We start from the raw sequence: 68,588 nt of genomic DNA, 5'->3' as shown, positions 1-68,588 counted from the left end.
ATATCCTGAAGAACACAAATCACTCTATAAAAAAGATACCTGCACACGCATGTTTACCGCAGCATTGTTCACAATAGCAAGAACCTGGAAACAGTCATGCTGCCTGTCAAAAGAGGACTGGATTAAAAAATGTGGTACATATACACGATGGAATACTACGCAGCCATAAAAAAGAACAAAATCATGAATTTCGCAGCAACCTGGATGGAACTAGAGTCTATAATACTGAGTGACCTCTCACAGAAACAAAGATCTGAGTATCACATGTTCTCACTCATATAATAGACCTTAAACATCCAATGCAATACTATACGAAAATGACTGACCGTACTGGGAAACTATGGTGGGGGGAGGAGATGGGATTAACAGTAGCAAATATCTGTCTGGGAACGGGAAAACACCCCATATCAACAGGGTGCCTGAATGAAACGCAATTGTATACCTAACCCTTAACTGTACCCCACAACTTCACAATAAAAAAAAGAGAAAAGATATAGACTGAATAAATAAAGAGACCTAACTGTATGCTCCTACAAGGAACTCACTTTCCCTGTAAAGACACATATAGACCAAAAGTGAAGGGATGAAAAAAGATACTCTATGCTAATGGAACGTAAAAGCAAGCAAGAGTAGCTATACTTATATCAGATAAAACAGACCAGGTAAAAAGCTATAAAAAGAGACAAATAATTATTATATAATAATAAATAAATCAATTAAGCAAAAGACTATAACACTTGTCAATATATATGCACCCAACATTGGAGCACCCAGATATATAAAGCAAATATTATTAGATCTAAAGGGAGAGATACATAATACAATAATACAGTAATAGTTATACACAATGCAATAATAGTTGGGAACGTCAAAACTCCACTCTCAGCATTGAACTGATCATTTAGACAGAAGATCAACAAAGAAACTTGGATTTAAACTGCACCATAGACCAAATGTACCTAACAGACATTTAAAGAACTTTTCATCCAATAGCTGCTGTATACATGTTATTTTCATCAGCACGTGGAACATTCTCTAGGACTTATCATATGGTAGCACACAAAACAAGATTCAAAAACTAAAAAAATCAAAATTATATCAAGTGTCTTATCAGACCACAATGGAATAAAACTAAAAATCAAGAATATGAGGATAGGTGAAACTATACAAATACATGGAAATTAAACAACATGCCCCTAGATGACCAAAAAGTGAAGAAAGAAATTAAGAATAAAATAAAAAATTTCCTGAAACCAATGAAAACACAATATGCCCAAACCTAAGGGTCATGGCAAAAACAGTCATAAAAGGCACATTTTAGCAATACATGTCTACATCTAAGAACTAGGAAGATTTCAAATAAACAATTTAATGATGCATTTCAAGGAACCAGAAAACCAAATCTAAAATCTATAAGAGGAAAGAAATAATACAGATTAGAGCAGAAATGTCAATGAGACTGAAAAGAAATCAAAGAACCAGAAAACTGGTTTTTGGAAACAAAATTGACAAACTATTAGCTAAGCTAACTAAGAAAAAAAAAAAAAAAGAGAAGACCCAAATAAATAAAATCAGAAATGAAAATGAGACATAATAGAATACAAGCAATTGTCAGTGATTGTGATGTGTCAGTACATTTGAAAATCTACAAGAAAAGGGTAAATTATTTGACACATAAACCTATCAGGATTGAACAAAGAAAAAATAGAAAACCCAAACAGACCAATAACAAGTAACAAGATTAAATCAGTAATACAAAGTCTCCAAACTAAAAAAAAAAAAAAAAAAAAAAAAAAAAGTCCAGGATTAGATGGCTTCACCACTGAATTCTAACAAACATTTAAAGAATAATTAATACCAATGCTTCTTAAACTATTCCCACAATTTTCAACAAACTTTTCCTACCTCATTCTATGAGGCCAGCATAACCCTGATACCAAAACCAGACAAGGATACAAAACAACAACAAAAACTACAACCCAATATTCTTGATAAACATAGGTGCAAAAACCCTCAACAAAATACTAACAAAATGAATCCAACAATACATCAAAAACATAATACACCATGACCAAATGGGATTTATCCCCAAAATGCAAGCATGGTTCAACATACCCAAATCAATAAACATACTGCATCATATCAACAGAATAAAGGACAAAAAGCATAGATTATCTCCATAGATGCATAAAAAACATTTGATAAAATTCAACATCCTTTCATGATAAAAACTCAATAAGTTAGGTATAAAGGAAAGTACCTCAACACAGTAAAGGCCACATATGGCAAACCTAGAGCAAACACAACACTGAATGGGAAGAAGCAGAAAACTTTTCCTCTAAGAATTGGAACAAGACAAGGATACCTACTCTTGTCACTATTATTCAACATAGTACTGAAAGTCCTGGATAAAAGTTAGGCAAGAGAAAGAAACGAAGAACATACAAATTGGAAAGGAAGAAGTCAAATGGTCCCAATTTGCAAGTTGACATGATCTTACATAGAAAAAACTCAAGACTCTACCAAAACTTAGAACTAACAAATTCAGTAAAGTTTCTAGATACAAAATCAGTATGCGAAAATCAATAGTGTTTTTATACATTAACAATAAACTAGTTAAAAAAGACAGAAATCCCATTTACAATAGCTACAAAAAAGCAAAAACAAAAAATAAACAAACAAAACAAATACCAGGAATGAATTTTACCAAGAAGATGAAAGCACTTTACAAAAACAAACAAACACCACAAATCACTGATGAAATAAATTGAAGAGGGTACCAACAAATGGAAAGGCATCCCATGCTCATAGATTGGAAGAATTAATATTGTTAAAATGACTGTATTACCCAAAGCAAGCTAAAGATTCTGCATAATTCCTATCAAAATACCAATGAAATTCTTCACAGAAATAGAAAAAAAAAAATCTTAAAATGCATATGGAACCACAAACAACCCCAAATAGCCAAAGTAATCTTAAGTAAAAAATAGTAAAGTTGGAGTTATCACACTGTCAGACCTCAAAACACACTACAAAACTGTAGTATATATAACAAAACCTGTATGGTACTGGTATAAAAAAACAGATACATAGACCAATGGAGCAGAACAGAGGACCCAGAAACTAATTCATGATTTTGCAGCCAACTGATTTTTGACAAAGGTGACAAGAACACACAATGTGTTCTTGGGAAATGACTACCTCTTCAACAGATGGTCCTGGGAAAATGATATCTACATACAGAAGAATTACAGTAGACTCCCAATTCTCACCCTACACAAAAGTCAACTCAAAATGGTAAGACTTAAGTGTAAGACCTAAAACTACAAAACTACTCGAAGAAAACATAGGGAAAACACTTCAGGACATTGGTCTGGAAAAAGACTTTATGAGCATGACCTCAAAATCATAGTCAATGAACGCAAATACAAACAAATGGGAGAATATCTATCTAAAAAGCTTCTGCACAGCAAAGAAACAACCAACGGAGTGAAAAAACAACCTACAGAAGGGGAGAAAATATTTGCAAACTATTCACCTGACAAGGGATTAATATTCAGAATATATAAGAAGTTCAAACATCTCAACAACAAAAAACCCAAACAGTCCAAGTTACAAATGAGTAAATAATCTTAACAAACATTTCTCAAAAGGAGACATATAAATGACCAACATGTATATGAAAAAATGCTCAACGTCACTAATCATCAGGGAAATGCAAATCAAAAGTGTAATGAGGTATCATCTAACCCCAGCTAGAATGCCTATCATCAAAAAGACAAAAACCAGCAAACGCTGGCAAGGATGCAGAGAAAAAGGAACTCTTGTATACTATTGCTGGGAATGTAAATTAGTATAGCCACTGTGGAAAACAGTATGGGACATGCACAGAAAGGCTTAGAACTGCATTGTTTGTAAAGCACAACAAATGAAAAAAATGCCAATTTCAATCAATGAGAAAGTAGACATATTAATTGTGCTAACAAAAGTCATACAATCGTCCCATAATGGACTATTTTATGGTAGTATAATGAGTAACTGGCATTCTCTGCAAAACTACAAATAAAACCACCATGTCATCCAGCAATCCTACTACCAGGCATTTATTCAAAGAAAAGAAAATCAGTATACTGAAGAGAAAAATGCACCCCTATGTTTACTGCGGCACTATTTATAATAGACAAGAAATGGAATAAACCTAAGTGTATGACAACAGATGAATGAATAAAGAAACTGTGATACACACACACACACACACACACACACACACACACACAATGAAATACTACTTAGCCATAAAAAGAATGAAATCTTGTCAATCACAGCAACATGGATATAGGACATTGTGTTAAGTTAAATAAGTCAGGAACAGAATGCTAATACCACATGCTTGCACTCACATGTGGAAACTAAAAAAAGTTGATTTCATAGAAGTAAAAAGTAAAAAGTAGCAGAGAGTACTGGAGACTGAGAAGGATAATACTAGAGACTAGAAAGGATGGGGGAAGAGTAGGATAGGAAGTGATTTCTTAAAGGATATGTAGTTACAGCTGGTAGGAGGAATAAGTTCTACTATTCTCTACTACTGTAGGATGACTATAGTTAATAATATTACATACTTTCAAACAACTAGAAAGAGGATGCTGAATGTTGCCAGTACAAAGAAATGATAAATGTTTGAGATGATGGAGATGGTAATGATATCTTGACCTGATCACTACACATTGTACATCACTATGTACACAATAAGTATGTACAATTATTATGTCAATTAAAAAATAAAAAGAAGAAAGAAGAAACCACCAACTCAATTGAAAATATATTCAAACACTTAGGCAGACATTTCACAGAAAAGAGAACACAAATAGTAAATATGCATGTGAAATGAGGCTCCACCTTCCTGGTCATCAAGAGATTACAAATTAAAGGCCACAGTGAGATAAAAATGTTATACTCACTAACTGGCAGCAAGTAAGAAGTATGAAAATACTTCATCGGTATGATTAGGTATGAAATGAAGATATGAATTAACAAGAGATTTTTGACACTGCAGGTAGGAGTATAAACTGATACAAACGCCTTCACAAATAATTTAGAATTTTATTATAAAAATGAATGTCCTTACATCTTATGACCAAGTCATTCTATTTCTAGGTGTGTGCTCTACGGAAACCTGCACACAGGCCCTGAGACGTGCACAAGAACATTTAGAACTGCATTGTTTGTAAAGCATAAAAACCTCAATTTCCGTCAATGGGAGAGTGGACATACACATTGTACTGAAAAGAATCACACGTTGGTCCCATAATGGAATAAGAAATGGCAGTACAATGAGTAACTGGCATGCTCTGCAATAAGGCTGATGAAACACTGGCAGCGTTTGGCTTCAGGAGCAGGACCAGAGCTGGTAGATAACAACGTGGCCTCCCATTTGAGTTCTTTAGGGCACAATTTGGGACGTGCTTGTCTGCTTTGCACAATGGACTCCAGTAGCCATGAGGATGAGCACCCTTCACTGAGCTTCTCTCCTTTCCTTCTCTCACTTTCCCTGCTCCCCACTCCTAGCTCCAAAATAAACCTCCTGTGCTCCATAGTAGTGAGTAAAAAAGGCACTTCAGAAAAGACGACATACAACATGCTACTTCAAAAACATGCTTATTTAGCAGCAGAAAGAGATGAACCCTTGGTATATGCAGTTACATACATGACAAATCTCAAAACAATTATGCTGAGAAAAAGAAAAGAGTATAAATGGTTCCATTGCATTTTCTAGACAATGTAAGTTCATCTGTACTGATAGAAAGCTGATGAGTGGTTCTTTTCTTTTCCTTTTTTTTTTTTTTTTTTTTTAAGTTGAAGTCTCACTGTTACCCAGGTTGGAGTACAATGGCACACTCATGGCCACTGCAGCCTTGACCTGCTGGGCTTAGGTGATCCTTCTACTTCAGTCTTTCAAGTAGCTGGAACTACAGACGCATGCCATCACGCATGGCTAGTTTTTGTGATTTATTGTAGAGATGAAGTCTTACCAACCTGCCCAGGCTGGTCTTGAGCCCCTGGGCTCAGGCAGTCCTTTCACCTTGGCCTCCCAAAGTGCTAGGATTACAGGCTGAGCCACCGTGCCCAGCCTGAGTGGTTTCTGGAGAGGACAGTGGGGAGAAATGGGGGCAGGATTACCAAAGCGCATGAGGAAACATTGGGGGTGATGGAAAAATTCATTATCTTGACTGTGGTGGTGATGTCACAAGTACATGAAGTTGTCAAAACTTATCAATATGTGTATTTTCAGTAGACGTAGTTTAGTTTATTGTTGTACAAAAATTATATCTCAGTAAGGCTGTCTCAAAAGCTAAGTAAACTAAAATATATTTCATTTAGAAACACGTACACACATGCATGTGCATACTAGTGTGTGTGTTGGTGACAAGAATCAAAAGCAAGGACATAATGTAGCCAACACCCAGAACAGTTGTTCCCTTTGGTGTTGAGGGGAGTGGAGGAGGGTTAAGAAATGAAAGCTTTATGGTAGCCCATATGTCACATACATGTTTTGTATGCACCAAAGTTTACCTAAAGTACATGCATTACAAAAGAATGAGAAAATGCCAAAATTATGAAGAAGAAAATTAAAAATCACCCCTACTTGCACTCTTAACTTTATTTCCATTTTAACAATTTTGGATGAAACTGTCTCTAAAATGTCTTCTACTTTTCCTTGTTTTCTGAATGAGTACTTTTAATGTACTCCAACTTGTTTTTATGCTTTCTGATTATTTTATGTAAACAAGTTATAGTATCATGTTCTGTGATACTGATGACCTCGGAGCATATAGCTGCCTCTGGATATTTGCCTCTGGACTAAAGGTTCCCAAGCTGCCAAGCATGTGAGGTTAGTTTCTAGTTTGCTTGTTTTGTGTTGGACGGTTATGGGGTTGTTCTCATTGCCAGATGGGTTTTAAATTCCTCAGTTAACCTCTTACTCATATCTGATCATATCATTTCTCCCCTCCCTCCATCTCTTTCTCATCCATCCCCTCTTCTCCATCGACCACCCACTCCATACTCAGCTGCTCCATGCCTCCAGCTGCCTTCTCTCCTCTTCCCAGGTCTCTTGTCAGAAGGTCAAGGCTGTGTACCTCCTTTTCACCTTCTGCTTCCCACCTCTTGCATGCACCCTGTCCCTCAGCCACACTGGGTATTCCTCCCAGTCCTGCCCCTTGATTTTCTCTAGTGCTGTTATCTCTGCAGAAAACACATTTTCTCCTCAGCCTGCCTGGCAAATCCTGTTGATTTCTAGAATTGCAGCTAAATGTCAGCTCCCCAGGGACGTTTGTTCCAACTCAGCAGACAGGACTGAGCTATGACTCTGAGAGCCAAGGCTCCTTCTTCCTGTTCCCAGGATGCATTGATTACACGGTGCTGTCATTGCTCAGTTCTCTGCCTGTCCCCACCATGAACACGAACCCCCTGTCCATCATGTTTCTCTTGTTCCAACGTCAAGTGCAATGCTGGCACTATTATTCAACAGACCTTGATGAATGAGTGGAAAAGATGAGTCCTAACTCTTGGCACCGTGCTGTGGTGGTAGGGTAGTCTAGCACTATAGTGACGCTGTTATAGTGTCACTGTACACACAATGCAAATCTAGGGATAGCATCGGAGTTTGTTGTGTTGGAATTGTGGTCCCCTCAGATTGTGAACTCTAGGAGGTTAGGAACTACGCCTCAGTCCTCCTGGTGCCTGACATAAAAATAGTCACCAAATATGCTTTTTTGGAGTAAGTAGCTTGTGATATTCCTGGGGGTGAGAGATGGCTTAGAAAATGGGCAAGAAACGTAGGAATGTGAATTTTTTTCAGGATTCTTCTTATCAAGATCTAGACTTGTTAGTCATCAGCCGTAAAATCCCAGTGAGGAATGGAGTCTTGCTAAATGGCCATGTCTGGAGCCGGAAAGTGAGTTCTGGATTTGAGCTATGGTTGTAGGTATTATAGCAGGTGCCTGGTGGTGAGGACCACTGCTTTTTAGGAGCCTCTGGGCACACAAGCACTTCAAATGATTTAAGGCCCCCGGGCTCTGGATGGTGACTGCTAGTTTCCTTAACACAACTGGGTTGTGTTATGGGATAATGTCCTCATCTCCCACGGGTCAATCTGCAGAAGAGCCCTTTTTTTTTTTTTTGAGTTGGAGTCTCACTCTGTCGCCCAGACTGGAGTGCAGTGGCCGCTCCTGGCCACCGCAGCCTCGACTTGCTGGGCTCTGGCGATCCTTCCGCCTCAGCCTTCCAAGTAACCGGAATTACAGGCGCGTGCTACCACGCCCGGCTGATTTTTTTGATTTATTGTAGAGATGAGGTCTCGCTGCCCAGGCGGGTCTCGAACCTGTGGGCTCAGGCAATCCACTCACCTCAGCCTCCCAAAGGCGCGGGATTACAGGCTAAGCCACCGAGCCTGGTTGGTGCCTATATTCTTAAAGAGGGCCCCGAGGGGAGATTGTTTGGTGTCACAGGAGAAGAGGCATAGTGGAAAAGGGGGAAGATGAGCATGAATGTGAGGAGAGCCATTCCAGGGATTAGGGAACCAGAAAGCTGATGCTTCATATTTGCCAGGACCTGCCTTTGTGTTCTAGGGTTGAGAAAAAGCATTCATGGGCCAAAGTTTGTTACATTCTGGACTACCTAGGAAAAGTATAGGATGAGGTGACATTTCTGAACATTCCAGCACCTGGAGAGAAAGCAGCTGAGGACAGTCTCTTACTCTACATCTTCCTTGCAGAAACTATTACAAAAGACATAAGAAGGTCAGATTGAGCCCAAGATCCATTTGCCTGATGACATAAAGTGCTGTCAAACTGATTTGGAAAAGATGTTGTTGTCAAGTCACTTTTGATTCCAGAACTCAATGGAGATCCCTCGGGCTGACCCGAATCCTTGTTTTAGAATCCTTGCTAATCATGGAGCTGGAGCTAAGATTTGCCCAATAAGACAAGGGGAAGAGATTTTTATTCTTGGGGTGTAGTCAGGGTGGTTTTTATATACATTGTCTTCTTCAGTGATGCTTGCACGAGAGAAATAAAGACAGTTCTGTTTCATTTAAAATATCAACAAAGCCAGATTCTACTTAGTCAACCCACAAGAGTACCTCCTCTTTTGTGAAACCAGCTCACAATGAACCACATCTCCTGCTGGGTGACCACATGCTGGCATGATCACCCACCCACATCTGCCAGTTGAATTATAGGCTGACTGAGAGTCAGTTGGATAAGTCCCCAAATCTGTTTTTTTCCCTCATTAACCTTGGTACTATACTTACCCAATATGATTACTTTATTATGTAACCTGATGAACTATAAATGTGAAAATAAGTGACATTTTAATTATAATTTGATTGATGTAAATAAAATGCTTTCCTAGTATAATAAATGTGAATCACTAAAATATTGTATCATTAAATGTGAGTGAATCAAAGGTAAAAGAAAAAGTGTTGTAGAAATCTGGGATTTTAGATTCAGAATGTTTCAAAATGTTTTGAGACCCTCATTGAAGTTAAATAAATATACCTTTTTTGTTTTAGATTAAATTAAAATACAGTGGGTTTTTTTGTTTTGTTTTTTATAAATAGGCATCTATGAGGGATTCTCCTGAGCAATATAGATTAAGTAGTCTGTCCGTTTATAAGTCACCTCCCAGGTCTCAAGAGCATAGGGGCTACCGGGATGACCACACTCTAAACATATCCAGGCCCTAGGTCCCAGGGAGATGGGCCCAGAGTAGGAATCCCCAGGCCACATTCACAGAGTGCCAAGAACAGCCCACACCCAAAGGTGTTCCAAAAATCTTAGTTTTTATTCTTCTTTCCAAATTGCCACCTTTTTTCCTGACTACTTGTCTACCTACAATTAATGTTAAATTCTAGGCACACAGAAAATAAATGCAGCTTTTAGAACGTTAATGGCACTATCTTCTCTTTTCTTCCTTTTTTATTTCAATGTTACTTTAGGTTATAGAGATGGAATTCTATCCAGGGGTTGGCAAACTTTCTCCACAAAGGGCCATATAGTAAACACGTTAACCATATTAAGGTTCATGGACAAGAGAATCTACAACTACTTAACTCCGCTGCTGTAGCTTGAAATCAGCCATAGGCAATATACATATGAATGGGTGTGACTGCGTTCTAATAAAACTTTATTTAAAAAACAGGGATGGGTTGGATTTTGCCTGTGGGCAGTAGTTTGTTGACTTCTGTGTCTATAGCAAGAGTTCATAATTGGATGAGGGATCGATAAGTCTGTGAAAGTGTATGTAGATTTTGGCTATGTGTTTTTCTGGGAGGAAGAATCATAGTTCTCTTCAGATTTCAAAGGCTCCATGATCGATAACTTTAAGACACATCACTATCAAGAAATGGTCTCTTCTGGGATCTCATAGCATTTAATTTTTAAAAAATACTATAGTTGAATAATTTAATTTTTAAAACTTTATTTTAAAATAATTATTTTAAAAAAGGTTCACAGGAAGTAGCAGATGGTACTGAGAGGTGCCAGGTAACCTTCATCTTGCTTCCCTCAGAGGTTACTTCTATAATTATAGTGTGATAACAACATCTGGAAACTGACATTGGTGCAACACGTGAGGATAGTTCTATGTCATTTTATCATGTGTAGATTTATATAACCACTGCCATAGTGAGCCACTAATCTGTGTTCCGACTCTATAGATTTTCATTTTAAGAATGACCTCTTGAGATTGGCTTTTATCACTTAGCATAATGCCTTGACATTCGCTCAAGTTGTGTGTGTTTTGAGAGTTGGTTTCTTTTTCTTGTTGGTTAGTATTCTTTGGCACAGACATACTACAGTTTGCTTAACCATTCACCTATCGAAGGACATTTTGGTTGTTTCCAGTTTTTAACTATTACAGTTAAAGTTGCCATGAACAATTGTGTGTAGGGTTTTGTGTGGATGCATGCTTTCATCCCTGGGATAAATGCATAGGTATGTAATTGGTGGATCATATGGTAAGTGCACATTTAGCTTTATAAGAAACTACCAAATTATTTCCCAGAGTTAATAATTTATTTTTAAAAAATACCATGAACATAGGACATAAACATGCACGTGAAAACATAAAAATGCAAGAATTTCAGAAAAATGTACAGTTCTCTTTGTCCACTGCCCACTGTCAGGCCTGCTCCCTGTAACCCTTCAGTTGGGTGGGCGTCCTCTCACTCCTCCACCACATTTCTAAAACTTGCCTTTTCCCTTGGTTTGGAGCTCTTCCTACAGAGCATCTATAAATCTGTTTCGTTCCTTTGTATCTTACGAGTGGACATACCATAGTTTGTTTAAGCATTCCTCCTCTTTGTGGCTATTTCTAATGTTTGCAGTCATCGATAAATGATGCAATGAATATCTCTGAAATGCCTCTGTGTACATCTTTGTGTTTTTCAAAGATGGACACATAGAAGTGAAATTGTTGGGTCACAGACATGCGTATTTGTAACATTGATGGAAACTGCCAGATTGCCTTCTTAAAAGAATGTATCAATCAATACTCCTGCCACCAACGTATGAAAATTTATTTACACCTTTGTCTACACCCAAAATTTTTATTCATTTTGTTAATTAATCTGATGAGTGAAAACTATTTCATTGTTATTTTAATGTGCATTTCCCTGATTAACAATGATGATGCACATCTTTTTTTTAATAACTTAATTGGTCATTTTAATATTATCTTCTGCAAACAACTATTTGTATTCTTGGATCGTTTTATACCCTTATGTGACTGTCATTCCTAGTTGATTTTTTTAGTAGCTCTTTATTTCTTTAGGATATTAGTCCTTTGGATATTTTATATGCTACAATATTTTCCAAAATCTGTCACTCATCTATTAAATTTGGTTTTGGTGAGTGTTCGCATGTGTGTGTGTGTGTGTGTGTGTGTGTGTGTGTGTTACTCAGCTAGTTTCATTTAATTTGGTCTTGTTTTATGTAGTCAAATTGATCAATCTTTTTATGTCTTCTAGATTTTGTTCTTAATTAAGAAGTCCTTCTTTGTCCTAAATTATGAAAATATTCCATTATACCTTTTCCAAAGTTGTTGGTCTGAAAATTATTGGAACTAATGCCCAGGGCTTCCGTGAGTACATTAAATCTAGAATCTTGGGTCTCAGGACTCCAATTGACACATATGATCTGATTTAACATTACATTTACCCTTCTGGGTTGGTGTCATTACAATTTATTTCTGAATGTTCCCTCTCTCTGACTTCTGCTGGTGCAAATTCTTGAGATTCTTTCAATGTGCAAAGTGTCTCTTACCTAGACAGACTTTTGACATCTTCTTTTGGGGTGTATGTGGGAATCTACTCAAGACATATCCGGGGGCAACAATGATCAGGGAAGGTCCTGAGGAGTACTGACTTCCCATCTCAAGATGTCTACCTCATATGAGGTGATTGAAGGTTTTAAGCAAGGAAAGACTGTTTTCTCAAAAGGGAAAAGAGGAGGTGCTGCTTTTGGCAAAAGAAGCTCGGGGGACTTGGGCATTCATGATTTTCAGATTCATTGGAGTCCACTCAGTATATCCAATTCTCAGAGACCCCTTCCTTCCCTACATGTTGCATGACTTTCATTTAAGAGACCCAACAATGCTATGCATTCTCCCTACAATGCGGTTCTATGACCCCTAGTATCCATGTTTGAGTCTGCCTCTCACTGGTTTTCAGCCTTGCCTCCACAAAACTCACAAATTTATTTTAAGGCCAATATAGGGAGCTCTCTCCTTCCTGGACATGGCTTCAACTTGATATTTCAGAGCCCTCAAATTTTTATTTTCTTTTTCTAATTCCTCTAGTGGAATCAGAAGCAGCCGGCCTTACCCACAGAGATTTTGTGGTTGTAATTCCTACAGTAGTGATAAAATTCAACCATCACTTGGCCTCCCGAAGTCTTACTTTAAATAAGCACTTTATTTCATGTAATCACAGCTAATAATTTAAGTAACTGTTTTGCCACCGCATGCCATGGATAGATACTATCAGTAACACATTTCTCACCAACAATAAGACCATCAGTGTGTTCAGTCCCATTCACATCATTTAACAAACTCCAGATTCTCATATTTGACCATCTAGTTCCTGGGTCTATTCATGGTACCACACAGAGCAGCAGTCCTCAACCTTTTTGGCATCAGGGACCAGTTTTGTGGAAGACAATTTTTCCATGGATGAGGGCGGGGAGATATACAGTCAGACCTCACTGCTCATGTCAATCTATATTTGCAGTTGCTCCCCAGCACTAGCATCACCATCCCAGCTCCCACCTTAGATCACCAGGCATTAGAGTGTCAAAAGGAGCACATAACCTAGATCCCTCACATGTGCAGTTCACAAGAATAGGGTTTGTGCTCCTATAAGAATCTAATACCTCCATTGATCTGACAGGAGGTGGAGCTCAGGCGGTAATGCAAGTGATGGGGAATGGTTGTAAATACAGATGAAGCTTCACTCGCTCACCTACCCCTTACCTCCTGTTGTGCAGTCTGGTTTGTAACAGGCCACAGACCAGTACTGGTCTGTAGCCTGGGGTTGGGGAGCCCTGAAGTTAATCAGCAAAACAGACACCATGCTAGGCATTTCAAATAGAGGCAATTTAATATAGATATTCACGAAAATCACTGGTAGAGCAGAAGGGAGAAAGGCAAGCTAGAGAGAAGAAAGGGTTTTTAAGCAAAAACCAAGAGGTGGCAGTTTCTGCTGGCTGGAGCTCACAAACCTGTTGGTACCACAAAGCTGAGGGAGGCATTTCCTCTGCCACTGTTGAAACTGTATCAATGCCACTGAGCAGGACCAGGAGCCTCCGTCCTCTGATTCCAGTCAACAGGCACTCTTACTCTAGCTGCGTGAGAATCCTTTGTGGTACAAGGAAAGTGACTTCTCTCTTGCTCCTTCCTTCCTGTCTCTGGTGAGTGCTGCCCATGGGTAGAGCCTTATAGAAAGCTGGGTGGTGAAGGGCCTGGGACATGTAGTCTGCGGGTTTCAACACTTGTTGTCACATAAGAGATTGTGGAAGAACAGGTGTGCACTCTTTCTCAGGAAGCTGTTGGGAGAGTGTTTCTTCAAAATGAGGGCGAAGATCAAGAAACGGGCGATATGTGATTTGGAGACGGGACAGGGGATCCCACACAGCAGAGAGGCAATGGTAGGGAGGGAGAACCGAGGGCAGCAGCTGTGCAGCAGGCCTGGAGATGGGCCAGGCCCAAGTAGAGCAGGAGGGCTGGCGGCTCCTGGTGGCAGGTCTCTCAGGACAAAAGAAAAAGAAATTTTGGTTTTCATTATAAGCCTTGTAGTACTTAGCTTTTTAAAATATATTTACAGCCAGATGTGGTGGCTCATGCCTATAATCCCAGCACTTTGGGAGGTGGAGGTGAGAAGATTGCCTGAGCCCAGGGGTTCGAGACCAGCCTGGGTAACTTGGTGAGACCTCCTCTCTACAGTTAAAAATTTGTATTTGAATACATTGAGAGGAGACTTACTGTTGTCAGAGAGCTTAGGGGAGGGGTGGGAATTAATGATGAATCCATGAAAACAAAGCAATAAAAACCAAGATTCAGGAAAAACAAAATGCTGTAAAAGAGAGGAAGCTTAATTGCAGTATACTGTGTGGCTCTGGGTTCATAGTGTTCACGTAGCCATAATGATATGAACGTTCACTGTTTGATTACATACAAATGTAATAAAACAAAGTTTAAAGAGAAGAAATATGTTGGGATGTGGAGAGAGATGAAGAGAATTAACTTTTCATCTTTTATATTAAAAAGTCAATAGATAATATTTAAAAATGAAAAATCAGGAAATGTCAGTATAAAGAAGTTATTTAGATGTATGGAGATAAATCTTGGGAAAACACAGCTAAAATAGGGGAAGATTTTCTCTGAGGAGTTTTTAGAGGTGGAATAGGAAAAGGAAATTTTGGTCTTCATTATAAGTCTTTTAGTATTTAGCTTTTAAAAATGTATTTATGGCTGGGTATGGTGGCTCACGCCTGTAATCCCAGCACTTTGGGAAGTGGAGGTGAGAGAACTGCCTGAGCCCAGGGATTTGAGACCAGCTTGGGCAACTTGGCAACAACTCATCTCTACAATAAAAAAAAAAAATTAGCTGGGCATGGTGGTGTGTGCCTGTGTTTCCAGCTATCTGGAAGGCTGAGGTTGAAGGATTGCCTGAGGCCAGAAGGTCGAGGCTGCAGTAGCCATGATTGTACCACTGCACTCTGAGCTGGGTGACAGAGACTCTGTCTCCAAACAAAGAAAAAAAAATTGTATTTACAGCTGGGTGCGGTGGCTCAAGCCTGTAATCCCAGCACTTTGGGAGACCAAGGTGAGAGGATTGTCTGAGCCCAGGGGTTCAAGACCAGCCTGTGCAACATGACTGGACCTCGTCTCTGCAATAGTCAAAAAATTAGCTGGATGTGGTAGTGAATGCCTGCAGTTCCGGCTTCTCAGAAGGCTGAGGCAGGAGGATCGTAGGAGCCCAGCAGGTCAACGTTGGGGTGGCCATGAGTGTGCTGTTGCAATCCAGCCTGGGGGATGGAGTGAGATTCCAACTCAAAAAAAAAAATGTATGGTATTGCTTTGATGAAATATTAATATAATTTTTAAAATCCACAAATTTCAAGAAATTTTTAACTAAACTGAAAAGTTCTGTCTAGGTTAATAATGCCAACAGTGCTCTTCACTGAACTCTCCCCAAGATCTTTTGTAGAAAGCACATACTTGTGCTCATCTAGTCTAACAATAGGAGACTTAATGATCGCTCAGGTTGAATATCTGATTCTTTTATGTGAGATTCCTTTCAAGTCTAACCCAGACAATAATCAGTGTGTTTTAAAACTTCTTCACCCGTGTTACTGAAAGGCCTTTTAAAATTCTCGCCATATATTCTGGAAAACTTTTATTGCTTTGGGTGTTTGACTTCCTTAAGTAAACAGATTCTCCTCTTTAACTTTATTATTTTTCAGACCTTTTTTATTCTGTTTCTTTAACCCACAGTTCCCCTATGTATTCTGGTTTGATGTCATTGTGGGGAGAAGAAGCAAATAAAAAAAAAAAGATGACTAAAAAACCCTCTAGAAAACCAATGGCCATTGTCCTAGGAATGCTGAGAACAGAGAGAGCTGGAAGATCTTGGCAGGATCTTGTCCTGTGGGTATATTTTTACACAGTGGCACAACAGTTCCATCGGCTGTGAATCTGGGTTGACAGGGGTAAGTAAGGCTGAATCGTATGGGTTTTGTGGAGAGTGAAGAAATCTCTGCTCCCGGCTTTGACATCATCAGAGCAAGACCACAGTGGAAGCAATGGGCTCTCCACTTAGTTTGATGCAATGTCTGCTTTCTTAACTTGGAGGTAAATCATTTTTTCTTTATTTTTTCTGGGTCTGCAATAAGAAATAAAAAATGGAAAGAAAGAAAGTATGAGGAGGCTGAAAACCAAAATCAAGTAGATACTAAATAAAAGAAACAATGACTAGGCGTAAGCTCTGTTCAGGATTAGTCACGTGGTATACTCTGAGTGGTGGTTCTCATAAAGAAAATGGGCAAAGCTTGCTGAATCACTAATGTGGATGAGGTGGTTTCTACAACTCTCTTCTGGAAGTTGAGCTGCCCTAAACGAACTCTATTTTTTAGGGTGTTCCACCCTTCTCTATAATAGAGAATGTAGGTTAAAGATTACAATGAATTGTTATAATCAGGTCTGCAAATAGAATTTGAGAAATTATTTTTTATCAAAGTTCATTTACTTTTTAACAGTGTGACAAGTGAACAATGCAACTAAGATATTTGTTCAAATTGCAAGTTGTCTAATCATCTTGTTTTTGTGAATGCCAGGATGCTGCTGATATTCATTGTAGAAATTCAGTTTTCTTCCTTTTGTTGCTTCCAGCCATGACTTTTGGACCTGGTCTGGTTTATAGTAATGTTGAATCAGGTATGGGCTGCTCCTGGGCCCAGCCCCTCAGAATTTCCTCCACCTGCAGATGGTTAGTTCCGACTCAATTTCTGGACAGATCTAATCTGGGACGGAGGAGAACAGAAGTTCACCCAAGTCACCCTGTGGTTTAGGAGTTCTCTCAGCCTCCAGAGCTCCCATGGTCTCCTGACAATGATGATAGCAACAGCAGCAGCAGAGACAATAACAGCATTGATAACAACAAGAGCAGGAACAACGACAGCATCAACAATAGCAAAACAGCGACAGCAATAACAATAGAAACAGCAGCAACAATACCATCAGCAACCACAATGACAGCAATAACAGCAGCAGCAACAACAGCAGCAGTATCATAGTAACAGCAACAACAGCAATAGCAACAGCAACCACATAATCAACAATAATAGCAACAACAACAGCAATAGCAGTAGCAATAGCAGGAGCAGCAACGACAACAGCAACAATAACAACAGAAACAACAGTGGTATCAACAGCAGCGATAACAGGAATAGCAACCACAATAACAATGACAGTGGAGCTGCAAAGATAACAGCAGCAGCAACAGCAGCCATAAGAGCTGGAGTGATGGAACGTCAGTCACTGGTGGGTGCATCACTGCTTGCCCCATCTGCGAGCCCAGCCCTCCGAGGGTGAGACAAGTGCACAGACCAGGGCATCTGGCCACCAAGATTGAAACCTTGGCTTTGTCATTTACTTGTTGTGTGGCTTTGAGCAAGTCCTTTACTTTCTCCGGCCTGGGTTTTTTCAGTTGTCAGTGGAGTTCATAGCAATACCTGTTTTGTAGGGCTGTGGCAAAGATCCAATGAGGAAATACAGGCATACATTTCTCCACCAGAGCTCTTGGGTGACCCGATGCATTGTCAATGAGCAGTATTGTTTTGAAAGGAATCTTTTTTTCTGAGCAGTAGGCCTGTTTAGTGGGCTTAGCATATTCAGTAAACCATGCTATAAGCAAATATGCTGTCATCTAGGCTTTGTTGTTACATTCTAGAGCTCAGGCAGAATATAATTAGCATAATTCTTAAGAGTACTAGGATTTTCAGAATGGTCAATGAGCACTGACTTCAAAATAGTTATCAGCTACCTTAACCCCTAGCAAGAGAGTCAGCCTGCCCTTGGAAGCTTTGAAACCAGGCATTGACTTTTTCTCTCTAGCTATGAAAGTCTTAGATGGCATCACCTTCTGACATAAGACTGATTCGTTGACATTGAAGGTCTGTTACTTAGCACAGTACCTACATCCATTATCTTAGCTAGAGCTTCTGGTTAACTTGCTGCAGCTTCTCCCTCAGTACTTGTTGCTCCACCTTGCATTTTATGTGATAGAGGTGGCTTCTTTCCAAAAATCTCACAAACCAGTGGCTACTAACTCCAAACTTGTCTTCTGTTTTCTCACCTCTCTCAGCCCTCACAGAATTGAAGAAAGTCAAGGCCTTGCTTGGGATGTGACTTTGCCTTAAGGGAGTTATGGCTGGTTTGATCTTCTATCTAAACCACCAAAAATTTCTCCATATCAGCAATAAGACTGTCTCACTTTCTTCTCCTTCATGTGTTCACTGAATAACACTTTTTACTTCATCCAAGAACTTTCCCTTTGCATTCACAACTTGGCTAATTGGTGCAAGAGGTCTAGCTTTTGGCCTGTGTCAACTTTCCACATGCATAATCATTTCTAGCTTTTGATTTAAAGTTGAGATGTGTAACTCTTTCATTTGAATGCTTAGAGGCCACTGTAGGGTTACTCATTGGCCTAATTTCAATATTGTTGTGTCTTAAGGAATAGGGGGGCCTGAGGAGGAGAGGGAGAGAGATGAGGGAGTTGGTATTTGGGGGAGCAGTCAAACACACAAAGCAGTTATCAGTTATCGTGGGCAAAGTTCATGGCACCCCAAAACAATGACAATAGTAGCATCAAAGATCATCAGTCAGAGATCACCATAACAAATGTAATAATATTGAGAAAGTTTGAAATATTATGAGAATTACTAAATGTGACACAAAGACATGAAGTGAACCCATGCTGTTAGAAAAATAGGGCCAAAAGATTTGCTCAAGGCAGGGTTGCCATAAACCTTCAATTTGTAGAAAATGTAATATCTGCAGAGTCAATAAAACGTGGTGAGCCTGTATGAGTGGTGGACGTGGAGAGCACTAGTTGAGAACGCTGGGAAATGTTAGTTCCTGTATCCTCATATACAGAGGAGGAAGTGGGCCAAAGAGGTGATAGAAGGTAGAAGGTAGGAGTCCTGCAGGCTGCATTCCTCACAAGGCAGGCCTGGGCCCTTAGGAACCAAATGATTTGGGTGGCAGTGGGGGCCTCTTGCCCTGTCCTGTTCTTGCTGGTTCTCCTCGGTGTGTATGACACTGCTCCTGGAGTCCACTTTCGGTGCCAGCTATGGTCTGCCCTCCTGCTCCCAGGCCCCCCTGCCTCCCTCTGGCTGTGCCTCCCGCCCATTCCTCTGTGGGCAGGCCCTTCTCACAGCTCAGCTTAGCCCTTGCCTTCTCACATTCTCCTTCCACAATTCCCCAAGTCTTACGCAGATCTATCTTCCAGCTATGAGTGGTGAACTGGGCTATGTGACCCAGAAACAAGAAAAACGCAATCAAATCTTCATAGGAGTATTTGAAGGTCACACGAATAGAAAGGATATAAAACAACAACAGGAATAGTCTTTTGAAATATCTCTTTAACCTGCTTTGAACCAACCGGATGAAGATGAAAAACTCTGACAAGTTGGGTGCTTGTGAGTGTCCCTGAGTTATACTTTTCCATCTTAAAACAACTCAGAATGTATTTTTAAATTGGATCTCCAATAAATAGTCTAGGTTACTCATTTCCTTGTTTTACAGAACAGCTATGAAAGCTTCTGTGAATAATAACAGTGGCTCTTGGACATTTATTGTCAGGCATTTTACATGTTTTATCTGATTTAATTGTTATAAAAGTCCAGTGAGTAGGTACTGTTGTCCCCATCTGCAAATGAAGAAACTGAGGCTTAGAAGCATTCAGGTCACATGACTGGGAAACGTGAGCACAGTCTGTCAGACTCTATGGCCTGTGTTCCTCAGAGAATAAATGACTGCTTGCTTGACACTGGGGCTGCCCAGGAAAAGGAACTTCAGAGGGAGGCTGTGGAAGGGACTCAGCTTCTAGTCCACAAGTATTTGGTAAGCTCCTAACGTGTGTGTGCCAGGTACAGTGCTACGCTCCAGGGATGTGTCAGTAAACAGGATTTAGTCTCTGTGTTCGAGGGGAGGTGCCCATGTACGTGGGAAGCTGCACTGAGATTGGGGTACGGGGTGGGGGGAAGCTGCACTGAGATAGGGGTACAGGGTGGGGGATGGTTGGTTGAGATCAAGAGTCTCAAACACAAATGTCTGTGTGAACTAGGCAGATGATCTAATGCAGCAGACACACAACAACAGGGAAGAGTGGAGACTGTGGCCCACTGCAGAAGGTGTGCCTTTCAGAAAGTTGAGCCATCGCCCAGCTCCTACAAATTGTCAACAAGAAGAAATACCTGCTCAGTGTTACCAAATATTCTGATTTTTAAAAAACACATTCTGTATGTCTCATTGATGTGGAATTTCCCACTCTTAAAAAATACTGTGGGACAATCCCTTTGGGTCCCCTCCCATTGTGGGAGCTTTTCTGTCCTTTCAATAAATCTTGCTTTAAAAAAAATAAATAAATACTGGGGTTAAAGCATTTGAGACCCTGATGTCCTGTGGGCTGCCAGCATACAACCTCTGGCCGGATTCAAAAGCCTCTTCCAATGCTAGGGCTCAAATTCTAGGGAAAACCTCAGACCACTGTGATTCAGCAACATTTTGCCCAAGTACTAAATATGTTAAATATAAAGGTTTTGTAGAATGAATAAAATTCAGTTCTTCTTGTAGCACCCTATTCCAAGTGGAGTAAGAGCAAAATAAATAAAAGCATCTAAGCATACTGCATACACAAGCTTATGGGGAGAGTGTCAGATCGGTTTCTCTTTTTTTAGCTTTTTAAAAATTTACGTTTTGCGTAGGTTTTATGGTCAAAAATTCAGAAATTACAAAAAGGCAAGCACTGAAAAGTCTCTCTTACAGCTAGTATTTCACAGCTATGCGGTTCCACAGACAACCAATGCTATAGCTCTTGGACATTCTTCCAGAGATGCAAGTATTTATTTCACTATTTTTACACAAATGGTAGAACACATAGTTTTCTATGCTTTGCTTCCCCACTCCCCCATTAACAATATATCTTGGAGAACTTTCCTTACCGGTGTTTATAAAGCTGCCTCATTCTTTTTAATGACTGTATTTTACTGAATGGCATATCATAATTTATTTAATGGGTCTCTCTATTGATTTACATTGAGGTTGTTCTCCAACCTTTTGTTATCTAAGAAAGATTGCTTTAATGATTACTTCTGTTCATGTCACTTTGCATATGTAAATTCGTAGAAGTGCAGAATTCCTAGGGTAAAGGATACACACATTTGTAAATTTTATACTATTGTCATATCGTCCATCACAAAAACTTCAAATCTGTACTTTTACTGACAATGTACAATCTGTGATTCCCCAGATTACTTCTCAACACAGTATGTTACCAGGTAATTTGATTTTCAACTGTCTAAATGGATATTAGTGTGGTGTTAATTTGCACTTGTCTTACTATGAAGGAAGTTGAGTATATTTTTGTATATTTAAGATCTATTTTTATTATCTTTACACTGAATTATCTCTTCAAGCCCTTTGCTTTTGTTTTTCTGCTGGTTGCTTATGAATTTGTTAGAGCCTTTTGTACATTGAGAAAATTACCCCTATGTAGAGCAGCAAATGTTTTCATTAAGTTTGTTATTTTATTTTTAGCCTATGGCAGTTTTTCAGTGCAGAACCTTTTATTTTTATGAAAGCAAACATATTAATCTTTCTATTACGGGTTCTGGATTTTTAGGGTCATATTTAGAAAGACTTTCCCCACTGTGACAGTTTAAAGAAATTCTTCTATAGTGTCTGCATTATTTTACTGATTCTTTTTTTTATGCTTTAAAAGTCTTTGATTTAGTTTGAATTTATCTCAATGTATGGTGTGAGGTGGCAAATCCTTCTTTCCACTGACTACAGAGTTGTCTCCAAACCTTTATCAAATGGTTCATTTGGGGATTTCAGCCACCTACCTTTGTATGTTTTCAGCTTCCTCGATGGTCTCAGGCAAAGCCTTCCCTTTGGTCTCTGGTAGCAACAGCACCAGACCACCTGCAACCAAGCCAACTGCAGCTGAAAGCCAAACAGATGCAAATCAGGTCAAGAACTGAACAGCGCAGGTTCTATAATTAGAACTCCTCTTATTTCTATTTTAAAAATTTTTTTGGTATTTTTCTATACTTACGTACAGATTCCTTTGCCATCTCTGACTGCCCTATTTTCCATTATAAATATTATACCAACTCCACACTCCATTGAATTACAATTCCTAATAGGGAAATGAAATACTTAACATTTTGAGTCAAGGTTATTCTAGGCTAGAGGATGTTGCCATCATGTTAGGATACTTCGGAGTTAGAAAATAACTCTGAAAACAAAATTAGCTGTATGAGAAGAAAGAACATAACCCTACCAGCATAAAGCATTTAGTAATGAAAATAAGTCAGAAACTTGGATCATTATTAGCAAATAAAGGTAATGAATCATGTATTACTTAATAACAGCACTAAGAGGCATAGCCAGGCATTTAGTTCAAACTCAGATATGCACTAAATTATCTAGTTTTTTTCCTTTTTGTCTAGTTATATTCTTTAATAATAAGTACTTTAGTGTTTCTGTTCTTTGGATTCCAATAAAAGCTTTGGTCTTTTTATTTTTTATTTTCTGAGTTGGAGTCTTACTCCTTACCCAGGCTGGAGTGCAGTGGCACACTCATGGCCACACCAGCGTTGACCTGCTGGACTCCAGTGATCCTTCCGCCTCAGCCTTCCAAGTAGCCGGGACTACAGGTGTGTGCTACCAGCTAATTTTTTAAATTTATTGTAGAGACGAGGTCTTGCCAAGTTGCCCTGCTGGTCTTGAACCCGTGGTCTCAGGTAATCCTCTTGCTTCGGTCTCCCAAAGTGCTGGGATTACAGGCTGAGCCACTGAATCTGGCAGCTTTGGTCTTTTAAAGCAATATTTCTTTTTTTCTATCATGGAATATAGGAAACGGGATATGGGTTCTTCACTGGTTTGGGGGTTTCCAAACACTGCATGTTGATTTTTATTTTTGTACCCTTAAAAAATTACTGAGGCTGGGTACTGTGGTTCATGCCTGTAATCCAAGCACTTTGGAAGGCCGAGGTGAGAGGATTGCCTGAGCCTATGGGTTCGTGACCAGCCTGGGCAACATGGTGAGACGTCGTCTCTACAATAAATCCAAAAATTAGCCTGGTGTGGTAGCGTGTGCCTGTAGTTCCAGCCACTTGAAAGGCTGAGGCGGAAGGATGGCTGGAGCCCAGCAGGTTGACACCAGGGTGGCTGTGAGTATGCCATTGCACCCCAGCCTGGGCGACGGAGTGAGACTCCTACTCCAAAAAAAAATTAAAAAATTCCTGAAATGGAAGCTGCAGAGCACAGTTGCTCAGAACGCAAGCTCTGAGAGCCTGGGCTTCAACTCTGATCCCCACACCTGCTGGCCTTAGGGCCTTGAGAACTTCGGCAATCTCACTAATGCTCCAGACTTTTCTATGTACAGCGGGTTAATATACCTGCGTCACAACTTTTTATGAGGCTGAAATGAATTAATATTTGTCAAACGCTTAGAATAGTGCCTGGTACATGGTATGAACTATGGAAGTGCTCGCTAAATAATTTACCCCTCAAAAATCCAACCCTCCCAAGAGTCACTTGGCTATTGTACTGTAGCCAATGCAAACACAAACAACATTCAGCTGGCAATCTGAATCTATGAAGTAAGTAGATCATGACAAATATAATAGATTAATCTAATTATCATCTATTTGGCTTTTTATATTTGCAAAAGCAGGTCTAAGTAAACATGCGATCCCTTGTCACTTTTTCCAGTACTCCTTCAATCAAGATTTTCCAATGTGTTGGTTTTTAGGCTTTGTTGATCACTGTTTTATGGCTGTTTCAAGACAACAGTTAGCACACCATTATTGCATGGAAAAGAAAGGAAAGAAGTTAAAATGCAGAACTATTAGCATTGCTTTCTGCCAGCTACTCTGATCAAAGGATGGTGCACAAAGAAGATGAAACTACTCACAAAAATAAAATCGTCATTGTCTTTGTGCTTACTCTCAATGTTGAAATGTAGTTACAATCCCTTACCTTTTCCAGGGGGAAGCAGGAACAAGCGTCAACAATGCTTCCTCTGGGTCTGAACTTGGCATTACTTTGTTCAGTAGTACTTAGAAAACAAGAAGTATCTATTTGGTATCCGTATATGTCCTGCTGACCCACTGGCCACCCACTGTCCACCTAAAAGAGTGACCAAGATGGAGGCATCTCTAACTTCCTCCATGGCAGGAAGAAGTCCAGAGGGTGTGATGGGCACTTCCTCGAGATGAAAAGGGGACTCTGGGAACAGGCTCCTCAGCCAGTATTGGGTGAGAAAGGAATTTGGGGCATGTCTGTCTTGTCAGCAGCACCAACTGCTCTGTGGTCATCTCAGGGAAAAGTGTGTTGGGCTGACACATGGAGGAAGTCATTGGTTGGGTCTGTTTTGAGGAAAGTTCTGTTGATGGTTTGGAACTTTTGTTGGCAGATTCACAGTGGTGGGTGGAGAATTTCCCCATCATAAGTCCCTTGAGAAGAAAAGGAAGAGGAGGAACAGTAGGGCACCTGTGTGTGTACTGTGTAGCATCCATGTTGGGGCTTCTGGTGAGCATCTGGGAGTGGGATCTTTCCCTTTCTTCCCCCCAGATTAAGTGAGTGCCCTTGGGAAAGAGTGTCATATATACAAATTTACAGTGGCTCAAAATGGGGCTTAAAGGAGACTGAAATGGGTGCACTGAGGTGCTCTGGTTAACTAGAGAAGGTGAATGTCATGGGGTGACTAGAAACCGCAATCACATCTCAGTATCTGTGGGGACACACAGGAGGAATGGGTCTGTTCCGTGTCTTGCAATTGTGGGAAAAGGCCATGGACGCTGGGTGGATGGAGGTGCCCAGGATCCCTGTGCTCTTCTGTGGTGGCAGACATCATGCCCTGCATCTGCCTCTGTGTATTCATTGCTGATAGTTAGACTTGTCCTGTCACCTCCTGTCCTCCAGGAAAGGAGGGAAGGGAGGGCAGGGGTTGCTCAGTGCTGCTACAGTCCTGTGGAGGGATGGGTAGGGGAATGGTCCCACTCCATGCAGTAGCAGAAGGGTAAATGCTGTGTCATGCTCCTGAAGTGTCATCACTCCAGGAGCATCCCTGCAGGTGTGCCATTATGCACATATGTTTTCTTGTGGGGGGGGAGGGTTTTTATATAGCTTTCATTATATTTTTATTTAAATGATTTTTCAAAATCAATATCATAATGAAAGGAATAATAGACATAAGAGTTATAGTACATGGACTAAAATAAAATAATGTAATACATTTGAATTACCCTTTAAGTTTGTTTGTCTATTTGATATGCACAAAAATCTAAAAAAGGATGTGTTATCTTTAATGTGGGTCTTTGTTTCCTCTGGGTTTGGAAGTTGCCTTTTACAAAATTGTAACTGCCTTTGTTTGAAGTAAAAAGTAAGAGGGTATTGTGTTTCATGGCCTCTGGGCAAGGAGGAGGCAGGAAGGGCTCTTTGATGAGGCCAGGAGTGGTGGAATAAGTGGGGAGAGGTTAGAGCTCCCTGCTCTAGCCTGTCTCCACCCCCTTCCATGCACGTATTCATCCTTCCCTCTCATTCTTCTCTTCAACTTTGTGCCTCTTGGACAGGAGTCCCCTACTTAAGTATTAGCAGTGACTGGTAGTATTATGAATACTCTATTAGTTTTACTGATTGGTATTGCTGATACTATTATTATTATTGTTATTATTTTGAGTTGGATTCTCATCTGTCACTCAGGCTACAGTGTAGTGGCACAATCATGGTTCACCGCAGCCTTGACCTCCAGGGCTCAGGGGATCCTTCCACTTGAGCCTCCCTAGTAGCTGGGACTATAGGCATGCGCCACCATGGCCAGCTAATTTTTAAATTTATTGTATAGATGAGGTCTCACCATGTTGCCCAACCTGGTCCTGAATTCCTGGGCTCAAGCAATCCTCTCACCTCCGCCTCCCAAAGTGCTAGGATTATAGGCGTGAGCCACTGTGCCAGGTGTAATAGTATTATTAATTACTATAGTAGTTAGTAGTTACTGATAAGTATGACACCTGTTTTCGAGGGGAGACATGAAAGTCCCTAGAGAAATAGGTTTTTGTTTAAAGACATCTATGAGGATTCTCACCAAAAACCACCAGTGGGAGCTCAAGCCAGATGCCAGTGAACCGGTAGACCAGGAACGGCGTGATAATGCCACCAATGTCACACATTGAAGAACAGACGAGGACACCGAGATTCCTAAAATGCAGGAAACCAACTTAATTTTTTAACTCATCACAGTGCAATAATAATTATCTCCCTCCCCACCCCCAAATAAATACTTCCCCAAATCATTAAAATGTTTGAGAGCTGAAAAAAATTATTCATGTTATTTTTAATGCACAAAAATGATACATGTATACAAGTCCATTCATATTCTGTCATTCTTGTTTTACATACACTTTAAGATTTTTAATGGTGGATAGAGCATTTTTTCTTTATACTTTCATTGCCTGGCTTTCCTTCTCTACAGACCTGTTTGTGCCTTTCCAAGTGACTCTGCCCTGCAACCCTTTGGTCCCTGTCTGGCATTTCAGCACTTTCTGTTCTCACCTTGGCTCCTGGATCTTGCCCCGGCTTGTAGGTGTGAGAACTGAATTACTGGGCCTGGTTGGACTTTTCAATGTTCTCACCTTCACTTTTGCCATGTTTTCAAAATTAACATATTCTCTGCCTGCACCTGGGGCGGTTCTAGCCATGACCAGATGTTCCAAGGCCCTTCTTCATGCCAAGGACAATGCACTCACCTAATGAATGTGGGGTACAGCTCAGCATTGACCAGGCAGACCATTTCAAAGGCCATCGTGATCCCCATTCTTCCCAAGCAGGCAACAGTAATTTTTAGCCACTGTAGATCTGGGGGGAGGAGGGAAAGCACACCGATTATAGCATGCAGACGATCCCAATTACACACCAATTAATCATATGCAGATGATCTCTCCTCTTCAAACAGTGCTCCAGACAGGGCTATGGAAGGGGAAATTCTGTACAGGAATGGGGTGAGAAAGCATAATTGAATCTTCTATAGACTCACCCCAGTGTTAGCAAATTCTCACATTTGTTTGTTTTAGCCTCAGATAGAATTCTAACACTCTCTTTGTGTTTAAAGATTTTATTCTTTGAATCAGTTTTAGGTTCATGGCAAAATTGAGAGGAAAGTACAGAAAGCTCCTATACACTCTCACCCTGACACATGCACAGCCTCCCCATTATCACCCCCCCGCCACAGAGTGACACTGTTACAGCTGATGGGCAAGACTGACACAGTATGATCATAGTTTGCATTGGGGTTCACTCTTGGTGTGTTATACATCCATCAGTGACCTATAGGCACTATTATAGTATCATATGGAATAATTTCACTGCCCTAAAGATACTGTGTTCCCTGTATTTTTTTAATTTTTAATTTTTCTAAGTTGGAATCTCACTCTGCTGCCCAGGCTAGAGTGCAAAGGCAGATCATAACTAACTACAACCTCGACCTCCTCGACCTCCTTCTGTGTTACCCTCCAAAGTAGCTAGGACTCCAGGCAGGCACCACAATGCCCAGCTAATTTTTGGATTTTTTTTTTTTTTTTTGTAGAGATGAGATCTCACTATTTGCCTGGGCTGGTCTCAAACTCTTAGACTCAAGTGATCCTCCCACCTCAGCCTTCCAAAATGTTGGGATTACAGGCGTAAGCCACCGTGCGTAGCCTCTGTGCTTTCTTTGGATTTCAGTTGTTAATGAAAATGAAATTTCCAAAGATGCATCAACTTTAGTACGTAGAAGTCATACCCCTTCAATAGTGAAATATGGACACATTCTAAATAATTGCTAACAACAGAAGGATTCAAACAAAGTTCCACATTTCTTTTTCTTTTTTTTTTTTTTTGAGTTGGAATCTCACTCTGTTGCCCAGACTGGAGTGCAGTGGCTGCTCCTGGCCACCGCAGCCTCAACCTGCTGGGCTCTGGCGATCCTTCTGCCTCAGCCTTCCTAGTAGCTGGAACTACAGGCGTGCGCTACCACACCCAGCTAATTTTTTTGATTTGTTCCACATTTCTAAAAGGACTCTGCTATACAGGTTTTTGCTGCCTTTTATTGGGAAGGCATTTTAAAAGGAAAGAAAGGAACTGAATAATTGTTTATTGATAGCATTTGCTTACGTTTTCTCATGTATTCTATAGGAAGACTCAAGGAGGTCAAGGGAGTCAGCTAAACAATACTTAAGAAGTACCAAGTAGTTTGACCTTAGTCTGCCCTCCTAAAGCCCAAACTCTCTGTGCTAGGCTAGCTTGATGGCCTGTAGATGTTTCACTGCCTCTTTTGTTCTATTAATGCCATATCAGGGAACAATTGGGTGCAATTGTTCCTAAAGTTATGTTGGCTCTATGGGTTTGCATAGAAAGGTCCTGGATATTGTCCTTCAATTGTCTTTCCAAATTGATTTGGATGACAAATTACATGGTGTTTCTATCCAAGGGCCATGACACTTTCTCTTCTCAGAGCCTTGGAGACAAGACCCCAGCTTGGCCTGAAACTAACCATCAGGGATGAATACCGAGGCTAGACAGGCTGCCCCTGCCACCATATTGGCTGCTGCCCAGGGATAACGGCGACCAATGCGGTCAATGGTGAGGATGATGATGATGGCAGCTGGGAATTCAACCAGGGCAGAGTAGAAGAAATCCAGGTAGATATTGTCTCCTGCAAGGCCCATGTGCATGATGAGTCCCTGGTAGACCACTGAGCTTGTGAACCTGAGCAGAGAGGAGAGTTCAGGTCAAGTGAAGCAACAATCTCAAGCCATTACAAGGGAGAGGCTTCTGGAAAAATAAGCATTGACTGGAGGTCACTTTTCCCTGTGATCTTTTCCTTGCTTGTCCCCATCATTGCTTTGACAATATCTGATCCAGTTTTGTGAGTGAGACCTGAGTACCAGGAAAAGGGAAAAAAATAGGATAGCATTCCTTGGCCAAATTGAAAGCCAAGAATGTCTTAATCTAGTGATTTATTGAGTGGAACTATATCAAGTTATTAGTGATTGTGAATTGTTTCTTTCTTTGTGGTTCCCTAATGCCATTGGGATCAAATGATGACTGAATTTAAATTTTAGGAAACCAGAAAACCAAATGGGTACAGCTCTCTTCTTGATAATTTCTCTAGTGGCCAAATGCAAACAACATTTGGACAATGTTTCTAGTTTTGTTGACTGAAAATGGTCATTTAATGTAATGGAAAATATGAGGAAAATCAACAAGAGTCACAATTATGCAGAAAAGGAAAGACAGATAATGAGGCCTAATTTCAAAGCTGTCATTTCCCTGCAACATGGTGAAAGTTGCTAAATTAGTTCCTGATGAGCTTTGCTTTTGTCAGTTTTTATAAATAGATTTTCATGTGGCTGGTTTGAGACCCGGTATTCCCTGAAAAGTGGCCTTCTCACTAGAGAAGGCATGGTTCAAAGTAGTAAGCAGTTCGGAACTCTGAGAGCATCCTGTAGGCCGCAGACAGGGTAAGGATCAAGTTACTGTGGCTTGGAGCCCATGGGCTATTCTTGTGGCTTATTTTTTTCCATAAATTTATTTATTTATTTTTCTTAGGTAGAAAAGAAAAAGGAAAGGAAAGGCTCTTTCCTTGGCAACCTGTATGATTGTAGAGGCCTATGCTCCTTATCCATTAATCTATACCAATCATTCTCAGTATTGACTATAAATTAGAATTATCTTGAGAATTTTAAAAAATGTTGGTTCCTGGTCCCTAGAACAATTAAATGGTCCCTAGAACAATTAAACCCGTATTTCTGGAGATGGGAGTTCAGTATTTTACAATCTCCCAGGTTCTAATGTGAAGCCGAGGTTAAGAATACCCCAATTTATGCCTAGGCACTACACGGTGATATCAACATTTGCCTGAGAATAGGGCTCTCAGGGAGGCCCACACTACACGAACCATGCATTGCCACCCACAGTCAATGGGATTAGGTCAGGTTTTGAAGGTGTTCTTGTTCCTTCCCTTAATGTGGATGAGTGTGATTAAAAGAACTTGGAGGGATTTCAAGGTGAAAAATGTTCCTTACCAGATGTACATCAAGATCAAAGTGCGTTTTCTTATCTGTGGTGTTCTGATCAAGTCAAGAAATGAAGGATTCAGCTTCTCTCCCGCTTCCTCCTCATGTCTCAGGCTCTAAGAAAAGAGATAAACTGGCTCTGTATATTTGACGATGGTGGCCTGGATCACACAGGGAATGACAATAACTCTTTATGTATATTGAATGCCCATTATGTGCCTAGCACTACACGAAGCACTTCACACGCTTTGTCTCACTGAATCTTTAAAAAAACCCTACAAGTTAGATTCTACCTCCTTCATCCCATTTCACAGAAGAGTAGGCTGGGATATAGAGAAATCGGTTCACCCTTTGGGAGGCTGAGGAGGGAGAATCACTTAAGTCCAGGAGTTTGAGAGCAGCCTGGACAACATCATGAGACCTCATCTCTACAAAAATGTTTTTTAAAAAATTAGCCGGGCATAGTGGCAAGTGCCTGTAATCCCAGCTATGCAGGAGGCCGAGGCAGGAGGATTGCCTGAGCCCAGAAGGTTGAAGCTGTGGTGAGCCACGATAGTGCCACTGTACTCCAGCCTGGGAAACAGAGTGAGTCTCTGACTCAAAAATAAAAAAAAATAATAAAATGATATTATTTGAGCCGGGCTCGGTGGCTCAGCCTGTAATCCTGCGCCTTTGGGAGGCTGAGGTAAGTGGATTGCCTGAGCCCGGGTTCAAGACCCACCCGGGCAGCGAGACCTCATCTCTACAATAAATCAAAAAATCAGCCGGGCGTGGTAGTGCGCACCTGTAATTCCAGCTACTAGGAAGGCCGAGGCGAAAGGATCGCCGGAGCCCACCAGGTTGAGGCTGCGGTGGCCGGGAGCGGCCACTGCACTCCAGTCTGGGTGACGGAGTGAGACTCCAACTCAAAAAAAAAAAAAAAAAAAAGAATGATATTATTTATAAAGCGTCGTGGGATATAACCAAGGCCCAGCCACGAAGGCCAAGGGCTGAGGGTGAGGCAACATGTCTGCCCCCTGAATGCATCTGTGGCTCATCAGGCAGGAAGTTCTGCCCTGGAAACTTGAAATTTACACCAGCATCAGCATCCCCTGAGTTTGTTAGAAATGAAGAACTTGGGAGACACACTAGTCTGAATGTGCATTTTCACAAGGTCCCCAGGTGATTCCTGTGCACAGGTAGCATCTTTTGAGAAACTCTGCTCTAGAATACAGTTAGGAGGTGGTGGAGCTGAGATTTTCCCTTCCTGATGGTGTGTGAATAGGAATAGGGCATGAAGGAGAGAGACCTCCAGCAAGACTTTGGCAATGATGAGACTTACTCTCACTACCTGGACTTCATCTCCTTTGGTGAGATGATACTCGTGTTATATCCCCTGGCCACTTACTGGAGGAGTCGAAAGTCTAAGACTCGGGTGCCACACCAGACATTTGTGGACAAGGATATGCAGTCCAACCTCCCAGAAGCCAGGAAGAGAGTGAGGGAAAAGGCCTCTGAGTCCAAAATCCTCATTCTCAACGTTCTGTAAATCTCATGTTCTGACAGGTCACCTCTCTTAGATCCTCATTCAGAAATGATTTACTATTCTTTTGACACAATTTTCTATTTATTTATTTATTATTTATGTTTTATATAGAGATAGGGTCCTGCTATGTTGCCCAGGCAGGTCTTGAACACCTGGACTCATGCAATCCTCTTGCCTTGGCCTCCCAAAGTGCTGGAATTATAGGCATGAGCCACCATGCCCAGCCTTGACATAATTTTCTAATAAGTTTGATTTTCTCTTTTCCAGTCCCTAGTTAGGCAAAAAGGTTTGAGGTTAATATAGTGAGATCTACTAAAGGCAAACACTAACTCCAGGTAATGAACACCTCTGTAACTTGATTCTATTTAAGAAGGCAGGGATTGCTTAAGATGTTTGGGAACAATTTCTACCCAACATGTTTAAAGTTCTAGGAAATTATGTGTGTTTAAAGAACTGCATTACTGCTCTAAAAATCTGACCTAAGGATGCCAGACACCAACAGGATGATGGGCACCACCAGGGCATGGGAGGCCTGTGAAGGTGTGAGTTGCACAAGGTAGAAACTCCTCGTCCTACCTTGTAAACGGTTTCTGGTTCCTGTTTAGCTTGATGTTTTCTGTTTGAAATATTCTCCCAGGAAACCACAAATCTGGGTAAGTGAAATGTAGTTGCATTTCACTACAGGTGGGTCCCAATGCAGGAGGTGGGCTGCTTCCATGGTTTCCCACAGAGATCATTGGTGCACATGTGTTTTCCCAAAGTCTCAGTTTCCCCATTCCCTGATTTGATACTTAAGGCCCTGGCTCACCTGGAGAGAGGCAGGCAGAGATTTCCCATTTTTCTTTGCAATGTGCTTAAGGATCCTCATGGCTTTAGCGTTCTTGTTCTGGGAGATCAGCCACCTTGGAGACTCAGGTATACACCTAGGGTTCAAGATCAGTGGAGAGGAAATCTTACTAAACCTACCCTTCTGGCTCCCCAACCATGATTTCCATAATCAGATTTCTCTGAGGATATTAACACAGCTGGATCTACAAAGAAAATAACGATCATGCCAGGGGCATGTGGTTCTTTCCCCCCTCAAAGCTGACTTGTAGACAGCCTTGTCCAGGAAGCCTTTGGAGATTTCTCAGCAGGAATTTCTAAGCAGAATCACAGGAAGTAAAGCAGGGTGTGGCTGCACATCCAACTTTGGGCTGCACGGGGGAGAGGCAGGTCAGTTGGGATGGACCCTGGGCTTTGGAAAGACCTGAGAACTGACTGACTGGGGTCAAGGAGTGGATGTGGGAGTTTGCAAACCATCACGGGGAAAGCAAATATGTATCATGCTGAAAGCTGACTTCCCAGAGGAATGAGATAAGCATTTGAGGTCAGATGGTGAGAGAACTTAAAAGCAAGACTGCATAGTGTGAGTGAGCTATAGCAGGGCTCAGGGAGCCCTTGCAAGGTTTGGAGCAGGATCTGTGCCTGGAGAATACTCAGAGCATCTGGGTTCAGGGTGAATGGGGGGAGGACAGACTGGATAAAGGAGACGGCGGGGCTGCCCTTATGGAAGCTCTGGTACCAAGTTAGGGAGGCCCAGTTGGGGGTCACCACTCTGGGAGAGAAGATGCTCTGAGAGGTGGGGCTTGAAAGGAACTTGGAATGAATGCTTTTGTGGGAGCAATGGAGAGAAGAGTCAGGGCGGTTCCCCCTTTGAGACCTGGTGTCAGGAACCAGAGCGTGGTGTGCTCAACCACAGTCAATCCACTGCCTTTCTGCTGTGACACTGCAGGACCATTTTTCTAGTGGTACCCACATTCAACTCTGGCTGCCCACATGCCAGAAAGCACAGACTTGGCTCAGTCAAGTGTTTTGTGAGCTGGGGTACTGAGGGCTTAGCAACCGGGTCAGAGAAGATAGGAACATGAATGGTGGAGCCTGGAGGTGAAAAGTCTAGATGAACTCTGAGAGGGATATTCACAGAGTTAAAGAACTGCTAGGTTGAAGGGAAATTAAGTTAACTTTTGGGGGGGGGGGATTAGGAATATTCTGGCTCAATCCGAAGACTCTGGAATACAAGTATTGGTTTGTGTGATGGTAGAGTGACACTGTTCTTAGATGACACTTGGAAATCAGCCACTGGGGGCATTACTATGGGAATCTGGCCCGAGACAGGAAACTGGGCCAGAGGGCCCTAATGTTATCTGAACTCAAAGACCTCACAGCCTACTGGGACTGTCAAGTAAACAGTTGATCTCAGAACACAGTGATACACGAGGGTTCCAGAGATGCATGCCTGGTGCTACGGAGCATGGAGGAATCCCCAGCAGGCCTAGGCAGGCTGACCAGGGAAGACCTCGGAGAACTGGGGATGGGTTGGAGCCCCTCTCTCCTGTAACCCTTCCTTTTCTCCAGGGAGGCCATCTCACTCTTGTTTGGTCCTGGCTCCTCTTCCTTTGCTTGGCTTTCAAAGATGAGTTATTTCTTGTGTCCCAACACTACCCGCATCCTCTCCCAACTCTATTCATTTTTCTTTGTGTGATCTATCCTACGTCCTTAGGGACAAAAAAGATGTCACGAATTTTCCTTGAATTTTTGACCCTTACATTTCACTGTTCCTGGATGTCTGCATGTGATGCTCTTCTAGCATGTCATACTTGGTATGGTCAAAGCTCATCTGGTAGCCTGCTCAACTTATAAAAACCTGCTTCTTCTCCTGTGTTCATTACCTCTTTGAACAACACCCCCACTAACATGCAGGTGTATGAGCCTATATTCCAGGGGGTTGTCCACTAGATACCCTCTTTCTCTAAACCACCACTTGCAGTCTGTCACCAAGCTCTGTTATTGCCATCTCATTAGAATTGCTTTAAAGTTTTCCTCTTCATACCCACAATTTTTGTTTTAATTCAGGCCCTTGTCCTCTCTTGCAAACGTTATTGCAATAGTGTCTTAACTGATCTCCCTACCTCCCTTCTTCCCCCATGACACCTGTTTCTACTTTGCACCCTAAGAAATTTTTCAAAAAGGTGAAGGCCATCATGGAACACGTAGAAGTACATTCAATTTGATTCTACTGAGTGAAAGAGGCAAGAAGAAGTTCTTCAGAGGGAGTCTGAACTTGGATAATAGCTGGGTCTTTTCTGTCGTACTAAAGCACTAGGTATTTATTTTGAGGGGAAAAGTACTTGGAAAGACTTTTAAGCAGGGAAGTAGCATGGTGGAGCTGTATTTCCAAAATGTAGCGTGAAGCTCGGATCAGAGGACAACAAAGTTAGTGTTGAGGTGACCCACCAGGCATCTATTGCAGCAATCCAGGCAAGAAATAAAGATTCCTAATGGGAAAGAGGGGGAAAAGATGACTTCGGAGATAGAAGGGAGATAGAAATGAAGAGAGGGAGAGAAGGGAGATAAGGGTCCCACTTAGAGTGTGATGAACTGAATGTCTATATTCCCTCAACATTCGTACACTGTCACCTTAACCCCCAATGCATAATTTGGAGGTGGGGCCTTTGGGAGGTAGTTATGTTTAGATGAGGCTTGGAGGGTGGGGTCTCCATGATGTCATCAGTATACTTACAAGAAGAAGAGAGACCAGAGTGTTAGCTCTCTCTCTTCTCCCCCTTCATGTGAGGATATAGCAGCAAGTTAGGCTGTCTACAAGCCAGGGAACAGCTACTCCTCAGGAATAAATATGCCAGCACCTGGATCTTGGACTTCCCAGAATCCAGAACTATAAGAATGTTTGTTTTTCAGTAGCCAGCCTATGGCATTTTGCTACAACAGCCTAAACTACTAAGACACAGAGTTTTATTGCTTTTTGGACAAAAAAACCAAAAAAACAAAAAACAGGCTTTCTGTGAGAGATTGGGATATTTAAGTTTTAGATAAGACAACCATGGGAAGAACCAGTGGATAAATCCACGAGGAACTAAATAAATGGATTTGTAGACTGGGAGGGAGATTTGGTTTGATAATCCAGCATTCTTCTTGCTTTATTTCAGGTAACCTCAAATTAGGAGTGTCTGGTGTTTTCCATATGTTTTCCTTGGGCAGGGATGACAAATTCATGTTACTTGCCTTGGTAACTCTGATTGATTGGTATGGTCTGTCTGGAGTGCCATGTTGGCCTTATCTGAAAAGAAGACTATTGTGATTGATTGGGGACGTCTGCCTCAGGCATGGGCATTGAGAAGTGGTAACACAAGTGCTTTGTCTTCTCTATCCTAAAGTTTCCTCTGAGGAGGCAGAGAACAGAAATAGTGATATTGTTAATCTCTTTAAAGGGTCTGCCACCCAAATGGTATCACAGCAGCTAGCAGTGAATTTAAACACAAAATAAATAATGTGGAAATGTAAGATCCAGGTCAAAAAAACCTTTAGGCCCAGAGAGGAAGAACATGTGATTTCCATAGAGGGAGACTGGTTGAAGCTTGTATGAATTTTATCCCTGAAACATGGAATTGGGCTCTCTGTAAAATAAGAGAGTGAAAGAAACAGATTCAGAAGGATAGGGTGCTTTAAGGAAGGTAGACTGTTAAGCAAAATAAAGCACTTCAATTTATCACCTTTTTATTCCAAATGGACTTACCAGTAATAGAGTAAGAAACAGAAGTTGGGTAGAGAAACGGTGAACTGCAGCCACCTCCAGTGAGGAAGTGCGTACGCCACTCCAGCAAGCACCATGAGTCCCACGGTAAAGGCAACTTGGTAAAAAATCCCCACCATTCTACGATAGCTTGGCCCAACAAATTCTGTAACTGCAGAGAGAATTCAAATGGTTATTGTAATTCAGTACAACAATGAGTTGGATGAACTATCAAAAAACTAGAATGCCAGCTTCAAAATATAAAGTCCACATTCTAGAATGCTCTATCCACCTCTCCAAATATTTTAAAGTGTTCTCTGCTTCTTATGTTGCTATAACTATTGCTGTTGTATTAATTAATATAATTTTTTTTTTTTTTTGAGTTGGAGTCTCACTCTGTCACTCAGACTGGAGTGGAGTGGCTGCTTCCAGCCACCAGCCTTGACATGCTGGGCTTCGGCGATCTTTCCACCTCAGGCTTCCAAGTAGCTGGAACTACAGGCACGTGCTACCTCACCCAGCTAATTTTTGATTCATTGTAGAGATGAGGTCTTGCCAAGTTGCCCAGACGGGTCTCGAATCCGCGGACTCAGGCAATTCACTCTCCTCGGCCTCCCAAAGTGTAGGATTACAGGCTGAGCCACCGAGCCCAGCTTAATATAAAATTTTATAATCCTACATTAGATACGATGAAAGGCCTGCCAACATGAGCAAAAACAGTTGACTAATAGAATAATCTCAAGAACAAACGCAACTGTATTTCAGATAAATGCAGAAGTTTGATCTAGAGTCATAAGGCAGTGATAACACAAGACTGGATTAAATGAAGCGAACATTGAATTTAGACTGTGGAGGATTTTTATGTAAATGAACACCTGAATAGAACTTGTTCTCTTCCCCTAGTTAAACATTTCCTTTGCAATTCTGTTTGCCTACTTATGTAAATGAGGTAGAAACTTAGTGGAGGGCTGGAACCAGCTAGGGCTGGCTTGCAGGAACTGGTTTTTTATTTTCCGGGAATTTTACAAGCTGCTTGCTCAACCCATTGATATCTTGAAATCAGTCATGGTGGGAGTATTTACACCTTGGAAATTGGAAAACACTATAGATTTGGGCTTTTTGTTCTCCTACTTATCAGCATACCACTGCCCATGGTACAATAAATAGCTTTATCTCATCCTGTGACTACATCATAGCAGATATATGAGGTCCAGTTACATGGAATCAAGGGGTAGTTGTTTTTATATGACAGACATACTAGAATTGAAATTCTAGATATTCTACAAGATACTGTTTTGCTAAATGTTTAACAAACATGACTTCAATTATTTAATAAGCCAACTAGCAATGTACCCTAAATGCATTTCTATAAATTACTGCAAATTATCCCAAAGAATTTTTAAATAGAGTTAAACAAAATGATGCAAGTGCTCCATAAAATGTCTGTCTTTCAAAGGACATGAAGTCATGATGAGGTTTGAGGGTGTGAATAGAAAGAGGAAGAATAACAAGGTATACATTGAGGACACTCAGGAGGAATGAAGAAGGAATTAATGGGAAGGGGCTGAGATTCACATTTTCTGAAATTCACATTTACACAATTACATTCTGTATATTTTTATGTTTTCTAGAAACCGAAATGCTGGTTGAATAATTGCATGCATTAACTCCTTCATAGACCAAACATTTGTTAAGTACCCACCCTGGCAGGACTAGTATTAAGCACTATCTCCTCTTCCTCTCATGGAATCCTCCAAATTAACTTTCCCAGGTAAAATTTTAAGTACACATATTCTAATTCTGTCATGTGTAATGAAAGTTTTATTATTACTATTTTAATTTCCATAAAAATCAATTTGTATAGATGCGATTTGAGTGTAGCCAAAGGAAAAGTAATGATGATGTTAATTGCCAAGATCTAATTAGGGTGATTTTTCTTTTTCTTTTTCTTTGAGTTGGAGTCTCACTCTGTTGCCCAGGCTGGAGTACAGTGGCACACTCACGTCCACCCCAGCGTCCACCTGCTGGGTTCTCGCAATCCTTCTGCCGCAGCCTTCCAATAAGCCAGAACTAGAGGCACACGCTACCATACCTGGCTAATTTTTGATTTATTGTAGAGACGAGGTCTCGTCAAGTTGCCCAGGCTGGTCTCAAACCCGTGGGCTCAGGCGTTCCACTCGCCTCGGCCTCCCAAGGTGCTGAGATTACAGGCTGAGCCACTAAGCCTGGTCAGGGTGATTTTTCTTAAAATTGCTATAGAGATACCACGCAATTAGAATTCAAATATTCTTTCCGACTCCACGGAGTTTAACATAGCTCCAGGTACTAAGAAATAGGGTGTAAATTATATTCCTGGTCCTACAAACGGTTGGCCGAATAACCTAGGCTGACCACTTATATTCTCAATTATTTGTACATATGTGAGGATAATTGTGGTTTACTAGAATAGATTAATGTGAAGCATTCAGGCCCTTTATAAATCAGTTCTATTTTTCATCATTGAATCTTCTTTACAAATAGCTTAGGTAGGCTAGATTTTCTCCCTACATAATACTCCATACACAACTTCTAAAAGAGTTATATAAGAATCTGGGCGGTGTGATGTTTACCCTCGTTCCTGCCTTCACTGTTTTCTTTATAGGAAGAATGCAGAATGAGCTGACTGAAATGATTTTAGAAATTCTCTCACTATATGAAAACTCTCTCAGCATTGTCTTGAAGCTAGGTTTGTTTTTCCACCCAGCTGCCCCCGACCTAACTCTATTTTGGCAGCTAGGATCCTTTGTTCTCACAGCTGCAATCACAAGCATTCTTACTCAGGATGTAGCCTATTAACCAGCTTGCTTTGCTGACCAGTCCTTGGATCAAGCGAAAAATTAACATCCATGTGTAGGTTGGGGAAACGGCCATGAGAACCCCAGAAGCAGCGTTTATGAGGATTGTGGTCAAGAAGCAGAGCTTACGGCCAAACCTGCAGGGAGATAAACAAAGAGAGGGAATTGAATTAAATCCAATTCGTACAGGTTGTAGAGAATCCATGGAAGTTATGGAAATGTGAACGAACCAGAGGTTAACTCTAAATTATAAAAATCCAGGAAGCATAGACTGATAGCCACAAAAAATCTGTGACTTTGGTTATGTTTAGGATTTTGAATCAGTGTACATTTTCAGCACAATGAGTCTCCTTCACTCTGGGGTTAAAGTACCTTCCCAGCCCCATAGTCCCACATTCAGGGAGGGAGTAATTCTCCCAGGCCACCCAGTGCTGAATGCCCTACAGGTATGTCTAGATCTTACATCATCCTATAAGTGGGGCCTAGCAGTCTCGACCAACTGCCCACCCAAGAGAGTTCTGCCTTGGAAAAAACAAAATTCAAAGCTCAGAATACATTCCACTCATTTTCAATACTGCGTTTGAACTTTGTGGTCTTTGTACATCTCCATGGAGGTCGTCTTTGGTGCCAGACATGTTACTATCCCATGGGGATCTTTGCTTGGGGCACCTTGGGAGATAGTGTCCACATGTCTGATTTGAAGGAGTTGAGGTTTCATCAGTTTAGGGACTTGGAGAGTTGTCTCAGTACAAAGAATAGAGGAAAAGATGGACAATCTGAGTTTAATAATGGCTTTACTACTTACAACGACGTTGAGCAAGTTATTTGATCTTATTCAATTTCTTCACCTGGAAATGACCCATCTGACTCAGCTAAACAAGGATTCAGTGGGATGCTACAGGTAAAGAGCTTGGCACATAGCCTGTTCCCTCTCTCCCACCCTCTGTCCTCCCTTCTTCCCCTCCTCCCTCTGTTCCTTTCTTCTTTTTCTGTTTGCAAAGCTGCCTCAGCTCAGGAATTTGACTCAGGGCCCTGAACTCTTATTTTCACCATGTCCTGGTTTTGTTCTAAAAGACACTCCAATTTGCTATTAGGGGATATTCTAAAAATTCTTCTTAGAAAATAATGTATTTAATCTTTGTTTTTCCACTTCAATCTGGAGTGCTTTTTGTCATTAGGATTGCTCTTTTTTTTTCTTAGGGCAGGTTAGTTTAATTTTATAGAAAAATAATTTCAAACAATATAAATGGCACAATTAAAAGTGTAACAAAAACAAAGAGATGAATACTGATTAGAACTTATTCCTATAACAGAAGGCTACTTATTTCTGCAGTTATTAATCAAAGCCTGACAATTCAGTGATTTGATGAAGTGAAAGCTAGATTGCTCATTCCAATGGTGGCTAGACATTTAAAAATGGATGGTTTTATTATCAGGCAACTACATTCTAGTGAACATTTCAAATACTAACCAAGCATTTTGAAATCATCCACAACACTATTACGTTATTTTGGAAGAATAACGTTTTAAATCTGAAATTTAAATATCAAGCTGTCACATTAGTCATTAATGGTAACTACTAAACTTCTCAGAAACTTAAATCTCTGTTTTGACCATGCCATTTCTTTCTTTCTTTTAATATTTTATTTTAAAGATGTGGGATACAATTCAGGATTAGGTATACAAGTAGACATCATATAGGCAAAGTTTGGGTCTCCCATTGGTTCCCATTTTGCCTGGTTTGAGATCAGGTACCCTTATTGATGTTGTGTCCCCACCCCCAACCCAGCAGTATACCGCTACTGCCAATCCTTTTCTTAAAGTATTATGGTAAATGTTTAGGGTCTGCTTAAGAGTGAGAACATGGGGTACTCTGTTCTTTGTTTCTATGATAGATCACTGAGTATTATAGATTCTAAATCCATCCAAGTTGCTGTGAAGTCCATATGTTTGTACTTCTTTATGGCTCTGTAATATTCCATCATGTATATGTAACACATTTTTAAAATTCAGTCCAGTTTCGATGAGCAGCACGGTTGGTTCCATGTTTTTGCTATTGTGAATAGTGATGCAATAAACATGTGTGTGCAGGTATCTTTTTTGTAGAATGATTTTAGTTCCTCTGGGTATATTCCCAGTAGGGCGGATTGCTGGGTCATATGGAAAGTCAATTTCTAGTTCTTTTAGAAATCGTCACACTGTTTTCTGCAGAGGATGAACTAGCTTGCATTCCCATCAGCAGTATAGAAGCGGACATTTTTTAATTCTCAGTCAATGACTCCCTACCGATGATATAGAACCCTTAGATTCTAATTCAAAGACTTCCAAAGTCACATCTCAACTGAATTTTTTTTTTTTTGAGTTGGAATCTCACTCTGTCGCCCAGACTGGAGTGCAGTGGCCGCTCCCGGCCACCGCAGCCTCAACCTGCGGGGCTCCGGCGATCCTTCCGCCTCAGCCTTCTGAGTAGCCGGAATTACAGGCATGCACTACCACGCCCAGCTGATTTTTTGATTTATTGTAGAGATGAGGTCTTGCTGCCCAGGTGGGTCTTGAACCCTCGGGCTCAGGCAATCCACTCACCTCAGCCTCCCAAAGGCACGGGTCAACTGAACTTTTTAAACTTTCTTCCCACATTCTCCTATCCATCCCCTTCCTTTACCCTGAAGAGTTTATCATCTATAAACGTTTGCTCGAGTTGTCATCCTACAACTTCTAAAGCTGATTCAGGCACACAACAAAACACCACAGTAGTGCTCCTATAGATAGACAAAAACCTTTGGATAATGAGAGGGAATATTTATCATTTGAAACTGAGAGCAAGTAAACCAAATCCATAATGCAGAAGAATTCCACTGAGGACCTGTTCCAAATAAGGAAACGACGCTATTTTTAAAAAAAGGCATAGCTAGAAGAAATCTGGTGAGCAGTTTGAGAACCCCTCCCCCAATGAAGCCACTGAAGTGGTTAAATGGAAGACAAATCAATGAAACAGGAGAGGAGGGGTTGACTCCCAGCACTTCTAGCTTTATAAGTCCTTCAGCTGCTTGCTACTCAGAATGTGGCCCAGGACTATCAGCATGGCAGTGGGAAGAGGAACCAGCATCCCTAGGAGCTGGCTAGAACTACAGAATCTCCAGTTTACCCAGACCTACTGAATCAGAATCTGAATATTAATAAAATTCCCAGTTGATGCATATGTACCTTAACACTTAGGAAGCAGCACTTTCATTTCACTGAGCCTCATCTGTAAATTATGGATAATAAATCTTCTTTAAAAGGCTGTTGTTTAGAGCACCCATGACATAAGTAATTCCATCATAGAAAGACTTCGGCTCACATTTCAAAAGGCATCAGGCCAACTGGGACCAGGAGTTCACTTAATCAATAGAAGCTGCACCCAATCAGATGAGGACATAACCAGGTATATTTCCCCACTCTCAGTCCTTACCAGAGGACTTTAGGGTCATAAAAAGGGCAGGACTTCACCAGCTCAAGATGCCCATCTTGACAGACACCATCTTGCTGTCAATTGTGACGAGCACCCTGTACCCACCAATGGTTTTACTCAAATCAGACTCTTCCTTGCAAGAGCTTGGTGTCCGTCTGGATCAGCCCAGGACATGTCTCTTGTTCATGTTGCTCTTCTTGAACCGGTTATGAATCCCTCTTCTTATGCCATTTTCTCTCGATGTTAAATTTTACTTTGTTTGGTGTGAAGTTTTAATCTATAATACTTGTATATTGATTAAGTATACTATTATGTATGGTTTGCAATACTGACTGACTTGTGGAATGTGTTGAACCTGTGTGTCCACAGCTCTGACTACAGAGTAAATGGGTAGTAGTACTAAGGAAAATTGCCTCCTGGGAAACTCCATGTAGCTTATGGGTTATATGGCTGAAATAGTATCAATTAAAGGCTGGCCTTGTGGAAACACACAAGTCGTCCTGAATCTGGTTATGTCTGACCTTGCACTACTCACAACAACTATTGTGATCCTAAATGAAATATCGCAAATGAGGGCGCCCCACAAGGTGACCTTACACACAGTATTTAGCAGAGAACTTGTTACGGAAGGTCCCCTATAGTTGGGTAAATTCAAGCAACCCACTGGGACTTTAGTTCTGCTTTGATCTAGTTCCAGCATGACACATAGTCAGTGGAATGCTGGCTCTCGAGAGCTGATTACAATGTGTAGAAAAGTTAGGCCAGGTGTGTGGTTCACACCCGTAATCCCAGCACTTTGGGAGGCTGAAGTGGGATGATTGCTTGAGCTCAGGAGTTTGAGACAAGCCTAGGAAACATAGTGAGACCTCATCTCCACAACAAATTAAAAAATTAGCCAAGTGTGGTGCTGTGCACCTGTAATCCCAGCTGTTTGGAAGGCTGAGGTGGAAGGATCACCTGAGCACAGCAGGTCTAGGCTGCAGTGTCTGTGAATGTGTCCTGCCCTCCAACCCTCCAGCCTGGGTGACAGAGTGAGACTCTGACTCAAAAAAAAAAAAAGGACTTCTAGAAAACATGCAAGCTGGTTGTTAAACACAAACATTATTAAAAATTAAATTATATACATTTACAATGAAATAAATTGCATTAAAAACAAATGTAGTAAATGTGTAAAACATCACTTCTTAATTGTTTTATTATATTTAGCTACCTATACTTGCGAGTTTATTTATGTCTACCATATCTATATGGTTGATGTATGGTATACTGGTGTATATTTCTAGCCAACTAGCCAACTCTGGGTCCTGTGATCTTGCTTTGGTAGACTGAAATGGACCAGGGTGGGCGTCGCTATACTATGCACATCATCAAATGCTACAAACTGGGGACACTGGGGATTTTTCCCTCAATAGCCAGTTGTTAAACATTTACAAGCATGCCACTGTATATAGTAATTATAATTACAGATCATTGGAGTAAAAAATCTGGAACTGGTGAGAGATTACATTTTTTGTCAGATGACGCTCAAAAGTGTTCTTTAGGAGATTATGGATGATGAAATAAATCAGATATTTTATGAGAAATTCATTTTCAAATTCTCTAGCATATGCTCTTCCTTATTTCCTCCCTCCCTTTCTTTCTTCTTTCCTTCCTTTCCTTCCCTCTTTCCCTCCCTCTTTCCTTCTCACTTTCCCTCCCTCTTTTCCTCCCGCCCTTCCTCCTTTCTTTCTTCGATTTGCAAAGCTGACCCTCAAAAAGTTGACTTGGGTAAGACTCAGTATTCTTATTTACAACCTTTTCATAATGTCCTGGTTTTCTTCTAAAGGATGACTTAAACACTTGTTAGAGTATATTTTAAAAATTCTTTATGGAAGACAATATGTTTCATTTAATGTTGGTTTAATCTATGGACAAAATGGTTTCCATGAGACTCTTCTCCCATTGCATAACATCTGAACATTGTAGGCATTAATTATGTGAAAATCAAATTGTTCCTTTTTGGAAACCTGCAGTGTTGCCGAATTACTTTAGGCCACACTTCACACTCCTACACCAAGGCAGGTAGAACAGAAAAAGGACCAACGACCTCAAAACTTCAGACGGTTTAAGACAAAGAAATTGAGGTATGCATAGAGCCCTTGGGAAAAGAATAATGAGTAATCAACTGTAGAGAGGAGATTTCAACAATAGGAACAAAATAATGAGGTCACCTAAGAAGGTGGATAATTGGGGATTATAACTTAGGAATTCACTGGCAGTGGGGAATTATAACTGACCTTCTGCTTGTGGAGTGGGAGGAGAATAATTAACTCATTTCTTTAACCCACTGTGCAAGGGTTAAAGATTTAGTCACCTATTTTCTCATCCTTCCTGGCAAGGGGAGTGTCGGCATCTCTGCCTCATGGTGGAGGAAGGGGTGCAGAGGGGTGAGCAGCGCCGCCCCAGCTGCCAGGGGAGTCAGGCGGACTCCGACCTCCCCTTGTTAATATATCTCTCTTGGCTTAATGGGCCAGCTCCAAACCACCATCCTCCACCCTGTAGCTATAAAAATAAAAGTGAATGATCTTCCTCTTCACCTCGCAAACCTCCTACACAGTCCTGGGAAGAGCCTTGGCCAAGTGGCCAAACAGATGGTAATGAATGCGGTGATGGATGGGGCTGCAGTGACGGATGGCACATGCCTCCACTTTATCCCACCTCCCCTGACTGCCAGGCGGGCCCCAGGCCCCTGTGAAATGCAGATGCCTCTGCGGATGTGATGCAGTGAACCATTGGTGTTAATCTTTAGCACATTTGCAAGTTTTAATACAGTCTGACAATATAATCAGAAAACATTCTACCTACAATTAAGATTGTATTCACAGGTTTGGGTTTTATGCGTATTTAGAGAGGGCATGGGAGGGCAATGAGCTCAAAGTGTGTCTACTCTGCCATTTATTTAAGAGTTAATATATAATATATATATTATGCACATATAATATATTAGATATGTTATATATTATATCAATATATAATAATATATAATGTATTTATAATCTATTTCTATAACTATTCTGTTATATGTAATAGTTCTAGTTTGTCTACATATAATATGTGACATATATTATATTATATATGTCACTATCTCATTAGATGGCTGATGATTGTGCAGAAAAATACAGTCCAAATTGTTGAACACAGTGTCTGGCACACAGAAAACACTCAATCAACAGTCAGTATCATGAAAATTAAATAATTAGCCCCCATGGCCAAGTTATCTAAAGTGCTTCTCAACTGGGAAGCAAATTTTCTTTTTTTTTTAATCAATTTTTAAAAAATGATACTGTGGGGTATAGTTAAGGGTTAGGTATACAAATATGCTCCGTTCAGGCACCCTTGTTGATAAGAGGTGTCTCCCCGGGGAAGCAAATTTTCTTGTTTCTTTCCCTTTTGAGTACTCCCCCAAATACCTACTTGGTCATTGCAGAGCAAAGATGGATGTTATGAGGAACTTTCAGCACAGTGAGTGTGGTATGGCTTGATTAGTGTGAACACTAATACTAGCCTGCTGAAGACATGGTCTCATCTGAGAGGCCTTTTGTTATTCCTTTCCAGGGACACTGACATTGTGGGAGTGGATATTGACTCCACTTGGGGTAGACAGAACCTGTTTCCTTCTCATTAGATTATGGGCTCCATGCATACAGTCACATCTGACCTCAGGGACCACATTCAGGAATCCTGTAATCCCACAGACTACAGGTAAATTTCACACTGGGCCTGGTGCTGTGGCTCCTAACACTTGAGAGATGGGACAGAGCTCAGAGGCCTTGAAGTCTCCTGACCAGGTAGACCACGATCAGGCCAAAAAATGACCTGGGAATTATAAACGAGATAAGATCATCTGCTACTCTACCTTCTGACCCTAAACCGCTGGTGAGACTACAAGGAAAAATTGCTACCTAATGTTGAAACATCTCTCTATGGCCCCAGAGAGCTTGAAAATCAAGACATCAGTCATGGACATCCAAGTAGAAAAAAAAAATTAAGATTGTAAAAGCAACCAACATTAAGGCTGGGAGATTGTGGCCTGTGTGCTTGGGAAAGATGGTATTCCAGCAGGTGAAGGTTTATCCAGGCGTTTCCCGAATGCTTGGGATTATTTCAAGTCCACCATAAGTGCTTCACCTACCTGTCTGCTATGTAGCCGATGCCCACAGAGCCGATAAAAAATCCCACATTCACTGACGACTGAAACAGGTCCAGCAGCCAGGAGTTGGCACACACCAGATTAAACTGCAGACACATGAGGCGTGTTCCCAGTCAGGAGGGAGAGAAAACACAGTTCGTTAGAATCTTACTGAGCATGACTCAGCCCAGGGACTCATTAGATATTCCTTTAATCGAACATGTGGCTGAATGACAATAAGTCCAATGCTTTCTTGACCATGTGGGTTTTCTTTACAGAACCATAAGATCTCCATTCTATCTGGAAGTTTGTTATTAGGTTAAACTACAGTGTTGGCCAGATGTGGTGGCTTACGCCTGTAATCCCAGCACTTTGGAAGGCCGAGGCAAGAGGAGTGCCTGCACTCAGGGGTTCAAGACCAGCCTGGGCAATTTGGTGAGATCTTGTCTCTACAATTAAAAAAAAAAAAAAAAAAAGCCAGACATGGTAGCTACTTGGAAGGCTGAGGCAGAAGGATTTTCTGAACCCAGCAGGTCGAGGCTGCAGTGGTCGTGAGCCTGTCACTGCACTCCAGCCAGGGTGACAAAGTGAGACTCCAACTCCAAAAAAACCAAAAAACGAAAAACAAAAATATCTATAATGTTGGCTAAATCAGCTGAAATTGGGTAATTGCTTCACTGATAGACAAATCCAGTTTTTCCTTTTTAATACACAGAGGCAAATGTGTGGCTATAATGCAAATGCAGCCCCAAGGAAGCTAGGCTGTGCAGTGCCTCTTTGCTGTCTCTTTAATAGTGGGGTATTAGGAACTGGCTAAAGGCTGGTGCGCACGTTCTTACATGGAATGAGAGGAGGTACTCAGGTGGGACAGGCACTGGCCCGGGGTCAGGAGATCCAGCTTCTAGGGCTAACTCTGCTAAATTACTCGCTGTGTGGCCTGGGCAAAACTCTTTTCTGCTCTGGGTCTCAGTTTCTCCATCTCTTTAAGACAATGGGATGAGATTAGCTCTCCTGCTGAGAGCTTCTTACAGTTATGTAGTGTTAAGCTCATGAACTCTCATATTTCACCATTTAACCACTCTGTTTCCCAGGCTGGAGTGTAGCGGGCTGGTGATGGCTCACTGCAGCCTCGACCTCCTGGGCTCGGTGATCCTTCAGCTTCAGTCTCCCAAGTAGCTGGGACTACATGCACATGCCACCAGGCCTGGCTAATTTTTTTGTAGAGACCAGGTCTTGCCACGTTGCCCAGGCTGGTCTCAAACTCCTGGACTCAAGCAATCCTCCTGCCTTGGCCTCTCAAAGTGTTGGGATTACCAGCATGAGCTACCACACCAGCATCTATTTGATCACGTCTTTTTAGATTTTCTTTTTCTTTTTTATTATAAAGATGTGGGGTACAATTCAGGATTAGGTATACAAACCTTGATTATGCAACTACCCTTGCTGATGAGGTATGCCCTTCCCTCCCCTATTTAGGTTTTCTAAATAAGCTTCTCTGCCTCAGTGTCTGTTTATACAGAATATCATCCTATTATCCAAGCAGACCTTTTACATTAAGCTAGGCAGCTGGCTTCCTCAGTATTTTCAGAATAATTTCATTCCCTATTTTGCTTGTTTTTTCAGTAAAAACAAGCCTCCATCTTTTTTCTTGCTTTCTCTATAATTATTGAAACGAGGCTTCACAATTTGATTATAATGCTCACAATAGTTTTTAAGAAGATAATAATGCCATAGCATAATCTCCAGTCCCAAATGGTTTTATATGGACACTCAGCAGATAAAAGAGAAAAAAAGGCATCAAGAGAAAAGAACATGTCATCCCATAGAGAAGTGCCATTTAGGAGAGTCCCACAGGCTTTCAGGTGTCTATTTGTGCTATTGAAGAATAGAGGGAGAGGTAGAGCTTCCAGAAAAAGAGGAGGCTTGAAATGATTTCCCTTTCCTGGCATGGTTTCCAGGAGCTCTAATGTGCTTTTGCTTGTTTCTGACTGCTGAGACATGCATCAACCACAATCACTATGGTTAGAATTTGAGGAAGTTTTAACAAATCCACTCACTCTTTAGACAAATGAGAAGCTGCATGTTTTCACCTGGAAACCAGGATTTTCGAAGATACAGAGAGCCCAAAGAGCATGTCCAGGCACAGTTTAAAAAGCCTTTCCTGGTTTCTTCCTGAAGAAAATCTCTACCTCTGCTTTGTCATCCTGAGCCCCGAGTTTTCTTACCTCAGTGACGATGGAGGAGCCAGGTGTGTCGTACACCCAGCCGTCCCCACAGGGGCCCAGCGGCAGGCGGCTCCTGTTGGTGGCCAGGCCGGCCAGAGGGTCCACGCAGCCCAGGGTACTCTGGTTCCAGTCCACCTCATAGCGCCAGCACTGGCCATGGGTGGCCTCACCTGTGGGCCCCAGGCCGGGTACCGTGTAGTTCAGCTCCTCGGCAGGGCTCCAGTCACAGCGCTGGCTCAGTTCGGCCACCCCGGGGCTCCAGCAGCGGTGGTCAGGGGTGAAGCCCAGGAAGACGATGCCCACGTAGATGGGGGTGAAGGCTGCGGAAAGCAGAGCCAAGAGGACAAACATTTGCTTCTGGAAAAAGTGAAATTCACCTGCGTGCTCCAGGGCATCATCCACGGTGGGCATGATTCTTGGAGGGCACAGTCCTGATGCCTTTCTGGAGTGCCCAGGGGTGACTGAGAGTGGCTGTGGCTGGCTCAGCACACACCCTGGCCAAAAGTCAAAGGGTAAGAGTTTGCTCCAGAAAGCAACAGCCTTCCCTTGGTCCTGCTGACTTCAAAGGGTGCACCCCTTTCGCGGGTGTGTCCTCCTATGCTTCCAAAATGCCCCGAGCAAGCTCCCAGGACACAACGTCTTATTTATCTTAACACGTTGTCCATGAGTTTGGGGCTGCCTCACCCCAGCACCACAAATAACCTTTTCTCTGTGTCCCCCTGAGAGGAATGAGAGTGCTTTCCCACATCACAGCCGCTAATCTTCCTCTGGCACCCTCAGTGTCCGGGAACTTAATATATTCCTATCTCACTCGACCCGCCGACCTTTGCTTCGGGGTGCTGTGGCGAAAGCACACATGTTTGGCCTCGGGGCCCAGTTAGTACGTGAATTGGGGTCTCGAGTCAGAGCCCTTGTGCAGATTCAGAGCCGTTTGTTTGTAAGTTCGACTGCTGGGCTCCTTCTCCAAACAAGTGTGCTCAGGAGGCATGCTGGGCCTGCTTATTTTGATTTCTTCCAGATTTTGTGATTCTGCTTTTTAAAAGTGTTTGCTGCAATCTGGCATTCTTGCCTTTCAACCCTGAAGTGTCCTTCCCCCTTGACCCATTTGTAAAGTGCCCACCTCACAGATGTGTCAGTTGTAAATGCTGGCAGGTGTGTGCATGACACTGTCTTCTTGTCTGTGGTCTGATGGGGCTCAGAAGCTGATACCCTAAAACGGAGACCTCAGCAAAGTCTTTCTCTGGACTTCTCTTGCTTTCCTGTCTCTCACGCCTCATTCTCCCCCAGGAAAGCCAGAGAGACTGGAATCTCTCTTCCTCAAGGTAGGCCATGGAAACCAGGATTGCCTTTCCCCAAAGCCAGCCATATGGCCTGAAAATATCACCCTAACCCTCCCCTTGCCTTTCCGTGTAACAGCTAGCATAGAGAAATTAAGACCCTTGTTTCAGAGGATTCCTGCCCCATACCTGGGGGGAAGGAATGCTGCTCAGAGAGGCCAAGAAAAATCTGAATAGACAGGCCTTGTTGGGTTTCCCCTTTCAGTCTGTGAGCATTAGCTCATAGCCATTTGGTCCAATCACAGTTCTACATACCTGTCCATTCTTTGTGGAACTCAAGCATCAAGATGGAGAGTTTTCCCTGTATCTCTTCTTCATTCTGAAGGATCCCGTGTCACATACAACTATGATCCAGTAACTTTGTCATGCCTTTCTCTTGTTAACCTGTCTTCCGTTATAGGGACATCGGCCTTGAGGATGGGGAGCAAAGCGGTCACCCCCTTTCTACCCTCACAGGTCAAGGATGTCTCTTTAGGAAGGTGTTAGTGCATCCAAATGCAAGAGAAACAGGGAATCTGCCTCTCCTGGCAGGCTAAAGGATCTTTGATGCATTGTGACACTGCCAAGCAGAGAAGGCAGTCTGCTGCTACATCTGCAAATACAATACCAGAAAGTTCATCCAGTTTTCTTTCTTCTTCTTTTTTCTGTTAAACACTTGGTGGGTATAAATGGTCTGAGTCTTCCTCCTCACTGCTTCTTGTTTTTCTTAAAAAAAGCAAAAGGTGGGGTGCTGGTGAGGACACCCACTGACTCCCACTATGGCTGTGTCAAGGTCCCAGAGGGCTCTGCTCGGGGGCACCCTGGCCCACTGTGGCCCATTGGCTCTGAGCTGAGTAAATAGGTTTGGAGAAGTCTAGGGACTTCTCAGTGTCTTGAGCGCACAAGCTGGAAGCTCTGCAGCCTCCTGTTCGTGTCACACTCCCTTTCCTGTTCTTCACCCAAGGGATATGGGAGGGTGAGTTAAAAAGTGACTAAAGTGTCAAACCTTGCTCCCTGCCACGGGCCCAGAGCTGGTCTTGACTGCCTCTTACTAGGAAATATACAGAAACTTGCACTTGAGTTTGACTCATTGACACGGTCCATGTCAAGACACCAGATCTTCAAGCCGTGAGCAAGAGAGCACCAGATAAGGGCCAGAAGTGTTCCCTTGGCTGATGAGGAGTGATGTTGAAATTCATCATGGATCACTTAGAGTGAACAATCAGATAAGGAGAAATTCAGACCTCAGATCGCTTACAGCCATTTGTTTACACAGTCACTCAACAATGTTCTGTGGGTGTGCTAGTCCACAGCACAGCTGCCACAAAATCAGTCCCATTAGGTGACAGACACGAACCTGCAGCAAAGCCACACTAGCAGTGAGCACTAATGGGTGAGAAACCACAGAGGGATTTTGAGTCCGAGTCTCTTGTAGAATTGTCACTTCATTCTTGGCAGTGTTTACATATTCAGAAGGGTGACCAGCGGGTAACCTGATCATTTAATCCATATAATCTGATGTATTGTAATTAATGTTGGAAATATTTCTCAATCTTTTACCAGGCTCCTTTGCAATGTAAATAAATTTTGTTCCCAGGTTGCAATCCTTTGGGCAGCACGGAGGAAGGCCAGCTGTGCTCAGACTAACCTTCTCAGCTCCCACACAAGAGGATGGGGCAGTTAAGGTGGGAAGTTAGGATGGATTAATTCTACTCTTGGCAAGCCAGGCACCAGGTACTTAAAGGGTGAAAGGGCAGAAACAGGTGATCCCTCAGCAGTGGAGGAGGGGATTTGGGGTCACTTGTTAAGCAGGATGATTTTAGCAGATGGTGCCTGCTGAAATTGGGGTCTGGTGGAACCCCCTTGGCTAAGTTGAAGTCTACCTGAGACAATGATGGAAACAGGTTGTCTCACAGTGATGGGTGCCATGGGTTCTCTCTGCAGCTAATGGGGATATGCAATGGGACCAGAGGGGACCATCAACAATCTAGACTGCAGTTTAGCCTGGTACTATGGTATCCATGTGAGCTGGGTAAGCTCATGGTTCCTCTTGTAAATGGCGATTGTCCCTAAGTCAGAGAGGTGATGGATGAGATCACTCAGGATTGCTACTGAGCATAGTGGCTTCCATACTTAGTAGTCATTCACTAAGACACTTTCACTCTCTCTTTCCCTTTCTCCTTTTTCCTTCCTCCCTGTCCCCCACCCATCCCACACGTGCCTTTGTCTTTAATTCCCTTCTGACATTTACATCACTGCTGGGTGGGTGTAGGGCTCTGTGGCCAGACACAGCAGCAGGTAGTCTGCTTTGACCCAGAATTGTGGATCGTGGAAACTTCCAGGTGGCAGGCATCTCAGAGGACATGAGTAGCTCCATCTGATGCTTCAATTTCTCAACAACACCTGTGTCCAAGTAGTGACACATACATGCTTCCTGTATCGGTAAGCCCATGCAATTGTTGGAACTTGTAGATTGCTGGAGAGATTTCCTCAAGGTGCACCAGAATTCATCTTTCAGAGTCTTCCATACATTTGGACATTATTCTCCCTTCTGAGGTTGGATATATTAGGTTAAAAACTTCCTATATAGCAAACCTGCACATGTAGCCCCTGGAATCTAAAATAAAATAAAATAAAAACAAAATACCAAAAGAAAGCCTTCCTGTGCAGAACTTTGGATCTTTGAAAATAGCTTCCTCTTGCCTCAGATTCTTGTCTTTTTCAGAGTAAATATTCCCAGCTCTCCATATAGCTGACTTTCTCTTCACCACCAGGGCCAGCCCTGAAATGTGCTCTAATCTTGTCTTCATGAGAGGATCTGGGAGCTGGCATACTTCTCAGGTGAATCCACCCAGGGTATTGCAGGACCAGTGGTTACCTCCCCAAACAGTGTTAGGGGCTAGCACCAGCCAGCAAGTTCAATGTGTGGAGAAGGCAACTCAAACCCACTTCAATTGCCATCCTGCTGAGTAAGGCTGCAGGAGGACTGATTAAAACTCTTCTTGGGCTTCCTTCAGTAATGTTGACTTTTATTTTATTTGATTATCAATTTTTTTTTGAGACAGGGTCTCGCTCTGTCTCCCTGACTGAAATACAGTAACACAATCACAGCTTGCTGCAGCCTCAACCTTCTATGCTCAAGTGATCCTCCTGCCTCAGCCTTCCAAGTAACTGGGACTACAGGTGCACGCCACCATGCCTGGCTAATTTTAAATTTTTTTTTCTTTTAAAGAGACAGAGCCTCATTGTGTAGCTCAGGCTGGTCTTGAACTCTGGCCTCAAGTAATCCTCTTGCCTCGGCGTCCTGAGTAGCTTGGACTACAGATGTATGCCATTATGCCTGGCTATTTTTAAAATTTGTTATAGAGGTGGAGTCTCACTATGTTGCCCAGGCTGATCTCGAACTCCTGGCCTCAAGTGATCCTCCTGCTTCAGCCTCCCAAAGCACTGGAATTATAAGTGTGAACCACCACATCTAGTCCTGCTTATTTATCTTTAATGGTTCTATTTTCCCCACAAAATGACAGTCCTGTGCTGATTTCCTCTGATTCAGGAGATGGGAATTAGCCTGGCGATGAGATGAAGAGGTATCCGTTACAAGGAGGAGGAGGAGACATGAGGATGGGTCGCTCACTGTGGGTCCCAGGGTTCCTTCTCTCCAAGCAGTATGTCTTCTTCTCCCTCTTACACTCTCAGCCTTCACATCAAGCCTAGTAACTCTAGAAGTCACACGCACAAAATTAAACAACTGGGCCCTGTGCTTTAAAAGACAAGACACGAACCTTAAGCTTCCAAATTAGCTAGTAATGGGGCTCGGGACATGTCACTCCAAAATATGGCACCTTGGCATTGAAGAAAACAACAGAAGCAGGTCAGTTTCTTCTGCCAACCTCCTTCCTGAAGTAGGTCATGAGACCCTCGTTCCAGTGCCCTTCCTACCCCTGCAGGATAGGAGCATCCTTATGTCTGAAGACACAGGGACACAGACAAGAATGAATACACAGGCCTTGCTGCATCCCCCTTGCTTATGCCCATGAGATTATACCCCCTTCGTCCTATCGTACTTCTCCACAACTGTCCTTTGCATCAAATCCAAGCTTAAAGATATTCAAACCTCCCTGTTTCTTGGAGGTCTTCATTTTTTGAAGACTCCGTGTCATGTAAATCTTAAATACATTTGCATGCTTTTCTCCTGTAAATCCGTGTCTTGTTAATAGGGGCCTCAGCCATGAACCAGCAATGGGTGAGGAAAAGCTATCTTTTCTTTCCCCTCTGTGAAGCTGAGTGTGCAGCCGGGACGTACTGCGGGCCCTCACTGTTCAGAGCTCTTGGGCCTGGCGGTTCCAGGCCTTCACACAGTTTTATTTGCCAGAACAAAGCCCTTACTAATGATTACATACAGTTAGAATTTTCTTGGTCACGTAACCTCTCCAGAAACCCAAGAAGGAGTCACCTTCTGAGTTGGACTGCCTTCTTCAAAGCGAGAGTGAACCTAATAGAGACAGAAGAAATGTCCTTTATATGTGACTCATCATAACACTGGAAAATGAGAAGAAAATAATGTTTTCTTTAAGATTTTCATTGCCATAATTCTCAGCTTTTATTTTTTAAAAGTTTGGATTGCCAACCAGTTTCCTCCTTGACCAAGTTATTATTTCTTTCTTTCTGTATCTGTTCAAATAATTTTTTATTCTTATAATGTGGCAAATTCAGTTATCATTTCTTAAGACTGTTTATACAGAGCATTAAGGAAAACAGTGAGGCAACCCTCCCATGTTTACGATAAGGGCATTCAGCACAGGTGTGTTTATGCTAGAGTCTAAGGGAGCCTATAATGCTAACACGAATTAATTCCAAATTGATTTTTAAAAAATGAGTCAGAAGCAGGTCTTTGAATTCACAGTAAAGCTGCAAGTGCACCACTCAAAATCTAGTTCTTATGATTTGGTTAAAGTTGAGGACCCACTACCTCTTAATTTTGTATAACTTCAGTCTGGAGCAGGTGCAGGGGGTAGAAGAGAGGGACCTCTTTGGGAAAACCACCAATTCCGCATTAGAAGGGGCATTCAGTTGGGAGAAGACAAGAAAGTGGAGACTGTTGGTTATATTAACAGACCAAAGAGGCCACGTGAAGATGCTCCTGTTGGTCTAAAGTGTGACACTTTGGACATTAAAAATAATAATAACTGCAATGGTTTGAAACACATGAAGTATATTTTTAAAAATCTTTGAGCTTATAATCTTGTTTTTTAAGTCACTTGAAATAATGAATCTCAGCATTAGTCTTCAATAGATCTTAAATTCAGTAGGTGAAATGTCAGTGAGAAATTTCATATTGGCAGCATCAGGCTGACGACACCTTCACTAAAAATGGGACAACTTACTTTATGGGGCCACATGTTGTAACACAATCAGTAGTGCACAGAAAACCTAATACATAATCTGAATCCAATCAAGTCTCAAAATCTGTTTACAGGCCATCTTGAGAATAAAGGAACAAGTTAAATGACAGTATAAGGAGTGACAGCCAAATCCAGTTTCTGAGGATCCTGTTTCTCCAAGGAACTGATGAGACTTCAGAGATGTGAAATGAACCATGAGTGGACTGTGTTTGGATCCAGCTGTAAAAATGGTCTTTGAGACAACTGGGGGAATTGTAATGTGGACTGGATATTTGGTGATATGAAAGAATTATTTGTAATTCATTAGATGTGAACATGCTTTTAAAAAAGAGGCCTCATCAATTAGAATACTGAAGTGTTTAGGAATGAAATGACAGGTTGTCTGCTATTTTCTCTAAAATATATATATTTTAAAATTGGAGGCAGATGGAGAAAATAAGAATGGCAAAATTAAAACCACAAAATTGTAGCTCCTGCTACAAAGGACATATCAATATACCACCTTGGCCTCCTGATTTCTGGGCCTCTGGTGGCATCCTTGACCAGTTTCCAATGACTTTTCTTACTTTATTACTTTCAAAAGACCTTCCTAAATCGCCATTTAAATTTTTTTTATTCTTTCCTTTTTCCTACTATACAAGTTGAAGTCAGTGAAGTTGAATTTGCTAGAAAGACCCTGGCTCTTAGCAACATGTGGTTTGGGGAGAGAAAGTATTAAAAAGGTGGGGTGTGAAGAGCCTTTGAGTCCTTGGTGACACGTGGTCACCTGTGTATGTAACTAAGTTGTGCTCAGTTACTAACAGTGAAAATTACCAATGGAATTGAGAGATAGAACTACCTTCCAGGAAGCTGGTTTACTGACTACATTAAGAAAATGCAAGCTAATAAGAAAAGGGCAAAATAATCATTTGTTTTCTTTAATTAAAAAAAATTTTTTTTTTTAGAAATGGTGTCTTGCTATGTTGCCCAGGCTGGTCTCAAACAACTGGCTTCAAGTTATTCTCCCTCCTCGGCCTTCCAAAGCATTGAGATTATAGGTATGAGCCACCCCACCTAGCCTGACCTTGGTTATTGTTATATGTAACAGCTAAAGTGAAATTAAAAGGCAGTGCTAGGTTAAACCTTGATTCTAGGCCAAGCTAGGATTTCAGTGGATCTGAGCTTTGGCCATTGGTCTCAAAGTTACCCCCAAAGGGAAAAATTATGCGGGAACAACAAAATATACCTCTAATATTTCTGGTCATCAGAAGGTAGTCCCTATGGGGGGGAGCAAAACCAAAAATCCATTGAAGTCAGTGAGTGTGGTGTGGAGGAATTGTTCATTTTGTAGATCAGTATCATTCACTTCCTGAGGAGCCCTTGCTAAAGCAGACTGTGAGGTAACTAATTTAGGAACAGCTGCAGAGTGGAAAGGTGTGTTTGGGTTGATGCAGGATCCATAACACAGATGACTCCAAGTGGTCCAGACACACAGCAGGTTATTCCTGAGGGAACTGCCAGCCTGGTGGACTAGTTGAAAGTATGGGTAGGCCTGTTTATCCTGAAAAGAACAGGCCCCTCCTCCTGTGAATGTCAAGTGGAACACCCCAGATAAAGCAGCTGACTTGCTTCCTACGCAAGCCACATGGGACTGGCTTTATGATGACCTGGCTATTCACCTGCTGAACATGGTCATTACCCAGGTCAGTCCTAGAAGCCTTATCTAATTTGCTGTCTCAGCTACCTCTCATGAGAAAGGCAGAGGGGATAGTCAAAGGACTTTTCCCACTCAGGTGGAAATTTTAAAAGGGAATTACAAATAAGGCAAATAAAGAAAAAAATACATATATAAATACATATGAGGTCTCACTCTGTCACCCAGGCTGGAGTGCATTGGCAAGACCAAGGCTCACTGCAGCCTTGACCTCAGGCGATCCTTCAGTCTGAGTCTTCCAATTAGTTGAGACTACAGGGGTGCACCACCATGCCTGGCTAATTTTTTTTTTTTTTTTGTAGAGATGAAGTCTCACTATATTGCCCAGGTTGGTCTCTAATTCCTGGGCTCACACAATCAGCCAGTCTCAGCCTCCCAAATTGCTGGGCTTATAGGAGTGAGCCAATGCACCTGGCACAACAAAGCAAATATTAACAGGAGCAAAACAAAGAGGAAAAAGAAAGGGGAGAGTACAGGACTCATCCTAGCAGGGTGAAAAATCTCTAGAAGTTTATTAAGAAATGGAATGAATAAAATGCATGATGATGGGGTTAAGACAAAGGTCTTGATCCAATACTATGGAAGGTTGGATGGACTGAAAGGGGCTTCTGCTTCTTTCCCAACATGAAAGAGCCCCAAACCAGTCTGCTCTACTTACCCCAGTTTGGAGACATTTAAAAAGTTGAAGACAGAGTTTGCAATGAGAAAATTGACCATCAATCACTTAGGGCAATGGCTAGGCAGGCCATTCAAGATAAAGACAGACAACCACTGGGGAGAGGAAAACCTGTTCAGTAAATGATGCTGGGAAAACTGGCGGACCACATGCAGGAGAATGAAACAGGACCCCTACCTATCACCATACACAAAACCCAACTCCGAATGGATCAAACCTAAAACCTCAAACTATAACAATCTTAGAATATGCGGGACATCCTTACTTAAATTGGAATAAGCAACCAATTCTTGATCAAAACCCCAAAAGCCCAAGCCATAAGAGATAAGATAGACACGTGGGACCTCATCAAACGGAGAAGTTTCTGCAAAGCAAAAGAAACCATCAAGAGAGTGGGGAGATAGCCCACAGAATGGGAAAAAGTATTTGCCAACTGTACTCGGACAAAGACCTAACAGCCAGGATCTACAAGGCACTCAAACATGCCAAAAAGGAAAAAAAAAACCAACCTTGTTAAAAAGTGGGCAAAAGATATGAATAGACTCTTCTTAAAAGAAGGTAAATGAGCAGCTAACAGATACATGAAAAAATGCTCAGCCTCACTAATTATCAGAGAAATGTAAATTAAAACCACACAGAGATACCACCTAACTCCAGTCAGGATGGCCATCATTAATAACTCAAAAAACAATAGGTGCTGGAGAGGATATGGAGAAAAGAGAACACTTCTACACTGTTAGTGTGAGTGTAAATTAGTGCAACCTCTAGAAAACAATGTTGTGATTTCTAAAAGATCTAAAAATCAACCTTCCATTTGACCTAGCAATCCCCCTTCTAGGAATATACCCCAAGGAATGCAAATCATTCTACAAAAAAGACACCCGTGCATACATGTTCACTGCAACACCATTCACAATAGCAAAAATATGGAACCAACTGTGCTTCCCATTGAAAATGGGAATTAAAAAAATGTGGTACATATACATGATGGAATATTACACAGCTATAAAGAAAAAAAATTATGGACTTCCTAGCAACTTGGATGAATTTAGAGTCTATCATACTCAGTAATCTATCACAGAAACAAAGAACTGAGTATCACATGTTCTCACTCATAAGCAGACTCTGAACATCTGCCATAATATTACAAGAAAGGGATTGGTTGTAGTAGGACACTGCCAGGAGAGGTGGTGGGGGGCACATAGCATCAGTAAGGTACCTGATCCTAAACCAGGTGAAGGAGAATCCATGGGAGGACCAAACTTCACCTGTACATTGACCACTTATGTCCCTAATCCTGAATTGTACCCCACATCTTTAAAATACGAGATAGGCAAAATGGCCGGGGTCCCTTGGCTTGACACCTTGCTGTGGACACTAGTGGGTAAAATTGTTGGGGGGGAAGAAGAGAAGCTCCCAGGACTCCTTGATGTGGGAACCCCACCTATGGTGACATCAAAACCATTGGTGAAACCATGACTTGGCTACAATTAGATCAAAAGAACATGAAAATGTAAGGGTTGATAGGATTATGAAAGTCGGAAGGTTTAAGTAAGTTTTATGTAAAGAAGTTGCATTTCATTTACCTGAATGTTTTATGGGATGGGTATTACGTCTGGATGGAAAATACTTTTCCCATCCAGTACTGTAAACCTGTTGCTTAAGTCCTGATGGAGCTTACAGGTGGGATTGTAAGGGTTGATGGAATTAGCCAAAAGTCTGTGGGCAAACTGGTATGTTTGCACAGGATTCACTGTGTCTCTTTCACTTGATTGTTTCATGGGGAGTTGGGCACTGAATCAGACTGGGGTGTGTTTCCCCACCTGGTACTATCATACGGAAGGTATGCCCATGCCCTTCAAGCAGTATAGTTGGGCATACCAAATGGGAACCTGTGAAATTGCCTGAGTCCGCAGTGTAGAGAGGAAACTATTCTATTCTCCAATCATGTCTTTTGCAGTATCATGGATGGAGCTGGAGATCATTATCCTAAGAGAACTGACTCAGAAAAAGGAAACCAAACACTGCATGTTTTCATGAATATGCAGGAGCTAAATGGTCACAAAGATGGAAATAATAGATGCTGTTTATGATCCGGGGAATGGGCCACCACTACACAATATGTTCATGTAATGAACATGCATGTGAACCCTCTAAATCTAAAATAGAATTGGAAAAAAAATTTTTTTTTTGAGTTGGAGTCTCACTCTGTCGCCCAGACTGGAGTGCAGTGGCAGCTCCCGGCCACCGCAGCCTTGACCTGCTGGGCTCTGGCGATCCTTCTGTCTCAGCCTTCCAAGTAGCCGGAATTACAGGCATGCGCTACCACGCCCGGCTGATTTTTTGATTTATTGTAGAGATGAGGTCTTGCTGCCCAGGCGGGTCTTGAACCCTTGGGCTCAGGCAATCCACTCACCTCAGCCTCCCAAAGGGACGGGATTACAGGCTGAGCCACCGAGCACCGAGCCCGGCTGAAAAAAATTTTTTTTAAAGAAGCTGTCCTATTCTCTGTGCACTAGTCCTGTATGGAGCACAGACTGGGACTTAGAGCAAAGCTGTTGAGGGCCTCCCCATGGTGACTACTGAAACTTTGGACTGAGAATTCTCATTTGAGGACATTTACTAACTTGGTTCCAGGCATTAATTGAAGCTACCCTATGACTGAAGGACAGAAGATCATCTTAAAACTTGAAATACCCACCATGTTGTGGGTGATGTCAGAGAAGCACTCTGATGGGGATGGCGGTGCCCAGAAGAGTCCTGTGATGAAATGAAAATAGTTGTGCAGGTTTGTGCTCCCTGACAAGTGCAAGGAGGAGGCATTCATAAGCAGGGGGGGTCTCTCAGGCTGACTCCAGAGATGAAGGAGGATTCTGTTGTCTCCTGGATAGTCCCCGATAAACAACTCTCAGCTGAATGACAAAGAGCTGCTGGTTGGGCGGATTGCAGCTCAAGGTGAATGAGCAACTTGGAAGGCCACTAAGCAGACATCCCTGTTTAGTTAATGGATCACTTGGGTCTGTGGAACAAGTGGCCATGGGCAGAGGACTACAGCAGAGCAGAGATAGGCTGAATCCAGACATGTTCCCTTTGAGCAATTTTTCTTGTGTCTTTTGGCTGCTTGTATGTCTTCTTTTGGGAAGAGTCTATTCATGTCCTTTGTCTACTTTTTAATGGGGTTGTTTGTATTTCAGGCCCAAAAATGTCAGTAAGAGCTGTTCTGTATAGCTGCAAAAGATATGGAGACTGCTGATGGCTGCAGGGCAGATTCCCTGGTGGGAAGCCCTGAACATAGCTGGCAAGTGAGGCTAACGCTGATGCTGGTAGCCCTGGGGGATTACAAATGGGTCTTGACAGGAATAGACAGGACTGGGCTTTGCTTGCCCTGTGAAAGGTGAAAATGTTGAGTGCCATAAAAGACCCAGAACAGCAGAAGATACTGCCCTGATTTGGATGGTCGAGTCACATTTCTTTAGACCAAGGAGCACACTGCAGGGCCCATAATGTCCAACAACCAGACAAGGAATGTCCTCCTTGGAGCAATAGTTTGATAGGGAAGTGGGCAATTAGAACACGGATCATCTCAAACAGGGAGATATAGGCATGATTGGCTTACACAACTTCACAAGTGTGTGCTCACACTCAGTAGGAGTGGAGCTAAAGCATGTCCTGAATGGATTCTCCTCCATTATTCTGGTGGATCTGGGGAAGAGAGGTGGGGAGAATGCTGGTATGACTATGCAGTTCTTGCCAAAGGAGGAATCCCCAGGTATGACAACTATAGATATATTTGTCCTTTCTTCCCCACAGGACTCTACTGTTTTCCTCCCTACCTGATGCACAGGACCAGGGTTACAATTTCAAGTGCTGAAAGGAGTGAAGATTCTAAGCAAGAAACTATGCTTTTAAGCCTTTGTGTTGGTACTCCTAAGGGCCCGATGGGGGTGGATTGAGATTAACAATGAAAGCAGCTATCTTGTTTGGTGGTAAATATGGGGGGGGGAACCCCAGAATTATATTTTGGAGGGCAGGCACCTTGTAGTATAGGCTACCCTCACTAGGTAAGTGTTCTAGGAACCCATTGGCATCAGTATACCAGCTAGCATTGTGAGAGACTGTGTGAATTTTTGGGGGGGAGGATTCTTTCAACATGTTTGCCCATTTCATGATGGATGATTTACAAACATACCTGCCCACATTGCTGAGTGTTCAGTAGTTTTTGACCAAAAACAGCAGGACACCCATACTTCACCTTCCCTATTCACCTGATCTCACCCCAAATGACTTTTTTTGTTTTGTCATTGATGAAAAAAGTCCTCAATGGGAAATGTTTGGTGGATGTGGAAGAGGTGAAATAAAAATCAGAAAAACAGCAGAAGCACTAAAAGCCGTGAAAACTGACAAGTTCAAAAACTGTTTTCAGCAGTGGAAAAAGTGTCTCAATAGGGGTATTGCATCAAATGGAGAGTACTTTGAAGGTGACTGAAGTTTAAACATGTAAGAATAAATACACAATTTTTTATAAATAGACTCCATTTTTTGGGGTCCCCCTCATGTAGCCCAATGTTCTGCACCTGTGTAACCTTACTCTTTCTGAATGGGAATGGGCTGTGGGGAAGCCTTGCTAGACTAGTATTACTCTTGGCAATCTAGACCAGCATAGTGTCGTATCCCAATGTCCTTTCTGAAGGTGGAAAAGTATGGGTATAAACAAAAATAAAGAGACACAGTAGCTAAGGGTAAAGGAGTGAATAAATGGCTTATTAATGAGAGAAATTCAATATTACATTAACCCTTCACAAGAGGTTCACAGCAAGATATCATGCTGTCTCTTAGCTCAGTCATACTAGATGCCTGAAAGGGTGAAGCTGTGTGTTTGCTGTAACCAGTCCTGCTCTTGGAATCCCACGAGCTTGAAAAGAAACCTGCAGACCCGAGTGGCCTCATCCTGGGAGACATTTTCATAAGATGCGATGATAGACTGGGCTAATTACTAATGAATAGGAGTCTAGGAATGTGACAATATCGTGCAAGTTGTATATCATTTTGCTCTAAGGGATCTGTGGCCAGAGACCAGGGGGTGAATGGTGATATTGTGATATAAGCAGTATACATTTGGTCTTGGCCTCTAGATCCTGATACAAAGCTCCTAAGACCTTTGAAATTTCCTGAGCAGTAGGGGTGCTAGGGGCATCTTTTGTTCTGGTATTTGGTCTTTGGTCCTGGTTCCTGACAGAGAGCTTCTAACCCTTGGAATTTCCTGGGTGACAGAAACATGTTTTGTTCCATGAGGTGGCCTTGGTGGGCTCCTGGATGGGGACTGGTCATCAGAAAGACCAAGCCAAGTTTAGAAGCTTGAAACATTCAACTCCTGCTCCATCCTTTGGGAAGAGAAGAGGGACTGGAGATGGCGTTAATAATCAGTCATGCCTATGTGATGAAGCTGCCATAAACATTTCTGAGCTGCAGATTCTGGAGAGTTTCTGGGCTGGTGACTATGTGGAAGTGCTTGGAGGGGGCATGGAAGTGGCACACCCTTGCCCCATGCCTTGCACTATACTTCTTAATTTGGCTGTTCATCTTTATCCTTTGTAATATCATTTATTTATTAGTTTACTTATTTATTTATAGACGAGATCTTACTCTGTCACCCAGGCTGGAGTGCAGTAACATGGTCAGAACAAATTGCAGCCTTGAACTCATGATCTTAGGGCCTCCTTCCGCCTCAGCCTCCTGAGTATCTGGGGCTCCAGTAATGTGCTAGGGTGTCGCTATGTTGCCTAGGCTTGTATCCTTTATAACAATCCAGTACACATAAGTAAACTCTTTTTCTTAGTTCTGTGGGATGCTCAGTTAATGGATAAAACCCGCGGAGGGAATCATGGGAAACCCCAAGTTATAGCTGGTGAGTCAGAAGTTCTGGAGGCTGGGACTAGCAATTGGCCTCTGCAGTGGGGAGGAGTCTTCTGGGACTAAGCCCTTAACCTGTGGGATGCTCACTCTAGGTGGATAGTGTCAGAATTGATGTGTGGGAAAAATTCACACGTCTAATCACAGAAGTGTTCTGAGCTGTGGTGAGAGCACAGAGAAACCGGTTTGCTTGTTGTCCTCCTGCTACATAATGCATCCTCAATTGCCCACCTTGTCATGTGAGAGTCTTCTTTTGCAATGAGAGCAAGGAGAGGACTCCATCTCCCTTGGCCCGTCCTTCTACACAGGATTTCCTGTCGGAAGACTTTTAAGCATAATCATCAAGGCGAAAAAGGACAGGAGGTTCCTGTTATGTTTCCCCAAATATATGTTGAAGTCTTAACCTCCAGCACCTCAGAACATGAGCTTATTTGGAAATAGGGTTGTTGCAGATGTAATTATTTGAGGTCCTCCTGGGGGGAGGTGGGCCCCAGGGATTCAATGCAGCTGGTGTCCTTACAAGAAGGGTAAAGAGACGTGGACATGGAGGAAGAGGCTGAGGTGTTGTGGTTTCAAGCCAAGGGATGCCAAGGATCGACAGCCACCCCTAGATCCTTGAAGAAGCAAGGAAGGGCTGTCCCCTAATAGTTTTCAGGAGTGATGTGGTCTTGGGGATGCCTTGATTTCAGACTTCTGGCCTCTAGAACTATGAGAAAATACATTTCTGTTGGCTTAAGCCACTGCGTTTGTGGTACTTTGTCACGGCAGCCTTCGGAAACCAGCAAACTACTGAAGGGGGAGTTCCAGAATCTGTAGCAGTCATTCTCAGACCTACATAATGTAAATGGGGGGAGCATTTTTTCTGACTGGCTTCTCACCAAAGCCTTCTGGACCCTCATATTCTCACTCTTCATTCCTGGTGATGAAGCCTGCTGTGGTCTGATTGTTGGTGTCCTCCCTAGACTCATAGGTTGGAACCTAACACCCAATGTGATGGTAAGAGGTAAGTCTCTGGGAAATGATGAAGTAATGAAGGCTTTACCCTCAAAAGTAAGATTAGTGCCCTTATAGAAGAGGCTCTAGTGAGCTCCCTTGCCCCTTTCTCCATGTAAGGATGCAGCAACAAGGAGACATTTATGAAGCCCTCACCAGACACCAAATCTGCCGGCACCTTGATCTTGGACTTCTCAGTCTCCAGAGCAGTGAGCAATAAGTTTCTGTTGTTTATAAATTATAAAGTTTAAGGTATTTTGGTATAGCAGACAAAACAGACTAAGACAGAGCCATCGAAGATACCCCTCCTTGGCTTGCTCCTCTCCCATCATTAGTCACCTCTCCTTAAAGAATGGGATGGGAGAAATGATAAATAATTGATCAGGATGACCAAGTGGTCCTAGATGGACATGGATGACTTATGTGTTAGGGATTTCCTGAACCTTGCTCTGATTGTGATCTTCCAGCAGCATGCAACCCTGCTCTATCCAATGTTTCTATTTCACCGTCCTTCACCTCACCTCCACCTACCCTCCTCCATTGTCCCCAAACCTGCCTGATGATAAGTTTGAACTTTGTTTTAAGGAAAGAAATTCTAATGCAGTATAGAGTGAGGACCATTCAAATACACACACACACACACACACACACACACACACACACACATGCACACACACACATACATATTCCATACTCATTTGAAACATCAAATCCTACAGAATTAATTGTACATTACAAAACCACAATAATTTTTAGGAGCTTGGCACATCTTATTAGAAAATTAGGAAGTGTTGAATGAAACCACAAAAAGCTTCAGAATAAGAAAATTTAAAACCCTGTTTTAATCCTGTCAAGGATCTGTTAACATTTTTGAAAAACCTAAAATACTTTGATGTCAACAGTGGGAACCTAGTCATACTCATTTACATAGTATGAAAATCTGTTTGACAAAAAATTCAAATTAGGTATCAGAATAATAACTTTTTATACATTTTGGGGAATGAAACAAAATTCCACTAGATTTTGTAGCTATGCAAATGATTCACTGATCCCCAAGCTAGGCATGTAAAAGTCTATAGTCAACTTGGATGCCAAAAGGGGCTAAGAAAATATCTTGTTGTGTAATGGAACAAGTACTGACCTAGAAAAGAATTGGTGCTTTGTCCCAGATGGGCTATAACTTGCTCTGTTACTTTAAGCTAGTGAATCAATGAGTTGTAATGTCCTTATTCATAAACAAAAAGGAATAAGCTAATCTCTAGAGATCCTTAAAGTTCATAATTTAAGAACTAGTGGTGCTAGTGCTAGTGGTGATTTTCTAGGGGTAAATACAGTATTTTATGACATGCACAGATAAAGACTCTGAAATGCTTATTATGCTATACCTCGATCATTATAGCATGGAGATAGATGTATGTCTCTCTTTGTTTCAAAAGACTCTTCCTTCATTGTAGGTGGAGCCAAATTGGTTTGCATGAGATGCATTGGTCTTTAGATTTACATTCTCTTTATTTCCTTGGATTTCTACCCTGATTGACTAAAAGAAAAAAATTATCAAGCATATTAGTGATATAATTAACTGTATCATAAATCCTTCATTTTCCTAAGAAAGGTAAATTCATGTAGAAAACTAGGAAACGCCTGTAGACTTCCGGTTGAAATGAGAGATGTTGGGCAAATGATCAAAGTGTTTTGTTTATATTTGGGATTACCTCAAGATCAAGTCTCAGAGTTTAGGTTTACTGTATTTGATCCAGGAATAGAAAGATTGGGCAGCCTGAGGTCACCATTTTCATAAGATTGGATGTAAATGAAGGGGACCAAGAAGCCATATTCATTTACTCAGAGCTAGCAAGAAAGAAACACAATGTGAAGAAAACATTGTATAACTGAGAATTAAAAACAAAAAATTTAACCTCTTTTCTTTATATTAATTTTAGGGGGTGAAATACAGATGGTCCCAGACTTACAACGGTTCAACTTACAATTTTGCTACATTACCATGATGTGAAAGTGATCCATATTCAGTAGAGACTATTTTGAGTATCCACACAACCATTCTGTTTTTTACTTTCAGTACAATATTCAGTAAGTTACATGAGATATTCAGCATTTTATTATAAAATAGGCTTTGGGTTAGATTGTTTTGCCCAACTGTAGGCTAATTTAAGTGTTTTGAGCACATTTAAGACAGGCTGGACTAAGCAATGATATTTGTTAGGTGTAGTCAACACATTTTCACCTTATGATATTTTCAACTTTTAATGGGATGTAACCTCATTGTAAGTTGAAGAGAACCTATAATTCATTTTTTAAAGGCAATAATTAATTCATGCTAAAGCTAAAATAAGCAAGTGTGGAAATGAACAAAAACCACCCAAATGAAAACAAGCAAACATTGTTTATTCAGAACTAGCTATAGCAAGGGAAACTACCACTGTCATTCATGTTTTGGCAGAGACTCAAAGGCAGATGGCAGAGTGGGAAAGCTTCAAAGTGGAAAAGGAAGGGCTTCAGGCTTGTCCTGACTGGAGGCTATTGGCACCCGGAAGCTAGAAGTGAGCAGGCTCACTCAAAGTGGGGCGTCCTTCCTATGTAATGGTTGAGAGTTTGTATTTCATTCCGGTTGGTCCTAAGCTGGAAGTAAGAACCCAAATCGAAGAAGCTATCATTATTAAGCATATCCCAGTCATTTGGAGTTGTTGCTATGATGGTTGTTGTTTGGGTTCCCAGACTGCTTGCTGTAGTTTGTTGTGGGTTGGCTTCTTGGATTGATTGCACAAAGTGCTGACTTCATATGTGGTCTGGTCATGGTTCATGTGTATATTCAGTCTCTCTCAAGCTAGTCATTTGTTAGGTGATGAATAATCTTTAGCTACTCTATACAAAGAAATCAAACAGCATCGAATGGGAAGGAGAATTCTATCTAGAGATATAACAATGTGATAGGGGAAACAGACCCAGAGAACGGTAACCTATGATGCCAAGTTGAGGGGTGTGATATTCTGATCTCATCAGTCAAAAAGCAGAACTCAGAGCACAGAAAATCGCATGGAGGCAACTCTCTCCTAGATGTTATGTCTCTGAGATTGTAACAATGCAAACAGCAATTAAATATATGTGGCTAATTAGAGAAAAACAGGAAGAAGTCTGGTAGTGCTTTGTATGGAAAATTCCTTACCATTTTCCCTTCAAATATTGTTTCTGCTCCATCCTCTCAACTGTCTCAAGTTGAAGCTTTTCATTCTCTCCTCCATTTCTTTTAGCTTTTTATCTATCTATCTATCTATCTATCTATCTATCTATCTATCTGCCTATATATATATATATATATATATTTGAGTTGGAGTCTCACTCTGTCACCCAGACTGGAGTGCAGTGGCCGCTCCTGGCCACCATAGCCTCGACCTGCTGGGTTCTG

General features: G+C 41.7%; 1 protein-coding gene across 1 annotated transcript; it reads right to left on the bottom strand.

The window, feature by feature from the left end:
* Window positions 1–16,007: 16,007 nt before the first annotated feature.
* SLC22A2 (solute carrier family 22 member 2) lies at window positions 16,008–49,660 on the bottom strand. The gene is made up of 11 exons (XM_008067896.1): window positions 49,178–49,660; window positions 46,956–47,059; window positions 39,316–39,470; window positions 36,503–36,671; window positions 32,738–32,852; window positions 30,414–30,520; window positions 28,880–29,094; window positions 27,099–27,207; window positions 26,438–26,550; window positions 22,188–22,287; window positions 16,008–16,441 (listed from the first exon to the last, which is right to left on the bottom strand). Exons 1-11 carry the CDS (start codon window positions 49,586–49,588, stop codon window positions 16,375–16,377), a joined length of 1,665 nt encoding a protein of 554 aa, XP_008066087.1. The 5' UTR covers window positions 49,589–49,660; the 3' UTR covers window positions 16,008–16,374.
* Window positions 49,661–68,588: the final 18,928 nt, after the last annotated feature.

This window comes from Carlito syrichta, unplaced genomic scaffold, assembly GCF_000164805.1.
Source record: "Carlito syrichta isolate Samal-C Ts95f unplaced genomic scaffold, Tarsius_syrichta-2.0.1 Scaffold309813, whole genome shotgun sequence".
NCBI classification, from domain to species: Eukaryota; Metazoa; Chordata; class Mammalia; order Primates; family Tarsiidae; genus Carlito; species Carlito syrichta.
This window is presented reverse-complemented; position numbering and strand designations above follow the sequence as displayed.

Bases quoted from the DNA above. Each gene is read 5' to 3' on its own strand.
- SLC22A2 (XM_008067896.1), bottom strand. From the start codon at position 49,588: ATGCCCACCGTGGATGATGCCCTGGAGCACGCAGGTGAATTTCACTTT. The intron at 29,095-30,413 runs GTAAGGAACATT...CTCTCTGCTCAG, and splicing joins TTGATCTTGATGTACATCTG to GTTCACAAGCTCAGTGGTCT. The intron at 27,208-28,879 runs GTTAGTTTCAGG...TCCTCCCCCCAG, and splicing joins CTCGGTATTCATCCCTGATG to ATCTACAGTGGCTAAAAATT.